Below are 72089 nucleotides of genomic sequence, written 5' to 3' on the forward strand. Positions count from 1 at the left end.
GCAAGCGGGCCAAACCAAGACGGTGCTGACAGAACTGGGCACTTGTAGAGGCAAAAAGGGTCTGTCTGGCATTCATCAGGGATCAGCTTATCCCCATAGCTATTAGTCTCTTGACATTTGTTGTCTGCCTGCGTTTTTGCCCTCTTTTCCTCACACCTGCCTTTACACTCCTTGAGTAAAACTTTCCAACTGGCTCTAAGATTTCCCAGTGCAGCTGGATGGCCTGAGGCTGCACCCTGGGAGAAAAAGATGAGCAAGGTCACTTTGTGTTTCCCCCAGGATCTCCACGTAGTTACATTTCCCCAGGGAATGGATCCATTCTCTAAGCAATGCTGCATGAAGCTACTGGAACAAAACAGCTCCCGCAGCTTTACCGACAGCTGAGAGGAACCAGCACAAACACAAGGGCTCGTGCACTTGGGCCAAATGTTTATAGAACAAATTTAGCAGTGACTCAAGTGATATAACAGGTTGTAGCATTTTATCCACATCCTTGCTGTCCCTCAGGACATCATGAACCAGTGAACGATTGATAGTGCATGAGATCAAACCTCACCAGCTCAGCAATAGCTCTTAACGCTCTGGACATTAGAACCTGCAGATGGAGATCAGCCACATGGGCCAGGCTATTAATGCTGTTGTAATGGTTTGTGGGGGCTTTAATTCCTAGTGTGGTAGATGTCAGAAACAGAGAGACACAACACTGACAAAGAGAAAACAAGAAAAGCGTTATGGATGTGAGTGCAGATATCTAAACCCCTCATTTGCAAGGCACTTTGTGGTGTATTCCCAAGGAAACAATTTGCATAGGTCAGCTTAGCCTATGAAAATGAGCTCACCCTGCACTCAGGAGAGACTTTCTATGGGGTGATTTAGAGAACATAAAATGGAGCCCATGTAAGGTCTGTTTAGAGAGCCCGAAATTTTACCTAACGCAGGACATTAAGTGCTAGCCATGGCACCTGCAGGAGTCGTGGTGTCCTGACAGTTTTAAAACTAGCAGGTAAATGCATACAAATAGGATCACACTTATAAGAAATGCCAAGAATGTACTCTGCAGCACTGCTTCATAGGAAATTGAAAAATTTGTCCCTGCCTTCATTAAGGAAAACAAGACAAATTTTCGTATTGAATAGACACAGAAAGAGGAGTTGGAAGTTAGTTAGCTGCTCACACTGTATTCTTCACTCTGGAAAAGGGGTGGCAAGTGTGGTATTGCTTCTCACCTGTCCCTGAAATGGTAAGGCATGGTAGAAATGGTTCTCACTGGGGCACTTCAGGGTTAACCCTTCTTATGGGCCACCTCATTTTCCTTATTGAGCTCCATGCTCTGTTTCAGTCCTGCCAACACCCCTGATCGGTTTATGACCTCCCTCAAATAATGTCTTGGGACTCTGGAGCTGTTAGGAGCCATTGTATAACTGTAAATGACTTAAGCTGGTCAGGAGCCTAATTGCTGCTAAATGACTCGATTGTCTCACACAGATAGCAAAGGAGATCTCTTTGCTCCCATCGCATGTGCGCAGTACAAGACTGGGGTCATGTAGCAGGTGGCTGATAAAGAAAATGCAAAGGCAGCTGGCCTGCCTGGTTGGTTGGATACCTTTTTCCAGTTTGAGAAGTTATCTGTCCTTCTTGACTGGGGTGAGAGGGAGATGTGGTTTTCCTGAACTGGTCTCAGGTAGCAAAACCTGTGCAACGAACATTTTGCTGATTAAGAGCTCTGTTTCCATTATTTTCTCTCTTAATTGGCTGAGCAGGTCGGTGCTGTCAGCTGCAGAAGCAGACAGGGCAACAGTGGGGTAGCTAGCTGTCCAGCCCCATGCCCCGGCCTGTGTATCTACTGCTTTCACTCTTGGGAAATGGGAAAAAATTGTGGGAGTGAAGCAGGGATTTAAGGTAGGGTCACAGGCTGTAAGTGGTGCTCCATGTTTGCTCATGGAGTCAAAAAGCAAGGACTTGTAGGGTGTGCATCATGCATCATGGTGTTCCCAGCAGTGCTCAGTGGGTACGACTGCCCCAAACATCCCCAAAGACTATTGATCCCTTATAAGTACTTTGCCTCACCAGCTGAAATATTCAGGATCAGCATCTGTCAAGAGGTAGGGTCAACCTGGGCCAGGCTGTGTTTGGTATATAAGATGACACAGATGCATTGCGTACATTTTCTTCCACTCAGGGGCAAACACTAGACTGAAGGGACTTTCTGAAGGGGGCAAATTCAAAGTACAGGGCAACACATGGTGAAATATTTGTTTTGAAAAGGATAAAGCCAACATTCAAAAACACATGGTTTGGTTTTATTTCTCTGTGTTGTTTTTTACCTGACATGTGAGCATTGCTACTGCAGTGAGCAATGCAATAATTGCTTAGAGCAAGAGTTAAGGTCTTTTTTTTAAAAAAAAAAAAAGTGGTGTAAAAAGATAAAACTCTTGGCTATAATAGGATAAATGAGACAATGATTAGATTAAACCATGTTACTGAAGCAGCATTGAGTCTGAGAGGTGTTTCTAGGTGCAAGAACTTCATGCGACTGCAGAGCTCAGCAATGGGAAGGCAACTGTGATGCCTTCAGTTAATGAACATGTTCCTGCTGTCATCATCCCGAGCACTGGCTTTACACTACCTGGCTAATAAGGGAGCATAAGTTTGCTTTGAGTTTTTAACATGGTTCCTTCCTTATGTGCTGCTTCCATCTGAGTTTGGCTTTGAGCATCAGTTATTTTTTTTATCCTCAGAACAAAACTCTGGGGTTTTGAAACCATTTCTGCTTGGGGAAAAGAAGCCATTAGCACAGTCTTGCGTGGGAGCCTGCATCCATGCAGGGGGGTGGCATTCTGCTCATTGTTATACTGCAAGAACTGGCAAGATAAATCATTTTAATCACAGAGCCAGCAGAGAACGTTGCTTTCTCCCCTCAGATTTCCAGATGACCCAGGTGTAAGAATGAAAGCAATAATCCCTTGAAAGGACTTGTAGCTGGTTCAGCAGCAAGATTTAAAACACCATAGGATGGAAATATATGGGAAGCATCTGTCAATGTGTTGGCATTTTAAAACAAAGAGAGGAAAAAAATAAAATAAAAAACAACCAACAAAGAAATCCCCAAGTGGACAAAATGGAGTCTGGCTGAGGAAGACCAGCCAGAAAGGACGTTGCTTTGCTTTTGCTTAGATTCCCCAAGCCATAAATTCACTTTGTTGTCCTTTTGTTCTATGTTAACTCCACAGTGCTCCCAGGAGACTCTGCCTAAAATGTCAGAGGTCTATTTACAGCAGGGAAATTGCAGGCTTGCAGGAGGCTTTGTAGAAAACCCTGAAAGCACCCCAGTGGATTTCAGGTACTTTGATTATTTTCTTTGGTGAGGCAGTTCTCTGTGGAGAACAGCTGAGCTGAAGCAGTGCTGAAGGCACAGAGGGGTGGGTGTTAGTCTGTCTCTGGGGAGCCCAGGCATGTGGGGATCATTGTCCCCCATTCTCAGGGATCTTTGCTTATGTAGTGGTGCTGGAGTGAGATCACCAGGAAGGGGATCCGGCATCCAAATAGTGTAAAACACATCCGATTTTGGGATAGCTGGTTGACTTCATTGGTGAAAAGTGAACTGCATGTTTGTAGTAAAGAGCTGGTGGGGGGAAACTCATTCCAGCCTATGAGCCCCTCTCCTGGCCTGAGGTTTGGCTCTTTAGCAAAAGGCTTCCTTGAGCATGGGGATGACCCCCCATGAAAAATGAATACAAACCTGATAATAAGAAAAAATTAATAGGTGAGATTACCACCTGTTTCTTCTTCTTGGAGTACATGCAGAGTAACTTGCAACCCTGTAACATCTGTATACCAGCTACTCATCTCTTGGGCATGGTGGTTGCTGGCATTTCTGGAGAAACTTCACTATTTCTAAGCTTATCTAGATGATTTCTTCTGAATCTTCACCCATGAGCAGGATCCAGGTGATCAACCTTGGGGCTGAGAAACAAGGTCATCTGGGGATCAGCCAACGAAAAAGACTTTTGTTTTCTGTTCAGAAATTGCTGTGGTCTGGCATTCCCAGAAGGAGTTCTTGATATTAATTTAGGCAGCAAAACTCACCATTATCAGCAGGGAAATTCTGAAACTTTTCTGATTTTTTTTTTCGAGGTTATCTCTATTGGCACATAGATCTCAAAACTGATAGTCTGTGCAGGGGAGAGATTTTATTCACTTTAGGTACAGGCAAGAGGGGAGTAAGAAAGCATGTATGTGTGACACAGGCATGTATAGGCAGTGTCCAGGGAGCTATTTGTGAGCCATCTGATGAAAAAGACAGTGCCTTTGCTCAGGTGCAGCCTGTGAGCATATGCCTCAGAGTAGCTTCCATGCTGAAGATGGCTGATATGTCACCAGGTTGTTGCTCTGCGTTGGCTGAAACTCAGCATACCCTGACTGCCACACCAGCTTAATGCGAGGTGACATTTAGCAGGTCTGGTGCTCTGTGCCCCATGCTGTGTACAAACACAGGCATGCCATTTGGATATTTCTGAGCTAGAAGAACAGGTCCTATCCCTGGGGGATGTAAGCTATTTAACACCCGTGCTCCTGCTTTTATTTTATTTTATTTTATTTTATTTTATTTTATTTTATTTTATTTTATTTTATTTTATTTTATTTTATTTTATTTTATTTTATTTTCACTGGGAGCTTGTAATGAATCTAGTGAGTTAAAATCAAACTTACAAGGGTGGCTCTTCACTACCAGCAGAAAAGAAAAAAATAATGAAGAGTTTCTTCTCTGCTGCTATAAAATACTCACCCCTAGGGAACTGTACCGACTGGAGACTGTGAGTGATTCTGGAAGCAGCAGGCAGGCAAATCACTTATTTTATTAGCTATATTTTGCAGCCCAGTATGTTTGTACAGTAGATAACATATTTTGCATAAAGTCAATGGCTGATGCTGTGCTTTTTATCATGGCCTGCTATTTTTTACAGCTGCTCTTTTAAGTGTCAGCATTGAGCATTTGTTGATGTCATCATCTGCACTTTACATTGCTCTGTGCTGCGATATAGCTGTTCCAAAGCTTTGTACTGTGACAGGGATGTCACAGTTACTGGGGAGAGATGCAACCGCACTTCAAACATTTTTCACTCTTTGCATGGCCACGTTTATGGCATTTGTAAAACTCTGTGCAATTTTATGGTGTTTGTAAAATAGCGTCATTTTATGGCAGTTGGGAAGTACTGTGCTTTCAGTGAAAAATGGACTTAGGCTGGTGTCAGTGGGAGAATTTTCCAGTGCCACAGAGGGATGAAAAACACCCAAACTTTCTGGGCATAACAGAAAAACTCTTTTGAGGATAGCAGCAATTAAAGCGTTTCCTGCCTTTGGCATGTAAGAAATTATTCTTTTTGTGGTAAAGAGTATTTGCTGCTCTGCATGACGTGTATGAGAAAAGAGTGCAGCAAGAAAACCTCTGTAGTGAAGAATTTTAATAAAGCAGAACCTCAAGAAAATTGTATGTTTGTATTCACACACACATGTAAAAGAGCAATCACATTCAAAGGCTGCTGGGTCCCTTACGCTGATAATGGTAAAATTTACCTCTGTGCAAGGAGCCAGAGAACAGGCTTTGAGGCTTGTCTCTACTTAGTATCCTCCACGTTAATTTGTCCCTATTTGCTCAATGTTAATGCTCCTGTTTGTCAGAATTAAACAGGAGTGCCATTAAATACTGCAGTCATTTTTATTCTTTGCAGCTGTGTAACCTTCAGTAACTATGGACAGCTTTTCCCCCCCTTGCCTCCCTTCTGAGGGCTTCACCCTTAGCCATAATTGGAGAAAAATCCAGAGAGGGGCCGGAGGTGAGATTTCTTGGAGCTGCTAATTAGCTGATGCCATCACATCAGAATTACAATCCAATTCCTTGGAGGACTCCAGAGACTGCTCTCCACAGCTCTGAGACACATGCTGAATTTACCCTCAGAAAACAGGGGCAGATGATTAGTGCTGACACCCTCAGTTCCCAGAATGAACAGGTTGGCAGAGGATTGGTTGGTTTAAAGGCCTTGCCTAGAATTAAAGAGATTCCTTTCAACTTTTATTTTATTTCTCCCTTTCTCCCTTTCTCTCTTTCTCTCTTTCTCTTTTTCTCCCTTTCTCTCTCTCTTTCTCTCTTCCTTTCTCCCTTCTTTCCATCCTTCCTTCCATCCTTCCTTCCTTTCTCCCCGATTCACAAACTAGTTCAACAGAATTTGAAATTTGATGAGGGAAATTTCCTCTCCAGAGCTTCTCATCTGGGTTGGAAGGGAAAACAACAGCAGCTCTGTTGACAATAAAATTCAATTACAGTTGAACTACCATTGATTTTTTTTTTTTTAATTTATTATTATTTCATTTGTGTTTATCTTTTAATTAAGCCCTTCTCATAGTATTTTTTTTTTGGTCCTCTTTCTTAACATGTGATGCAGGGGCAGGTGTTCAGTGAGTCTGAATGGAAAGGCATAGTGCTACATCTCTCTTAACTGACGTGCTAGATGATGAAAAAAGACTTCTAAGAATATAAGTATTGTTAAGATATGATATGATACACTGAGGGCAGTATCCAGTGCAAAAGCTGTGGGGTCAGAAGGGGGGCAAACATGAAAGACCATAAGCAGGACTTAGTGGTCAGGGCAGTCTGCTGAGAGACACAGGACTGGAGCTTGTCTCCCTGCTCAGCATCCTCCCCTTGGAAAACCAAGGCACAACATTTTCTTTCTAGTAAATACTTACACCAAGCAAGAGCCAGTTATTGTATAACAGAGTGATAAAACATTTCCTGGGCTAGTGCTGTGTACTGCAACAGATCCTAGAAGGGCTGAGAAGGCCCAGCTTCCCAGAAGAGGAGGATCTAATTTTCATAGCTCCTTCAGCACTATCATTCGCTGTAACATGAGTACAGATTTAACTTTATTAAAGCAGCACTGCTAAGGTAGCTCAGCTAAGCACACAGGAAATATGACATGTCACCACGCACTGTTGTTTTTGTAAGGACAGCAGCTTTAATATTGGAGAGCAATGAATTGCCTGGAATGATATTAAGTCTGGAACATTGTGCTAATGCTGGTCTGCACTTGCATGACTCCCAGTGCAACATCAACAGGCCTCTGGCTGTAGTTTTGTTCAGTGAGTAGATGTTTAAGACTTTTATTTTTATTTTTTAAAGTGCACCAATCTCTTGTTCTGCCAAACATGGGGGATGTTTTCCTGTTTTCTTGCTAATTTCAACAGGGATTGAGCCAAAGTCCCACAGTCAGACTTGCCAGCTTTCCTGGAGCCATCCCGAGCACCCAGTTACCAAAAGCTGAGCAGTGGATTTTTACAAGGTGTAGATCAGATGCAGTGTTTCCACATAGCACCCGATTTGTTTTGTGACTGGTCATGTAAAATTATTTGTTGTATAAGTAGTTTGTGGTTCTGTGAGTCAGCAGATGCTCATGACACCTGGGGACTGTTTATATATTTGGGAGTTGAAAATAGATCTGCTTTTCACAGCTTGCATCCACCTCAGACTTCCGTCATTTCTCAAAGAGTCTGGATGAAAAGTGAGTGGACTGTGAGTACCCAGGGAAGCAGGTACTTATGTAGGATGAGGGGAGACTTTGCATTTTTGTTCTGAAATGGACACAGGGAGGGAGCTGTGTCTTGAAGGCTTTGCACAGAGGAAGAAAAGGGTAGTTCTGGGCATGGAGGGTTTCTGCTGGACTGGGAGACATTACGACTAGATGATGCCAAGGATGGAGACGTCAGGTTGTTTGCATGAGCCGGATGAATGCACAGGAATAAACTGATGCACGCAACACAACCTGGAATAGCAGTGAGACTGAAGCATGTGCCAAAAGCATCATCCAGTGACGACCATCAGAAAAATCTCTGGATACTGGGCTGGGTATAGATTTGAGGTTTGATCCAGTGTATTTGTGTTCTTTTGCTCCTACTTTCTATAAAATATGCAGTTTTATCAGTGGAATTTATTCTTTGACCCGGTAAACACTAAGCTGTTTCGTTCAAGTAACGCACATGTAAATATACACCCATATTTACAAACACACATACACTCATCAGATATATATATCTATATATCATTCTGTTACTGCCTCTTAGTAACGTATGGCATAATTGGGTAATAAAATGCCTCTTACTCTAGTCAAGTTCTTTCATCAGAATCAATGAGAATTTATAGCTGTGTTCATAGCACAAAGAGTTTTTATCCTCATCACCGTTTGCTCCTCTCCAGTGATGCTCTACAGAACACCACAGGCAAAAGCTGGCTAAAGAGAAAGGTAGCTAAATAGAGCACTGAAAAGGATAGGAAACCCCAAGAGGGTGGAGTGAATACCCAGATCTGCCCTCTTTTGTGCTTACATTGTGACAGTCCTTAATTAAGTTATCACAGGATGCTTTTTTCCCCTGTGGGATCAGATTTCATTGAATGCGCAGGATAGAAGAACTCATTGAAAGACAGGCCTTAGGTAGGACTTGTTTTATTCTGTTTATTATTAATTATGAACTTTCAGGCTTTACCTCCTGCCTTCTCTGATGTTAGAAGGATTCCCAGCCCCCTGGGGTCTCTGCAGTTCTCCACCCAGGGATGTCTGAGCCCCACAGGCAAGGGAATGTAGTTGCTGTATTTCAGGAAGGAATCAAGGAACAGCCTGACAAAGGCTGGGATTACTTCTGAGCTTTGCACCCTACTGTCAGACCCTGGGGTTCCTATTTTTGCAAGCAGGCAGTGCCAAACAGTGCTCTAGCGTGACCCAGACATCCCTGGCATGCAGAGAAGGAGCCTTGCACGAGTGAAATCCACGGTTCAAGTCACCAGCAGAGCATCCCATGGGAACTTGGTGGCACAGGTAGGGCCAAACCTGTTCCTCATCCCACCTCAGATCAACTCTTGTCCCCTACTCTTTGTTGTGCAGCTACCCCATGCTGTCCCCATGAAACCACAGGCATCCTCTCTGGTTGCACCTTCCTGTCCTCCCAGTACAGTCTCCTCACACAGCCAGCATCACTCTCCTGTTTATACCATTCCCTGTCCTGTTTTTCCTCTCCACTTCCCAGTCAGCATCCAGCCACAATTCCCCACCCCTCCTTGCCAGCCCACCTCTCCTGAGGAGCTTGTTCCTAATATTAACCTAGGGAATTTTGCTCCACCACAGTGATCCTGTGATTAAAGTGGTGGGGCACTCAGAAAGCAGGGGAAACAGGCTTTTCTGGCTATCCTGAGAGTCTGGGCCACGTGTTGTGTTGTTTGCAGCAAGCCAAGGACTGAGCCTGGGGGGGGGGGGAAGTCATGCTGAGCCATCAGAATAAGCATTGCCAGGGAGCATCGACTCCCTAAGGAATGTAACTGCTATAATCTGAAGGACTCAAAATAAACCTGTTTGAACAGATACTCTTCAGATGATACTTTGGCCAGACGACAGGAGTTGGTGACAATGACAGCAAAGAGCACAATTAACAGAAAAGGCCACCTGCATGCCAGATTTCAAGCTCCTGCTTTAAGCACTGTTCTCTTTTGAAAGGCTACCAGAATTTTGTCACCACAAGCAAAACAGTGCACTTTCCCCGGCTCTTTCTCAGAAAGGACTGAATCCCTAAGATTTAAGACATTGGCCTGAGGCAGGCAGATAACATAGAAAAATGTTAACTTGAAAGTTAAAAATTTGGTAAAATTCAAAGTGTCTGAGAGCAGTGGAATTGCACTGAGTGCTGTTAAATGCCATCAATAAAAGGATCTCACAAACACCTGTGATGCAGGCTGAGATTTGAGACTCCTTGTTGGGGACCTGTTTTTCCTTACCTATAGGAGGGGTAGCCCCGGGAATCATATGGTGCACCCTGAACACTGCACATCTACATAATCCTCAAGGCAAATTGAGGAGAAAGCCTCTCCTGAGTAGTTCCCTACGCCAGCAAACCTTTCATGGCAGTAAGGAGGTGCTTTCCGTTGCCTGGTGTCCCTACAAGAGTGTGCACCTACTCCTGCCTCGAAAATCCTGGCAGCATTGTGTAGGATGGCCCTAAGGTCAGAGCAGTAAAAGGAGATTATCCAAGGGAATAAAGCAAAAGAAGCAGTAGCATTTGTTCTGTTAGTACATGTGGGAGACAAAAGAAAGGAGAGAGGGAATAGTGAGGTTTCAGAGAGTGGAAAATTAGTGACAAGCAAGGCTGAAATCACTGAGGGCCCTAAATGATTTCTTAGCTTCAGTAGACGCAAACAAAGCAAAGGTACCATTCCAGAGTCAGGAGCATGTTCCCTGCAGATAAAGAAAGAGAAGTGTTAAATTGGCTTTTCCTATTGTTGAGGAGCAGACAAAATGGCTCTGCTATTGGAAGTGTTTGAAACCATTAAAAGCTGACAAGGCCTGGGGTCTGTAAGGCTGTAAATAGAAGCATCTATATTTAATCAAAGATGATGAAGGATTCAGTGAATTTCTGCCCTGTAAACTTGACATCAGCTGTGTGACAAAGATGAGGAGTGCAATGGCAAAGAATGTGATTATTAGAGAGTTTTGAAATGCAGAAAAAGGGACAGATGCTCTGAATTCACGGCACATGTTTGCTGGCTGATACTCTTTAATTCTTTAACAGGCTGTGGATCATTTAGGTGGCCAACACATACCACTTGATATGCTGGTCCCAGAAAGGCTCACAGGCTCAGCACCAATACATGGTGTCCCATGAGGGGACACGCTCTCCCTGAAATGCTCTTGAAAACAGCTGTTTGAGTAATTACTTCTTTGCTACTTTGAGATACAGATTTTTTATTTTTTTTTTTTAGATGATAAAAATCTGTTTGGGTTTATGTTTAAAGCACTTAATCTAAAACCCCTTTGCGACTTTGACACCAGGTTTATTTTTGATCAAACAAATGAAACAACTCTGAAGTCCTTTGAGAAGCTTCCAGCTCTGAAGAGTTGGAATGAAAGGCTTTTTCTCTTCCTGCCCCTTCCATGCTGCCAGGCTTCAGGAGGCCAGGGGGTGAGTTTTTATTGCTAGTCCCTAGAAAACAACATTAGGCTGTGTGGGTATCTTTGGATAGATATTGATTGTAAATGACGGATTTTAGAAAAAAAAAAAAAAAAGAAGTAAAATGGCCAGGAAGTCAGTTAAAAAATGTCCCAGGGACAGAGCAGGTTTGCCTGAAGACACAAGCAAGGAGAATGTATAACAAGAGGTATTCTTAAAAGAGCCAAGATCTCCTGGCTGGATCAAAGCCTGCCTGAATTATTTCACTGACTGCTATATTTTGAATGAAACCCTTATTTACACCCAGTCTTCTTGGTTGATCTCCATGAGATGCACAGATGTGTGGTCATTTGGTCCCTGAGCTAAACCAATATCATTTTTTCAGATACAAAAATACACCAAACTACCTAGGGGCAAAAAGGGAACAGAATGAGAAGTGGTGCTTAGGCAAGTCTTGTAGTCTAGGCTAAGGGGGGGACAAGGGGTGAAGGGAGAAGAACACTTTGCAGTTGCTTAGCAAAGTCAGGTCAGAGCACGGAGTGAGAAAAGAATGGAGAGCTTGCTCAACAAGCATGAAGAACCAGATGTTTGGCTGCTTTAAATCACAGTTTTTTTTTTGACCCAAGGTCTAGTGCGTACCTGTTTGGAATTACAGAGTAAGCAGCGCCTTCTCTTCACGCTCTTTTTCTGACAGTGGTAATCACAGGAAAGAAAAAAAAAAAAAAGAAAAAGAAAGAAACCCTCAAAAGTAAACAACCCCCTCCAAACCCCAGCTCTCTTTTCCAGCCGCCCCCACAAAATAACAGCAGCAATGATAACTGAAAAGCTTTCTAGAACCCCTTGGGCTCTCTTACTGCGGTATTGGTAAAAGTCTGCCAATCTGAAAACTCAGCTAAAAGTAAAGAAAAATAAAATCAGCTTTTGATCAAAAGAGCAATCACTGCATGCATGCCTCCTTGCTCTGCCCACTGGTGTGAATTTCAGTCTCATATGCAGCAAGTTTTCCACATTAAATCGTCTAAATAGGAGTCAGGCAGGCTCATAATCCAATTTTTATGTGGGGTCCAGCTTTCCTCCTGCACAGCCAAGCTCTCTTCCCTACCAGCAGCACAGGGCCCCATCTTCCCATAGATGATATGTGAGCAAAACTGATCCCAACCCCGCCAACTCTCTGCATACCACATCCCCTTCTCCCTGATGCATATTCACCACCCCCTTTGGACTTTGTCCCAGTCTCCGCCCTCTAGATTGGTGCTAATTTACGTCTGTTCTCGGACCTTGGTCATCTATCTAATTGTGTTTAATCCAGTTGAGAATCTTGCCCTCAATACCTCTGGCCCTGAGGGATTTACAAGGAAAGGTTAAGGGACACAAGATAGCTAGGTGAGCTAAGCCAGGGCGACTTGAGGGCTCAGAGGTGTCTAAGGTGTGCAAACATCATCTGCAGGATCAGGATTTCCTTACGCTGAAGAGGACTAATTTTTCTGAAATTGGTGGCCTTTCTCCTCGAGAAAAGTCAGTGCGGAAATGGAAATTGGGGCCATAAGCAGAGGGGAGGAATTGTGCAGGTTATGAGGGGTTTTATGGGGAATTAAAGGATGAAACTGTCACATGGAAAATGTAAGTTGAATGTCATGGAGAGCTGTGAGACTGTGGAGGGGTATCCCTAAGTGGGCTGCACAACCTTGTCATTTGAGTCGCTTAAAATTAGGTGAGGTAAAACCCCCAAGCATCTACCACAACTAATGGCCCTTCATTTCTGTCAGGGACTAGGAGAAGACAGGGTTGCCCGTCACTCATTTCCAAGGTGTTATTAGGCTAATGAGACCTGATCCATCTGACAGCAGCAACAGCTTTCCAGGACGTCCATGGGCAGGGAGAGTTCAGCCCCATGCTGTCACCTCTCATTGCCCTTGCCTTGGAGAAGTTATCCAGATCAGCCAAGGGAATGAAATGTTATTGTGACTCTCTGCTGTGCCTTGTGGGTAGAGATTATAACCATGATTTTTTGGGGAAGTGGTCTTAAGCTGCTGAGAGTGGGACAGATTACTTCTGGCTGGGACAAGAATAGGAGTGATGCTAGCTGGTCAGAAGGACTGTTTCACTCTGAAGCAGCACAGTGAGAGCCAAGCACCTCTGATTTCTTTCCCTGATAAATCTGACTCCTTTTCCCAGCCACCAGCACTTCTTCCCCAGCATCTCCCTGTTCAAAACATGGATCAAAATGTCTGCTTTGTGAAGGGTTCCCTGAATTTCAGAGGAAAACAGCTCTGTTGGTGTTAAAAGGTTGGTGCTTATTGCTGGGGACATGTCTGTCTATTATCCTGAAGTTAGGATAAAACTATGGCTGCATTTTTATAGGCAGATGTTGCTAGCGGGTGGCCAGCTTCTTCAGACAGCTTGGCCCTCTGACAACACTTTGTCAGGCAGGTTTAAGGTAAGTGAATGCCCAGAGCAATCCTATAAGTCTGAATGATGTTGTGGAGTATAAGATGTGCCCAAGCTAGCGTTTTTGGCAAACACCAAAATATATTACAATGCCAAAAATAAATAAATAAATAAATAAATCCTGGGGACCAGGACACCAACACAGGCATGAAGCAAGCGGTCTTTTTTTTTTTTTTTTTTTACTTCTTGCTTTGAAGATAGGTCCAGGGTGCAGGGGAAGGGAAGAAGGGTAAGACATCAGTATCAGACAAGATGGGATGAAAACTGGAAGATGAGAAAGCGTAGGAGCTTAACAACATGCTACTGCCAGAAACTGTCCTACTCCATGACAATTTGTTCTGAATGTGCCTCAGAATAAAATTATGAAATCTATGAAAAACAAACTGATGATATTAAGTCTCTCTGGATTTTTGCCAACTGTATGTATACGAGTGGAGATGCCACACATTTCCTGAAACCTAGATTTGATGTTGGGTGGGAAATTCTGAAACTTCATAAATAAATAAGAAAGCCCAAGCAAAATTGTACCACATCAAAACAAAATCTCCAACTCTTGGCACTGCAAGCAAACGAAGGAATTCCAAGGCTTTGATTTTTCAAGATGAAACTGGTGTAGTTTGCTCAGTAGCTCTGCTTCTCAACTCTCTGTCCCAAAACAGAGCTTCTAGATGACCTCAGAGACATGAAGCAGAGCTTCCAAATTTTGGGCAGGCATCTTGATGTGTAGGAACCCTGGCAGTGGGGCTATCAGGTAGACAAGTGGAGTGGTCAGAAAGTAAACAACAGTCTAGGAAAGCTGCTTGGCTTCTATTACAAGACTGGTGAAATTGAAACACTCCGTATCCTAACAAAGATAAATTGACACATTATGATCATCCCCGAATCGTCCTCTATTCTACACAAATTAACCCCCAGAAGAAGCTGTTCCAGTGCAGGGGCTGTCTTACAGTCCTGGTCCGCTTGTGTGCAGAGTCACGCCCATATAGTCTTAGCTTTATATGACTACAATGCCAACATCTATATTTAAGACAACAATTGAGTAGAGACAATATGGAATAGGGAAACTGCAGTAATGCACAGTCTTCACCCAACTTAGAAGCCTAAGTGTGAGCACTTTTCCTTCTGTAAAGTAAGACCAGGGTGCTTAATTCAGGTGTATGTGGCTGCAATGCAGTCACCTAAAGTTGCATGAGGTGAACAGCACAGCTAACTCATGTACATTTAAATCAGTTAGGTGGGTAAACCCCTTTTGGTTCTGCACTGTATCTGACTTGGCTTCTTTCAGATGGTAGATGAGATGACATGGATGAAGAAGATATAAAAACCCTAGCAGGTGTAGGAAAAAGGTCTTGTGTAAGACCTGTAGGAGGTAAGACAGTGTGATTTCTGCTGAATAGTTGTGGCCTGGAGAAATGAAGCCCATGTAGGGCAGGGTTTTGCTCCTTTATTTTTTCACCCTGTAACAATCAGCTACTCACTAGTTTACGGTTCCCTCAAACAGTACGGGGATAACTGGTACAGGGACAGCTGGTACCAGCCAGACTACAAGAAAGCTATTGATTCACTGTGATCTGCTATGTAACTAACAATTAGTGGCTACGAGAAGGCTGAAGACCTGGCAGCTGCAGTCTGGCCAGAGGGATTTCTTAAATAAGCAACCTATACAGAGTCATTAACCTACCTGCACTCCCGTGTGCACAGGACAGCCTTCCCTGCAAGCCTTTGGGTCACGATTTGCTTTGAATTTGGACTTTGTCACAAATGGCCACCCTTGCAAGTGATATGTCTAGGAGGGAGACCGCATTTTAATGGCTTTGCTCAGTGTGCAATGTGTGCTTTCCCTGTCAGTGTGCAATGTGTACTCTGGCTGCAAGACAGAGGATGGTGCAGCCCTTTATGGAACGCTTTCCAATAGTGTTTCCTGTGAAAGCCAGTGGAGACCTCAGCAGAAGGAGGATTGGATCCTGAATAAGCAGAGGAAAACAGCCATATGTTGGAAGGAGATGAATATTATGTAAATAATAGGGCATACAGACATTTTGTAAGTGGGAAGGTCAACCTCATTATTGATCTACAATTAAGCCAAACCGTGGGGTCATGCCATCTTATTATATCTAGTAGATTAAACTCAGTTAGTCTGTCTCTTTTTTGTTATTGTTTCTGAAGTAGCTTTAGAGCTTTCTTAATTCGGGTCAAAAAATGAGAGGCTTCCTCATAAGCATTTTAATTAACCATCTGAAGAACTCTTTTGCCCCCGGAGACTCACAGTACCAAATCCAGAGCTTAGCACTTCTACCCCTCTCAGAGTGCCGTAAGTAAGCTCAAACTGTGTTTGCACCCCTTTATATATTCAACTCAAACACACAGCCAGCAAATCAAACCCACACCCTTCCCTCACCAAATCCTTGGAAAAAAACAGTATCTTAAAAATCTGATTTTTGACCTAAACATGTTCTTTTCCCCCCTCCCAGCATGACAACCAGCATGTCCAAGGAAAGAAACCAAAACATACAGAGGAAAACCATTTTGGATGAACCTATGCACTCATCATAGACATCTTCCCTGCTGCAAGGCATCGGTGCATTTGGGTCATCCTGTGTTATCAGGGCTGAGTAAAACCCCAGTCCTTTTTGCAGGACCACTCGGCTTGGTGCACTGTCCTCCCAGGGAGAAGCTCTTGGATGAGCAGTTTGGTTTCTACACAGCATGCTGCTCCTTAGGTCAACAGGAATCTCATTCCACGTCCACGGTGGCTCTCGCCCATGTTTAGTAGGCTGCAGCTTCTTGTGGTGGCACTCACGCAGCAAGCTGACCTCGTGCCACAGGCTATTCATCGTCCCAGCATGCTTGTTTGAGGAGAGCACCTGCCCCCTGCAAACAGTCATGGGTGATAAAGGCATGCACCCCAAGTCCCCTGCTCCTCCATATCCTCCTCTATGTGGAGCTGGCACAGATACTGCTCTGTTCCAACTTGTGGGGCAGAGGCGTGCTGTAGGTGCCATAGGGGGGGAGGACGTTGAAAAGTAAATACGGTTTTGGGAATGGCAGCATCTCCAGGTGGTGAGGGACGAAGGAGAGCATGCTGGGCAGCCAAGCAGATGTCAGTTGCCCTTGCAGTGGTGAGTAGTATCCCACAGCAGGGACAGTAGCAGCGAGCTTTCTCGGCATCAAGCTAGAAGCCTTTCAAGAACAAAAACAAAGTCTCAGGTAAATCAATACTGACTTTTACTTAGATACAATTTGCAATCAACCTTGGCTGTTTCCCTGGTGCTTAGTAATTAAGAAGAAAAGTTTAGAATAGACTCCCTAAAACCCAGTGATGTGCTGTCAGTCAGACAGCAAGGCAAAATATGCTTTGTTCTAGCTATGGAAGCACTCCTGTCAAGGAAACAGCCTGTGTGCCAGCCTAGATTAACTGCCCTGGGCTTAGCAAGGATATGGGGCAAGGGCAAAAAGCCCTGATGACTCTAAGTAGGCTGGACATTGTAAAAAGATCTTGACTGCCTAAAGAAATACATCTTTGTGGTTACAAATGTCATATTTCTTCCTGTTCAGGACGTTGCGGGTGGTTAAGATGTTTTGATACAAAACATGATTTACAAGCATATGATTTAGAAGTAAAATAGGGTAGAATCACCCTCATGGCATATATACAGGAATAATATTAGGAATAATACATATTTAGAAAAATAAATTTTATTTGACCATATTTGTTGGGATTTAACTTGATCATATCACCATTTTGTCCTTTCCAGCCCTCCCTCACTGGGATAATCCCATGTGAAGAGGTAACCTGGTGAAGGATAGCTTTCTCCCCCTCACTGGTTTTATACATGGCCTCCAATACTTACTGCGATATCTGCCTTGGGAGCAGGAATGAAATCAACTTCTGTCAAATGCTGAAGGCCACCAAAGTTGCCAAATTTTTCATGTTTCCTCCACTTGGCTCGCTGGTTCTGGAACCAGATCTAGATACAGGCAGAAATGAAAGGGCACAGAAATGAGCAGCAGATAAAGAAGGAACTGCTCACATTCAATTAATTTTCCTGCTCATTAAATGACCTCACCAAAACCAGAGGCTGAACCTAAAGGAAAACATGAGGTTTGACACAACACCTTTTGCATTTTGCATAACACATGGGATCTCTGCACAATCATAACAGCCACTTTTCTCTCACAGAATCACAGCTGTTATTGAGCATTTGGTTTTGTTTCACACAAAACTTTTTACAAAAATTATATATCACTTGATGTTGTAGCAGAGCCCTGTTTCTGTAGTAATGGACTAGGTCCATTCCCCTCTTTACGGAAAGACAGTAGGACAGTGTGCAGCAAGTCTTCCAGGGATCTCCTTGGAAAGTAAATCCTTTCATGGTCAAAGCTTCACAGCAGTCAAGAGATGTGGCGTTATGATTTCCTTAGGAGGTGCCACTTATTGCATGGCAGGACTTTGTCACCCTGCTCTCAAATGAATAGACCAGGAAAAGACTCGCATAGATGTTTGCTGGACTGCAGTAAACGTGTGTCACCCATGGAGCTATAGTAACAGGGTTCTTCTTGTATTTAGCTTGTAACATTCTGAAATTCATGTAAGGATCCTAAGCAAAAGACCCATGGGGATGCCAACTTCTGAGTCATTCAGCACTCTATGCTATCTGCCATCTCTTTTGCACTGGACAACTGACAACTAATTTTCTCAAGGGAGAGCTTCTTTCATCTTTCAGCTGGTTTGACTTGTCTGGCTTCTGGCTGAGGCATGCAAGTATTTACTGTGCAGCCACAGGACTACATCTTGTTGCATTGCTGTGAAAGTTGAATTCCCCTTCCATTGCAGACTAGCTGGCTTTGGAACTTGCTGTTTGAATGTAAACATTTCTTTCTTGGCAAGAGATTCAGATGAACACAAGGTGTTAGGGATCAAAACCATATGCTGCTCGTTGTAAATATACATGCATTTTAAATACAATAATGAACAGCTCAATTATTTCTGCATCTCTTGCCCAGCAAGTAACAGGAACGTCAGGAGACCTCTGCTATATTGCTGGTAGTTAGAAGTATCCGAGGTTACTGAAAGGACAGACCTTTTTTGCTGGGTTTGTGTGTGTTTGAGAACTGCTCAGTCTGTATGAGCTATAACATTCCCTTTCTACCAGGTAGTAGATATATAGTGAAACAAAACCATGAAATGGGTCCTCTTTATCATCGATTAAGTGATTGAAGGTAGAGGGGAGTGCCAAAGCCAAAAATTCAACCTTTTAAGTGCTTCTTCCAGAGTCTGCATGTAGGATAAAGTCTTCACTTCATAGATTTTTATTTTTTAATATAGGCATAGCTGTGTTCAGAGCCTAAACTGCCTTTTCTGCTCAGCTGGTTCTTCAGAAAACCTCCCTCCCCAGAATGATTTCTAAACGTGCACCCTGACTTCTCTTTACTTGGATTTAATCATATTCCTCCCTGCTCCATCCACCACAGATAGCAACCTACTAATATCATTTTTTTTTTTTCCTGCATGTTAGTAACCTTCAATTTTCTAGTGTTCCTGAGCTGTGGCACTGAGACAAAGAACAACATTCCCATGGGTGCTCATGAAAGTCACAATGGTGCTAAAGCCAGGGTCAACTGCTTCCTTAATCTTGCCTGAGATTTCACAAAAGACTCATTTGCCCATCACAGCAGTAGCATTAGCCAGCAGCAGAATGAGGGAGAGGGAGTGTTCTCAGCAAGTTGTATGGAGAAACAGGGGCTATAACAGCACAGAGGGAGGGTGGTGCTCCCCATGTTCTAGGAATGGCTTCTGTCTGTTGCTCTGTGATTGTCCCTGTGTTGGAGACACATGACCAATGACCTAGGGCACGCTAAAGAACAAGCCTTTTCCTTATTTACCAGTCCTTTATCTTCTCACTATTTCATAACTGTATCATTAAAGATTTTACTGATTATGCAGTTCACATTGACCTCTGTGTCAGTAAATGGTTCCTATGAGAGGCCACCTTTGATATGTCCTCATTTGCAATTGAACACCTGCTGCACATCTTGCTTCTTGTGTACTAGAACATGACATCTTGATCTGCTCTACGTTCTTAATCCAAGAAGAGTGTAAGACCAAGGCAAGGTCCTTACAGTGACACCCCATCAGTGTTATTACCTCTATCAGCCAAAAATAAAATTTATCAAAAAAAAAAAAGATGAATTTGACAACATCTTCTTTTCCATAAGCCAGTTTTGATCAGAATTAAATATATTACTGTTCCTTTAATTCTTCATGAGTAGGGACTCATATAAGCTTTATCATCATTTTGCCGAAATCAGTGTTTGGCTCACAGGTCAGTCATTATGTGGTTGTTCTCTTTACCCTTCTGAATATCAACACAACATTAGCTTTCTTCCAGATCCTTAGAACTTCCACTGTGCTACAGGACTGATTGAATATCAAAACTGATGATCCAAAGTGTGTCTCAAACAGCTTTTTAAGAACTACTAGAAGCAAGTCACTGAGATTCTGGATTTAAAAACGTCAGTCTGTAGCTGCTATTCAACATTGTCCTGATAGAAAGTGTCTCATCACCATCATGTGATACTGCCACCTTACCTGACATATTTCCAAGGACAGAGCAGAAATTATGACTGAGCATCTCTGCCATTTCTGCACTCTCCTTGACTGTCCCACTATTTCTGTAGAATAACAGATCAATAAAATTTTTCACTTTTTTTCTTCTTAATGTACTTTTATCGAGTTTCTGATGATCCTTTGTTTATCTGACCACATATTTGGCCTGTATACTTTAGCTTCGCTTATTCCTTCTTTTTATAACTTTCTGTTTCTAATGTTTACTCATGCAGCATTCTTCATTTTGTGTTGGATGTACGCATGCACACATGCAAGGAGTAATTCCATCTGTCCAATTAAATTGTCTTGTAGGAAACATAGCTTTATTTCTGAATTGGGGAACACGAGCTTTTCACACAGTTGTGAAATGTCTCACATATTTTCCCCAATAGATGCTCACTTTTTCTTTTCTTGTTGTTAAATTCTCTCTCTGAGGTTATTTGACTTATAGCTGATTTTGGTTCTATGGTTCTCTGATTTCAAAAATACCTAAGTTACTGTTAATTTTTAGTTCTGTGACCAGTTTCCCTTTGTCAGCCAACACAGAGGCAAATGCAGAACCTCTGTGTCAAGTGTAACAGTCTGGATAGGGAATTTGCCATCTGAAATTCAGACACGATGGGTTTTTTCTTCCTTGCATATCTCAGGTTGATGTTTCCCATGGTAATTCCATTTCTTTCCCTTTTTCCATTTTTTTTTTTTTTTTTCCCTACAGATTATAAATTATTTTTTAAACAGAAGATAGTCCTGTTATTTCATGCGGTTTGGTGTTCTGTCTGACTAGTAGCCCAGCTTGCACTCCATACTATTGGAAATGCAATACGGGTGCACTGATATTGCTAATGGTCACATTACAGTTATGCTGCTCCAATTCTCCCTGTCACCTAACTATGAAGCAATATCACCACAGTTAGTCAATAGTCCCAGGCATGTCATAGTCAATAAACTGATCAGTGTTGAACTTTGTTAGAGTGGGCCATGTACATGGAAGTACACTGACAACTCTGGCATTATGGCAAGTACAGGAACTGTACAAATCATCACAGCAGTGTCTGATAAACAACACCAAATTCCAATACACAGTTGTATGTGTATTTCAGTGTAGCAGTTTTCATTTGTATTGAACACATAGGGTCAATTTTGAGCTCTGTTAGTAAGGCTACATTATAGCTGGGGGAAACAGGATTAGTTTCCATGCACTGAAATTACAGCCAGGGCATTTATAGTCCGTAATACCAAATTACAGGACAGTAACAAAACATTTTCATTTGGACAGTTATTCTAACTTTTTTTGTGAACTTGTAGAAGAGAGATGTGGGTGAGAGTTTGCACTGAATTACAATGTCCTATAAAAGGTTGATAGATGATTAATAAATATTTTCATAAATGGCCATTCTGTTGCTAGAGAGTCCAACAGGTTGCTTATAACCATCTGCAACTCCTATTTGCTGTACATTTAAGATGCTTAGAGAACCTGTTAACCCTTTGATTAATCCCATTTGTTTAATCCCATTTGTTTAATCCCAGTTGGGTGACAAATACTTTTTGCACCTAGTTGTAAAAGGAGAATAATGATATTGGCCTCCTCTGTAAGGTAATGAAGAGATCACATATTTCATTAGCATTGTCATTCATGGATAAACTATTATGAACATATCCTGAATACGGAATTGGTGCAATGAGTTTAGCCTTTTGGAGGCAGAACATACCTGAACTCTGGCTTCTGGGAGGTTAATCTTTGCTGCCAGTTGATTGCGAATATGGATATCCGGGTAGTGAGTTACCTGGAAAATCTTCTCCAGTTCCTGGAGCTGTTCAGCTGTGAATGTTGTCCGGATTCTCCGTTTCCCTTTCCTCTCAACTGTGCAAACAAAGAAAGGTGCACTGAATTTCATAGCAAATGGGCACAGGACCACAAGGAAATTCAGAGATCCAGCAATTTCTGCAAATTTCTATGCAGCTGGGATGGCATCTCCAATTCCTTCTAGAGATGTACTTACAAAAGGTGTACTTACAATAGGTGACTGTCTCTTGACCCAACAGTGAATGTGGACTTTAGCATTGAAGTAGAGAGTCAACAGTGTCTATTTGCAATGCTAATTCCACTGATTCATTACATACGAGCAACTACAGAAACCTATGTATTTTAATCACAAAACATTATGTATTTTAGCCACACTAACCCTGCAATGGTTTTGTCATCAATGTCCGTTAACGTTGGATGAAACTTTGACCTTTGTTGCTCATCTGTCACATGCACACAACATCTGCTGCTCATTTATAATCCATTATTAACTATTTGTGAACAAACCCTTAATGTAAAGGCAATGAATGACTGGATACTTTGTTTGTCTTGGTGCCGTTCTCATGAGTGTAACAAATCACATTTTTCTTCAGCTTATAAATTTTCCATGCCTATCTTTTCCTGCCATACTGGTTTTTCTAAGCTTTCCCCAGGCCTCTGCGGTATAACACGTTCTGAAGAGTGGTTTGAATATCCACAGTCATCTGCAGCCATTTATTAAATAAATTGAAATTCTGTATTTTCCTTAGACTTAACATGAACTTTTCCACAGTCAGGAGTCTGTGAATCTTGTTAAGCAGTGGAGGAATAACGAGTAAAGGGCAGTAACTTTTGTCCATAGACAAACTGCGTCAGGTCTGGCTTCTTCAACTTAGAGCAAGCTCCTGTTGGTGTAAACTCAGTTCTTTAGCAGATTTGTGTTTCTTGCAAAGCTGCTTGGGTTTACTACAAAGCCTGCGGCCCTATTCATTGTTCCTTGTGCTCTCTTGCTCTGTTTGCATTAACTTGTTCATTCTTGCCTTAAAAGTTGAATTTGAGTATTTTGGATAGGTACTGACTCTATGAGATTGAGCTGAGTGATTACAGTGGCTTTTAGATCACTGTTAGCTTCAAGCTGAAAGCACTGCTGGACCTCTGAGAGTGAACCACCTTACAAATCAACAAACCCAATTTCTCCTCACCCCAGGGCAGCAGTAACTACTGTCCCATGTCAGCTTGTCACCAGACATCTCCAGCTATTTCTTGCCCAATAACATTCTTTGACAACACTGCACCTATTCCACCCTGCTGCCTCACCCAAGCCAGTTGCTCCACCCCTACATTATACCCAACCTGATCTTGAATGTTGGAGTGATTCATGGATGGAGAACAAGAGAATTAGAAGAGTCATCTTCAAAAGACGTACACAAATACAGATAAGATGAGAAGTTACAAATATAAGTGTATTTGCTTGGTCTGATTTTGATCTTACCTCTATATTTAATTCCTCTGGAATTGATTTTGATGAATTTACTCCTCCCAGATGCCAGTAAGATCAAAGAGTACCCAAAGTGGGTGAACATTGTGAAAAGAAGTAAACCACCCCAGACTAACTGATCTCCACTCTCTTTCTATACTATTCCTTTAACAGTGTTTAGAGATAGTCAGCAGCTTCACTGCCATGTAACAATTGCACTAAAAATACTACCTTATGAAGAAAAGTCACAATATTCTCCAGACTACATTGTTATGGTGTGGGGAATCTCTAAACACATTTGTGCTTAAGGACTATAAGGCCTTAAAATACACAGGACCTTTGGTGGTGTGAATTCCTGAGAGGACTCTGTGACTGTTCTACTCCTTCAACTGCTGCAGTGTGACCACACAGACTTTTCCAACAGAACCTACACTGATTTGAAAATGCCCTCCTACACTAAGGTATTTTATTCAGATAATGCACTATGTACGCCACTTGGTGTAAATTAGAATAAGGTCTGGGTTGATCTGAAATGATGCTGAAGGGTTGGTGTCTTGCAGAGTGGAGGAGAAGGGAGTGGCAGAAATAAACTGTAAGGCAACTGATCTGCAAAACATGGATTTTAGCCACATCCCAAGGCTGGAAGCCTCTCTGATGCACAAACGGAAAATCTTCCAGATGACATTGGATGAACAGCACAAAATGTTATGCCCCAAGATACATTTTTGTTTGTTTGTTTGTTTTTCTACTGAGCTTGTAAAATTACAGCCTTATAGGAGCATAAAAATCCAAATCTCTCCTGACGTATTTGGCACTGACACCATGTTGCTGAAGAAAATGAACTTTTTGAATAATTGCTTTTGGTCTTCCATGGTCTGATGACAGCTACAATGCATACCACGTAAATAGATGCATACAGTTCCTAATGGGAACAGTTACCCAGAGATGATTAGCTTAATCCCTCAAAGGGACTTTACACCTTTTCCACCTGTAGTATTAGCATAAACTATTCCTTGTTGGGGCTAAAGCAGTGAAAAAGCTAACTAAGCACCTTAACTGGTATAAATTAGGCTCTGCCCCAACCAGAAAATGACATCTTTCATTCTGTAATGGAAACTTCATTTTGACCCTGGTGACACAGAAAATAAGGAATAAAAAATTCTGTTCATTGATTTGGTAGGAAGATGTCTAGTAGACAATATATGGGAACCAGTAAGTTAATATATTCTGTTGTGAATATTTTCTCTTTTTTAAACACTTCAGCTACTTTGAAAAGGAGACCAGCCATGCAAGAGTAACTGAGAAGCGTCATTTATCATAAACACTGTCAATACTCTCATATCTCAGGAACAACCTAATAAAGCTGATGTCCAACAGAGTTAAATCCATATCATTAGACTTTTCACTGGCTTATCAAAGTACTACTCATTAGACTGCAGCCCTGGCTTCAGCCCCAAGGGAAAAATGTCATTTAAATTGAATCTTGCTGACACCACTGGGGCAAAGATTTGAAATGAGAAATATTTTTGTGCATATATACTGGAGATAGCAATGGGCACCCTCTCCTTGAAGCTCTGATTACAAAGTTACATCAACTCAAACCTTCACAAAATATGTCTATAAGAAAAGGGGCATTTATTGCTGTATGGATTAAAAAGGGAAATATGGACCATCATTACTAAGAATATGAATCCCAAGGCACTATGTCCCCTGTGGATATGATAGCGCTAACGTAGTTCAGAGTGTCTCTTGTCTGGAAGATTTTTACCTCACACCTCTCTGTGGGGGTTGGCCTCCATATCCTCCTGGGAGATATTTTAGACAGGTAAGATTGAGTACCAAGGTGATATTTTGTCAAGTACATCATGTCCTGTCATACAGTAATGAATATCTCTGCTATATTTGTATCATTACAACATATGGTATTTATATTTCTCTCACAGGGCAATTCATAGCATATCCAGACAAGTGAATTCTGCCCTGACCTTGCTCATGGTCTCAGAAATTGGAGGCGTCCTGTGATGTCCCACATATCTTACTGAACACTGAGCTGAGCTCCTGCCTCTTGACAGAGTGGGAGACCGTTCCCCAAAGCTGGAAGAAGCTGCACTCTACCCCCAACATTAACAGAGTGGAGGAAGTAATCTAATCTCAACTGTCACCACCCCCTTGTTCTTCTGGTCCCAACTGTATATAAACACCTGGGATGCTTGCAGGGTTCATATCCTGTGAGATTTTGCATATCAAGGCAGTCTATGTAACTTCTAGCAACCAGAAATCCTTCAGGAGAAAGAGAGCAGACCACACTACCTCCCAGAAGATTTCTGAAGAAGCAAAAAAAGGTTCATGTATTTTTTAACGTTTTATATTAGTGAACTGAAATATAATTTCACAACTATGCAAAGAAAGAAAATGTCTACATTTCAAAATCTAAGATGTCACATCAGATGAAAAAAAAAAGAGTATTTTTTAGTATTCCATCAGAATACAGCAAATAATGATTTGGTCCGGTATAAACCCTTCTGTCTCATGCATTGACCAGACTCTCTAGAATTAAGATGAGTGAAGTGGACTGTGATAGGAATGAAATGAATGCCAAAGGCCATCTGGGTCAGAACCCATCACAGTGGGTACCAAACAAACAGTAATCAGTATTTTTTGCCTGTAAATACAGAACATGACAACCATCATCTGTATAATATGGAATAAAACCTAAAGGCAAGACTTTTTAGTGCCCAAATCAGAGAATACTACCTGAGCTAAAAAGGAATGGTTTATATTATCAGACTATACTAGCTACAGGACTTCTCCATAGAAAGCAGATTCATACAAACTATAGACAGACATGATGATGTAAATATTTATACTTGGCTACCAGCTTAAGAATTTCTGGATGCTGGAAGGACACTTGGTGCAGAGTTTGTTGAAATAATCAGCCTACATTGACTCAAGAAATCATCTCTAACAATGTAATACTATCTCTACAGAGGTGAGGTATAGGACAAACTCAGTAGTAAAGATCATGAGTCTAGAAGGATCCAGAAAGACTACCATACAAAGAATATATGAGAATGAGAAGACAAAGTCTATGCACAGCTGCTGTAAGTGTGAGAAGAAACTTTGTGCAGATGGGACATCTTATGGCACCTGAAAGACTGACCCATTGCTTTTTTGAAATGTACAGTATTAAAAATTATGCTATAGATGGGATTGGGAATAGATCTGCCAGATCATCTGATCCACCCAAAGGTGTCCAGGACTGGACAACACAGTTTAAGAGAAAATAGGCTCATGAGTTTCTGGTGTCTCCTTTCAGCATCTTTTGTATGAAAATGACCCATATAGCTTGGTGACAGGCAAAAGAAACTTGCTGTCAGTGTGTTCTTACATCTTCCACGTTTTTCCTTCTTGAAAGGGCATGGTGAGCTGTTTTGTAGATAAGACTGTTATGTAAGGGAAGAATCTACACAGCACTCAGAAGTGCCACTTCTACTGAAACCAGATCTTTCAAAGTTGGAACTCATCAGATTAAACAAAATAAAATAACATGAGGTCAGGTACAGGGCCAGTAGAGACTGAAGGACAGGCTTTGATTTCAACTGGAAATGAAATTAAATTGCTAACAAAATCGACTCCTGTGACCTAATCAAGGCTTTTGCCAGTAGGAAATCTAGAAGAGTGCATTTTTTCTATAAGTAATCAGTCATTCTATTTTTGTTTCAAAAAAGAAAAAAAAAAAATCCAACCCACAAAACACTATGAAAAATAGAAAGAATCTGGGACTGTATGTTAACATTTTGCCTTGCAAGATGAAACTTTCTCTGACTGTAGCTTTGATACTTTCCTTTGCCTTGGGACCTTAGCTTAGAGATCCCATAGCAAACAACAGCATTCAGAATTACAGTCTAATAAAGAATGTGGGTGGAAGATATAAGACTAGAAAGTGTTGGAAGTGTAACATTGGCTTTACAAACGTGGCTGTAGAGTCTCTGGGGAAATAAGACTGTCTGAGTTTCTTGAGCTATTTTCTATGTAAAAGCTGGGGATATTCAAGTGTGCTTTTATGCTCTGTGAAAGTCATTTGCAGGTTAGCTGACTGCTGAAACCAAGCTGGAAAACGCCAGGCAGCTAGATATGTCAGCATTTGCAGATTCCTAGAGATACAGCTGTCTATACATTGCCTTATTGTTGACATTGGAAGGGCTAGATTCTTCACACTGATAAAGCAGTATAACTTCTTTAAATTCAGAAACAGGCACATTTGTCCTTTGCAGATCTGGCTTTGTTACTAGGTCAGACCTAGAGCAAGTTGAAACATTTGAACTTTGTTGAAATACTGATTATTCTTAAAGGTGTGCAGTTAAGGGATGAGAACAATGAGTACAAATTACAGCAAATAAAATTCTGATTAGATAATAGGAAAAAAATATTTTCACCATGAAGGTAGTTTGATACTGGAACACAGTCCTGGAGAGATTGAGAAGTCTCCAGCCTTGGAGATATTCAGAACTTGACAGGACAAAGCCTATGCAACCTGATCTAAGGTGATCCTGTTTAGAGTTGGGGTTGGACAAGCTGGTCTCTAGAGGTTCCACCCAATATACTGTATTATGTGATCTCTGATCTCCAAATATCAAATATCCATGTGGACCAAAGTGTAGCAATGCTGCCGCCCCCTCTCCCCCTTTAAAAAAAGGAGGCAATTTAAAGCTTTAATACTACTCATAGCTTACCGAGTCTGATCTCTTGTTTATACCATGTTAGCTAAGCTTATTTTCACCACCTACCATAACAGAGCTGCAAGATATTAAAGGTACAAGCAAATCAATACTGAAGACTAGTACTTGTACCTGAGTTTGCTGAGTAAAAGCTGTGTATCTGCAGCAACACTACGCTTTGGCAAATTCATTCTGGGCTGTAGCAGGCAAATAGCCTACACCTCGGGCTGCTGTGCCTCAGCTGCCCTGTGTGTCTGAACCAGCTAAATATATGCTACTTTGTGAAGATCTCTGCAACGCTGCAATTGAACCTCTGATTTGCACTTGGTCCTGTCTTAGCAGGCCAAGACAATATTAAGCCTACTCAGTCTCACTACAAGGGGCATATACTGGAGGGATAAGGAACTAAAACCCCAAGAGAAGGGCTGGAAGTCAGTGCTGACACATCTCTGCTTTGAAGTACATAATCTAGATAGGTAAAACTTGTGGGATCAGTTTATCTTTCTGCAATCCTCTTTGTCATTTCTGGACAGACACCCTCTCACAGTATCTGATGGCCAGATCCAAAGATTTTTTACTTGTTTGACAAGAAGAGAGAAAGCACTTACATAAGCAAGCAGTGGCTTTAGCTTCATATGCTCAAAAATATATTTTTTTCTGTGTAACAAAGATGACTGTGCCATTTGTTTCTCAGAGAGAAACTCAGGAGCCTTGACAATGATCCTCATTATATCTGGCTGGGTTGTGTTTTTTTCCTTTTAGCCTTTTTAAAGAAGTAACTCTCTCCTTTTTGATTCAACCAATTATAGATATTTGAGTCTCCCAGCTGGTTTCTTCCAGTGACTTTTCTGAGCATTGTTCTTCTCTGGTGACATTCTGCTTATGATGGTCAAGCCCATAGCAAAAAACAATTGCAACTCTATAAAAGAGCTATTACAGCATGCTGATGGCATCAGGACAAAATGTGCTTGTCTGTGTACAGAGATGTGCCTGTGGCAGTCCCTCTCCTAGTTAAAGAGGTGGCTCATGGCTTTTAAAAGAGCTTGTGCTGCATTATTTACGTGGGAGTATGGCAGCATGGCTAATCTTTATTAAAATATTTTTTTTTCAGCCACTTTCAAGAGGGTCTGGCATAGCCAGTGAGACTGATCTGAATTGTACATGTACAATGTGTTCTGCATAGGGCCTCCTGCTAGTGAAATGTAGCATTTAGCATCCAGCTGCTGGCCACTGAGGCATAGCAGAAGTCAAGGTAGAGCAGCAGGACTCAAACTGTTAAAGGCTCAACTTCTCCTCAGTCCGCAACTCTTTGATGAAGAGCTGTGTTCACCCTGGCGCAGAGTACAGTGCCTAATCACCTGATAGCAAGGCTGAAACGCAGAGAGGTGCAGACTTAGGCAGTGTGGGTTAGAATGCTAAAAATGCTAGGCCAGAAACCTGTTTAAGCAAGCTGTACAGTGGTGGCTGTGGGAATTTCTTGTTTTTCAGAGGAGCTGGTAGGGAGCAGATGGCACACGTGAAACAGTTCACACGGGCAGTTTGTTAGAGGATGGTGCTCACCATCAGCCTGAGTCCCCAGTGAATATAACCCTTCTCAATCACCAGCAAAGAGGCGATGGTGTTTACAAATGATGCTGCCCTGTTGTGCATAAGTCTGGCACAGACAGTGGTCTGTGAAAACTCTGGAGGGAGCACACAGACCATGGTTTGAGGGACCCCAACTGACAGGGGTGTGTGGTATTTTCCACCACCTGGTATCAGTTCTGTTCCCAGGCTAAACGACCTCCATGTTCACGAACTCCTTCAGGTCAAAGTGAATTTGGGATAGGTATATATGTGCGTTTCCCCACTCACCTACATCTCAGCTTTAAAACATACTTTCTGAGATTGCTCTGCCATTGCCAAAATTCACATTAAAGATGCTCACAATCAGTGAACAATGAGAAAGCAGTGACCTGACTAATCCAATAATGGTTGTCACTGTGAAATACAGGTTCCCCATTGCTCTCCCCACACTCTCTGGTCAATCACCTTTGTCAGAAAGCTGAGCTTATTACAGGTTGCACAGACAGCCTTTTTTTTTTTTTTTTTTTCCATTTCCCTGCTTTATTCCAGCTCTTTGTGATTACTTGTACCTACAAACCTCTAGACATGAATCAGGCATGCTTGTTTACATCCCAGCCTCAGAGTCTGCTCTCCCTCCGATAAAATATAATTCCATCATTATTTTAGTACATAATCTCTGATGTTTCTAATTTCAGCATAAAGCATTTATTAATACAGTAAGTAAAAGTCTTGCCATCAATTTTAATGAACAGTAATTAAAAGCACTGAATCCTGGAGATGTAATGAAAAGTTCTCAGACAATTCCAGAGAAGTCAATAAGTACTTGTAAGACCTTTGAAGTAAACTTATCAAGATGTGCCATCAACTTTACAAGTGGTCTCATTACATAGATTTGACTAGCAGGAACAAATTAACCTCTGGCTCCTGTGTAATATACCCTTTGGGTCTAAAATTCCTTGGAAGGAATGAGCTGTTGGAGAAAAGCATTGCATGCTAACACTTGCTTTAACCAAACAAACAAACAACCAAACCAAACCAAACCAAACCAAAACCAAAACAAATAAACAAAAAAGCACAAATAGAATTTATGATAGTCCTCAACTGCCAACCTTTTCTTGCTTCAGCGCTTACTTGTATCAGTCAGACAACTGTGTGAACGTAGTCTGAAGGCAAGAGTAAAAAATTCAGGGTTAATGCCTTTCATTTAATATCCAGGGTGTGATTAAAAACAGTCAGTCTTAAAAGAGGGAGAAAAACAAAGAACTAGCCTTCAACAATGCTTCAGGTAAACCCACCAAATCAAGGTCAATGGTTCGCTGCATTTCTCAGTGTGTATAGGAATACTGTACTTCAGAGACACAGGACTGCAGGGACTATTCACACTAACAAACAGAAGACTGGTAAGACAGCCGATGGCAGCAGAATTTTGTATATAGGCATTTATTCCCTCCCCCCCCCATTTTTCCTTTTCATTTAGAATTGCTTCCTTTTGTTGTTCAGGACAATGGGATGCTTTTGCCCTTTTTCTCAGTCCCATTGGTGTATTCTGGGCAGCCGATATTTATCTGGAATTGTGATTATACAGTGCTTCATTGTCTCTTGGGTGCTTTATAAATGCATTAAATAAGCATATTGGGGAAAAGACTGTTCTGCAAGTGATAAACCATGCCATTTCACAGGGGTACATGGATTTGACCATATCATCCGCAAATGAACAGAACAAATGAATTTATGGCTTCAGAGAAAACATAATCACTAAGCTAAAGATGCCTGCAACTGGCATCAATGCAGAAGAGACATGACTTATACTGGAAGTTCTCCAGGACTGGGCTCATCTCCATATTTTCCATTGTCTTTATGATAATTGACAACAGAATTTGTCAATATGCTTTGGGATCAAAGATATTATCATAATAATAAAACTATAAGAGTGGTAAAAAGACCCCAGTCAGCAACGAGCAGAGGATTTCTGCTATAGAAATATGTGAGTGACGTTGACTCACTATGGCACACTCCTCTACAGTGAATAATGAAGATATGAGCTGCAGGAAATAGCATTGTGCAGTTGTTCCCAGGCCCTGAAAGCCCCAGTTCCCAGTGAGATTAGGAGCAAGCCCCTTTTGTGGAAGCCTGATCTACCTTGTACTTGAATTATTGCCCAGAGAAGAAGTCCCAGAAGACTGGGCATCTGACAGTATATTAAGCTGATGATGTTATCTGGTTTCACCAATGTACTGACTGCTCCCTGGCTGGACCAATGAAATAATTGCATTGCTGGGCACACTCATCCAATGCCTTTGGAAGTAAAAGGTTAGGGCAGACACAGACAGAGATATGTATACAGTCAGACCCAGCACATGTAAAATAATTGCCCATGACTATATGAACTAGGATCCTGGACTTGGCAGTCTCCAGCAGGAGCTGCAACAGGTCTGGCCAGCATGGGACATGTCCTTCTCTCAGGCTTTGGTGATCGGCCATGGTGAACTGGTTAAGCCTCAAGGGTTTCACACAGAGCAGAGAGAAGGAACTAAAAGGAAAGTGGGGGCTCAGTATTTAACTCAGGCATTTGCTGAGATGCTGACTGATGGCCACAGTTTGCCCTGTTTGTGCTTGAGTTTTGAAGACAGTGGCAGTGGTGGTGGTTACACATAGCAAAATGGCACTGATCAGTCATTTCATAGAGAGCTGCCCGAAGCAGAATCAGTAACCACAGCTTCAAAGCAAGGCTTCTCTCAGTCTGATCTCCTTCTGAATTGGGTTTACCAGTGCTGCTTCTGAGAGCAAGGCTTTCCAGAAAAGTTCTGCTGAGCTTCTCACACGGCAAGTCATGGGTGAAAACATTCACATGCAGAGTGAAGGCTTCCAAATTCAAATGGGAGTTTAGCACCACAAGCATATCTCTAGCATATGAGGGTTTTTCTCTTTTTTATTTTTGCTTACAATGCAGCCTCTAAGTTCAAAGTGCAAGAGGCATTGCTTCCTGTAAGTAGGTTGTGATAAGGGCATAAATCTATTTAGTTTAAATGACCCTGTGTTTCTAAACCACTTAGTTGCAGAAGCCATCTTGTGGGAAAAACAAGTTTTTAGGAACACTGCAATGTTTCCATTGCAGGCTTGCCTGGAAGTATGCACCAAATCCACGCTCACGGTTCACAGTTGGGGTTCTCTTGCTATCTTGAACCTCTTGCCCATGAAGGGCATATTGTCATGACCTCCTCCTCATGTTTCACCTCCTATCCAAAAAGCACCAAACACCAGCTTTCCTCCTTCCAAAGTGATATTATTTCTTCTTGTTTTCTTCACTTGATTTCTTTTGCTCCCTGATAACTGTACACGTGTATGCTTACCCAGAGCCTAGTGCCCTCTGTCACAAATTGTGTACATGCTTTATCTAGATAGAAGGGTGAGGGACTGATGTCTTCCATGTCAGAATTTTCTCTCACTGCTGAGGCTGGTGCTGTTCCCCTGGGCACTTGTAGGCATACTCAGTGTGAGCACAAGGGAGACCTTGAGGACACCTTTGTGGTATATGCTGTGGGTGTTTGGCACCACCAAGATACTTTCTTAGAGGACAAGTAACTATCCCATAGCTACTGTGCCAAAAGTATGCCTGAGGCACAGAGTTGCTAGGCATGGTAAGAGAAGTTCATTTGCTATTAGCTCAAGCTGTAAAGATTATAGACTGCTGCAGGGGATGGTGTCATCCCGCCTCTCCTGGAGGCACTGCTGCTGACCATATCTGCAAAAGGTGACTCCAGCCTCAGCCAGAGGCAGGAGAAAAGGAGCCACCTGCTCTTCTCCTCTAACACGAAGTGGAGGACCGCGGCTGGAGCTTATGATGCTGCAAAGTATTTTAAACCCAGGGCTTCAGCTCTCTGCTAAGAATGACACAGTGTGTGCACAGAATTTGAAACATCATTGTTTGTGCACTGTGGGGAAAATGCCAATCCAGTGTTTTCAGATCCTCCCTCTCCTTCAGCCAGTTTCTATCAAAGGCTCAGCAACTGTGGGAACCAGGAGCCTAGAAAACGGCAGATCATTAAACCTCTGCTTGGTTTCAAAACCCCACTGCCTCCAGAGAACAGAGGGATTTTGTTTAAAATGCCTTTAAAATACAAGTTGTCATTGAAAGGGCCTGTTCAGCTCAGCTCAGTTTTATGCAGGTAATTACGTGCTTTCCCCCTGTTTTGCTGATGAGGCTGGTACCAACCACTGCGCCGGTCATTGAAGCTAAGTGCTGAGTCAGGACACCTGCCTTCCCCCTCTGTCACCCTGGGAAAGTGGCCTCCCCACGTCTGGGAACTCCCTACCTCATGAAATGCACTTCTTGTTAACACTGTCAGGCAGTTCTGTGTGGCAGAGACATGCTGCCCTGGCTCTACCTTGAGGATGCAACACATGATTTTGCCCTGCTGCCATCAGCTTCCTGCAGCTTACAGGCCAGAAGTAGGCTAAAATATCTGGTTGTCTTACGATGCTTCTCTCTGCATCAAGACAGGCTTTGTCTTGTGGAGGAGGAGGTGACAGCAGCTTGTCACAAGACTCATGTATACCAAAGCAGCAGCTGCAGGAGCAAGGCTTTTCTTTCAGATGTATTTCACAAAGAGACGTGTTTCCTCTGCCAACTTGCAGAGTATGGGCTGAGGAAGATGTGTGGATGTCAGTGAAGTCACATGTATTTGCAGTCACACAGACCCACAAGGAGCCTTCCGCGGTCTTCAATGAAATTGCACTGTGCTATTTTTTCCTTTTTTTTTTTTTTTTTTTCTTCTTTTCCCTTTTCATAAAGGAGTGAATCATAACAAACCATGCAGCAAAGATCTTACTACTGCTACCAAGCACCTGCTTTCTGAAGTGTAGTATTGCTGTCCATATTAACCTCTCCAGAAACTCAAAGAACTTAAAGCGGCACTTGTCACATCCTACATGCCAGAGCTATTGCATATCAACAGTTTGCCTGTGTGCATGGTGATGACCTCTTCACCACCCGTGCCGTGGGTCCAAGGTGTATACAGCATGTTAAGCTGATGTGGCATGTTCAGCAGCCTTGCTCCTCACGTTGTGCAATGCCCATTTCCTGCTAGCTCCGTAGATTGCCACCCAAAGAAGGACGGCAATAAACACCCAAATTAGTCCCTGTCATTAAAACTGGTAGGATTTACAAGCCTGAGCTTAGCTCAGAGGGTGGGTCTCCATGGTTTCAATGACGAGACTGAAGAATCATCCCCCTGACTCAAGCAAGAGCTTAACAAGAAATACTTGTGATGTCTGCTGTTACGTATTGCCACGTAGTGCCATGTAAGATACCAGCTGTAGTTTGGGGCATTCTGGGAGAAAGTCTGAATCTAGAGGTGCTCACCATGAAGCGGATGGTCCACTGGGAAATCACATAGCTGATCTTCCTCTTCATCGTGTTTTCTTTTGCCTTCCAGGTGTTCACGGCCTGTTTCCTCACCCAAGAGGGAAGCTGGGCTGTCAGTAAGTCTCCTGCAGTGGGCTCCCTGCATTTTCTTTGCTCTGGTCATGGGTGTAGTACACATGGCAGGGAGAAGCATTTTATCTGAAGGTAAGTCATTCTCCAATTGACCCCTGCTGACGGAATCTGTGAAGGACACAGCACAAGAAAGCTGTGGTAAAGCTACTGTTATTAGGTGCACTTTCCAGTATGTGTGAAAAGAACAGAAACATGAGTGTGGTCTAGATAGTTTACCATTCTAACCTGATCATAGTTAAAATGGCCTTTATCTTTCTGTGTTGTGCATCATTGCCAGGATGACCCCTATGTTGCAGGGGCATGATCCTAGTAAGCTTGCCCCCCAAAATCTAAACTTCTCTCTGCTTCGTTCCACCTTATAACTTTGGATGATACTTGTGGGAAATTTTCAGAATGGGAGTGTAGAAGTAAGCAGATATAACCAAGAAACAAGAGAATTGGGTCTGTGCTGCTTTAATGAGCAAACCTAGAATTTGCTCTAGTTTTTCTCCTTGGATTTCTTTGCTTGGAAAGGTAGAGTAAGAGGCAACACATAAGCAAAATAGACTTTCACCATAGATAGCACTAGAGTGAAGCTAATGTTACAGCACGGATTTGTCTGTTATTTACACCAAAGAACATTAAACTATTAATGGACTTCGCTCCTGAGCAGTCACCCACATCTAGGCTCTGGGGTTTGCAGCACCTAGGGCTATTCCCCTCTCCTCTCTCTCCTCTCATATCCAGATAACAGCTGTGACACTCAACAGATTGTACTGGTATAAACTCCATTTTTAATACCTATTTTACTTCTGGTGCAGGATATAGCATTGGCAAAGTGTCTAACTTTTTAGAGAAATTTTATTTTCTGAACAAATAATAAGTTCTATTTCTAGCCAGCCTTGGAGCAGTGATAATTATAACATCTGGAGAAAAAGTGCCCAATTCTGCCCTCAGTAAAAGCCCACACAATAGGATTTGTACAGAGGGATTACACTGACATGAAGAAAATACAGTTACAAGAGCTCTGGAAATCAGCCAAAAGTTCATGTCAATGAGGAATGATTATTTAAATGTTATCTTTTCAATTTATCACAAATCTTTTGGGAAACTTCTAAATACAACTGCCTGCATCCAGCCGTGCTAACTTTAAGAACATGGTATGATTTCCACCTCTGTGTTTGAAGCATATTGTGCAAAATAGAACTCATTTAATTTGATTAGGATCAATTCATTTTGAGTTTTCTGGTAAGAAAACATGTAGGGTTTCAAACAACATTCATGGGATAAAGAAGAGGGCAGACCTGGAACCGGCCCCTAACTTGGACATGGAGTTAAATGATTTGCTCAAGAACTTGAAGGATGTCAATGTTAGTGTGGGTTCTTAGCCCGGGATTTCTATCTCAATCTCCCATCCTTAAATTAAGGACTAGCTGTACTCCCTTTCTAGATGGGATGCTGTGAAGATGAATATGGACAGAAATAACAGCGATTATATCCTGCAGTAATGAAGACAAGGGTACCTGAGCAAGGTGTTTTTAGGGGCAATCACTAAACCTTCTTCAGAATGACATTGGCATTTTCTAAGTTATAGATTTTTTTTTCATGTCTTCATCCTTCATATACAACTTTTTTTATACAAGTGCTTCCCCGAGATACTTGCATACCCCAGTGATGAGCACAATTTACTTATGGACATGGATAACATTATTACAGGCTGAAGAAAAGAAAACAAGGAGGGAATCCACTGTCCCATGGGAATCCAATGGAAATTTGTCATAGATGGATGGGAGAATACCAATGTCTGCATGAACTGGTAGAAAAGAGTGGGAGAGTGTGTTGTTTGAGATCAAGGAAGCAAATTATAGTGATATAAACCTTATGGAGAAGCTGAAGTGGCAGCTATCTAGGCTAGCTAGCATTTTTCATTGCACATTCATATGGCTCCAGCAGAGACCTCTGAAAAATATTTATTAATTGGCATGGGGTAAGATTGCCCCCAGGGAATGCGGTTTTCTTCATTCCTGTTTGTTGTGGGGATGGTGATGACATTTCAGCCTGGCTCAACATGAGATATTTGTTACCGTGCATACTGTTACTATGCACAGAAATTACTTTGACTTGTGGCCCAAAATGGTCTTTTTATTTTGACTTTCAGCTGTATAGGAAAGGATGGAAAATGTCAGGGAAGATTGCAAGATTTCTTTTTGGAAACAGGAAGTTATTTCAGATGCTCTAAGCTCCATTTAAGCCTCTTTGTGTAGTCACTGGAGAGAGACAGACCTGTTGCAGACCTCAAGCATATGATTTTAGGGCCTTACTAAGGCTCTGAGCAAGGAAGAGTCTGTCACTGAGACGTGCAAGCAGCTTTTTATTGCACTGTTTTTCTCTTGCTCGTACACTTCTATTTATTTATTTATTTATTTATCTATTTATTTAATTTTTTTTTCTTCGGTGGTCTGTTTTTCCTTGTTATGTGGGGTGAATTGTTGATATTAGCCAGGTGGTACCTATTCAGTTATATTCCTTCATTTGTTTTCTCTTTTGCAACAAATGGGGGTGGAGTGTTGCTACCAGTGAAGTAAACAATTACCATATTGACACTTGTGTGTGAAGCCACAGTTAAATTCAGACTAATTTGCATATCCTTAACACAACAGGGCATAATGCAGACGTAATAACATAATTACTGTATCTGTTACTGCTTTTACTATTAATTTCCCAGGTGTAACATCCTCATCCCAAGCTCTCTTTGCCTTGACAAAGGGCTTCCTGTTGGTGGAACCTCACTAACAGAAACTGGGGGAGTAATGAACAATTATTTCAGCTGTATTTTCAAGCACATTGAAATCAGGTTCCAAGGGATTTTAGAGAAAGGACCAATTCACTTAACAGATGAGTGACTCGTTTAATGTACTGGCCCTTTTTCTAAAATAGGCTGCAAGTCTTCTCTGTTTAAAGTGAAGGTGTTGGCACCAAGAAGGAGACCAGCACTTGTTGGGCATGCTTATTTGTGTTCCTTTCAAAGGCCACAGTTATTCTTTCTAGGCATTGTGACAAAAATAAGAGGGGAGAAACATAGGCTGAATACTAAAATGTCTTTTTCCATGTTCTTTTTTTAACTTGGTAGGAGTGTCACAAAAATTCAAAACTTTCAGTAGACTTCAGATCAACAGCTGCTGTTCCAGGTCATTTTGTAAGTTGTTTTTGTATAGTAAACTTACAAATGCCTAATATTACAACTGGGTTTGTAGGAAGACTACAATCTTTATTCCAAACCCCTTTGGAGACACCCTTACAAAAACCTTAGGAATCAGGTACAGAGACCTTATATGTGATTGACTCCTATTCCATCTTTCTATGAGTGGCTAACACTTGTACATCACATTCTTTTTTGTCAAAGAATTGCATAATAATTTAGGTTGGAAGCAATTTATGAAGGTTATCTGACCTAGTGCCCTTGGGTTGCCTTGGAAAAAGACTCCAGGGTAAGCTCTATGTCCTCGTTTCTGACATTCTGAATCTCCTGGTTCCACCCATCTTAACACTTAGTGGCTACATTTAGACTTAAGGACAAGTGTGATCTTGGTCCCTAGGCTGCCTAGATCAGCAGACCATCTGGATAATCGTTTCTGGTCTAGGTATCTACTTCATGGAGCCACTGATATGTGTATGGCTCAGTTCTTGCTTTTGTGGATCATAGCATGGCTCAGATACATAACATATAGGAGGTGGAAAATGTTCTTAAAATCTGTAGTAAGATATGACTTGGCCCTGACCCTCAGTACTTCCTTCTTTGCTGCTGCTGAGCTGTTCTGGGAAAGCAGCTGGATTTGTATCCCATCCTGGAATTTCCAAAAAGTTCCCTTGCTCATTTCTGTGCCCTGACCTTGGCCAGAACTGAGTCAAATTAGATATAGCTCACTATTTACACAATTTGTTTAATGTCAGTGTTATATGGCATAAAGTTGAATGACTTTGATGAAATACAGCAATTATCCCAAGATGTACTGCATAGGGTATTGCAGTTTTGAAATAAACCTTATCTGCAAAAACTGGCAATTCTGATGGGAAAGTAAAGAGTAATTAGCTTGGGTAAATCTATGGAGCTAGTCAGAAACCAACAGTAAAAAAGCTTCATTTTCTTTCTTTCTTTTTTTTTTTAAAAAAAAAAAATATTTATTTTAAATTATTGATCAATTTCAAAAGCAATATGAAACAACATTTTGAAATATCTCTACAGCTTTCCTATGTCTTCTCAGTTCTACTGACAAGTGAATCTCCATGCGTATATGCTATTTTCATTAGTTAACATTTCACATTGCCTTAAGTAAATTACTCCAGACTTGCTTCCTAGCAGGGGAGAGAAGGGTCACTATTCTCTTGTTACAGCTACTATATCTCTCTGGCTGGATGATGAAGTGAAGTTAAAGAGAAAGCCTAGTTGTTCTGCTTGCATTGCTTTCAAGGTGGAAAACTGACTGCATTCTCAGGTGGAGCAGTTTGTGGTGAGACTGCCTTGGCAGTACAGCAATGCAGTCCCAGGAACTCACCATGTCCTGCATATGGTTTTGTCAGACCTTGTGTTTCGAGTGGCATGTTTAGCTGACATGCACATTGAAACAGAGCTGGCTATCTTCAACATACTGATCATGAAACAGAATTATAATAAAAAAAACCCTGTCTCTACTGTGATTTTCCATTCCCAGAGAAGAGTCTCATGTTGTTAATATACATTTCTGTGGTCCATGCTATGAAGAACACTGACTCTGTTTTCCATGGTGTTACATGTCTCACTTTGGATCCAGTGGCACGAAGTGATGGCCATGGGCCCTGTGGAAAGGACTTTCAGTTCACTAAATCTCACTCGCACAGAGCACATGCCACCATTTCCCCCCACTAGGCAACCTGGCACCTGGGCTCCATCAGCATGAGATCCATTATGCTCGCACCAGCATCAGCTATATCCCTGTCCACTCCTACAAATTACTATGTTCTATGTTTCAGGAATGTATTTAAAACATAGCCTGGATCTGATGCTGTTAAGGTCTGATCTGCACTGGCAGATTTAGCAGACATTTAGGGGCTGCACCCCTCCAGCAGTACTAGTCATGAAACAGCTAAACAACAACACTAACTGTGGTTTTCAGCAAACTTGTCTGTCTTTGAACTCATCCCTTCTTTGAGCTGATGACCTTGAGAGGTCCCATTCAACCTGAACTATTCTGTGGTTCTGAGAAAATACAGTAGAACTCTATCCCTTTCCCTCATGTGCAGGTTTCTGTGGAAAGCTGCAGGTACTATTTCAAAGTTAGCTATTATATTCAGCCCCAGTGGCTGGGGCTCCCAGGCTGTGAGATGTGTTGTGGGTTTGCTCTGCCCCATGGTCAGGAAACAACTGCTGTACAGAGTGAGGTCACCCTGTGTTCTGGGGGAACAAGAAAGTGCAAATCCTGTGCAAAGGATGATTGAAGAAGCAGTAGTGGGACTGACCTCTAGACCAACTACTGTAACCAACCAAGAGTTCATTTTTTTTGTAGTTTCCTTTCTTATTTAGGTCTTCTTTGCTTTCCAGTCTAGATCAGGATCCTGTTTGGAGCTGAAACAATGCAAATAAGCAGTGGCTACTTGAAACATCAGGTCTTTAGAAAAATACTCCGTCCCTTACTACTGGTTCATCCAGTTTTTGGGGGAATGGAGTGATGACCCATGAGGGATCTCTATGTATTGCAAAGTATAGCAATAAGCTTTGTCTAGTGAGTGAAAGTCTTCTGTCAAAGCTCCTGGTCATTTTTCAGTAATTGAATGTATCTGGTTATATAAAACATCTCTGTTTCATGGAAGATGTAAATTAAAAAAGAAAAATAAATACTAAATCCAGAATATGTTTGTTGTTGATCTTTGTTAAGGAAAAAAAATAGTTTCAGAAGGGGTAAAAGTTCAATTACGGCTGAAGTAACTAAACTGAGGAAGCTGAAGTCAAAAAGGTTAATGCACTGGTTGGTTTGCTATAGTCAAAATTATGTTAGCTCTCTACAAGTTGGCTTTATTTAGTACATGAAAGAACCTAGCTTCCCTGATGATAAGCAGAAATGATTAAACACAGATGCTTTCTCATGTCTTGTTCCAGTGATTGAGTTCTAAAACTTCGCAGCTACAGACTCTTACAGACCATTTCTCTTGCTTGAGGATGAGTGGTCAGATTTATCAGAAAATGATACTTATTTGGCTGTAATTCCAGAACACAAGGCAGTTTCACCTGGTATAAACGAAACTCCAACAACTTCATTAAGCTGCAGCAGTTTTAGGTCAGCTTCCTGTGTTTGAATGCCCATCTTTCCTTGTGACAGGTGATTCTTTTTTTTTTTTTTTTTTTTTTTTTTTTTTCCGCCTATTTTTTTTTCTCTTTTAATAACAGAACCGTTACTTTTTAATGGGAAATATAAAGGATATTGTATTTGTTTACAATAAGAACTCACTGTTACTGAAGAGAGCTACCTGCAATGACTACTGAGGTTGCATACGCATCTCTCCAATAACACCAGGACTTCATATTGTACAAAATCCTACCAAAGGCTGGCAGCAGAACACAATCTACCATGAGGCTAAAAGGAAATTAATTTTAAAAGATTATTTCTGAGTATATAATGAATAATTTGTGCTTGACTACAGAAATCCAAAATTCCTGAAAAATTTAAGAATAAAAATTCTACCTTATCAAAATTTAGCTGTAGAGTTTTAAAAAGAGAGAAAAAAAAAAAAAAGAAGAAAAAAAGAAAAAATGAAAAGAAAATAAAAGAATGTTTTTCATTATGTGATGTACTTACCAAAGGCAAGTGGTGATCCTGCTTTTAGGGCTAAAGAAGTCTCAGCATAGTTAATTCTGTTCCTGATTTCACTGCTTGGGGTGGTGCTGGCAGAAGGTTTCTTTAAGATCTCCTCAATGGAAAATGACAGGCTGGGCTTCCCCTGGCTGATGCATTCACGGGGGTCCATTATCTTCCTGGCAAAGCAGTCACAGGGCAGAAAGTCCTCTCCTGCTCTCGGTGCACCCCAGGAAACATGCAGCTGGGAAGGTGCGCTCCCCTCCCCACTAGCGCCCAGCTGACCTGCAGGAGTGTTGGGAGGAGAAACAGAGGCAACCCAAAAGTGAGCACACTTGCCTGCTCCTCTCTTCTGGCCAGCTTGAGACCAAAAACTGTGCTGCTGTATCTGGGGAAGGCAGCATCAGGAGGGGGGGTGAAAAGTCTTACCAACCCCACCCACTCCTGAACAACCCCTGGTCGGCGCAAATGTACAGAGCTCTGAGCAATCACATTGTCATCCCAGGAGGAGGTATGTTCCTCACAGACACAGGTTAAAAATGCCTTGGGAAGAGTTGCTTCATGTTAGTAGATCCTGCTCAAGTGACAGTTATCCTTCTTTACTGGTTTCAGGCTGAAATCTTTGACAGACCGTTTGATTGTGTACAATTATGGAGTTAAAAAAACAGTTGGCAGGACAAATACTTCTCCCTCGTGCCATTTGCTAGCAAGGGAGACACCTAGTAAACTTGTCTTACATACGTGGAGTTGACACAGATGGAAACCTCCCTCACCGGCAGTTTCCAGGTTATCCTACAGCCACCCCCACAGTCATCAGACTTAGTTTAAATTCTCTCTTTTCCCACTCTGGAAACCCTTTGAACTTTCCAGACAGATGCTTTTCAACATCATCCCATCTTATCAGTCACAAGAGAAAAAGAGAGGCCCCTTGCAACACACGTAGGAACAGGAATTAGCAATGCACTCCTAGAGATAAAACATTATTTTCTTTATCTCCTGAGCAAGCTAGCTGGAAAATCATCCCACCAGCAGTCAGGTATCCAAGACAGGGAAGAAGATTTCCCAGAGAATGCTGATGAATGCCAGTAATTGATCTCATCTTCTCATTATGTTTTATTTTGGGAAGAATGTGTTTTTAGATACTCCTATTCCTTCCCTCTCCCTGCCCCCACTGGTATTTTTTGCATTCTTCTGGGATTGCCCCTCACCTTTTAAATTGCTATGGTTGTGTCTCCATCTCCTGCTGCCTCTCCTCTGTGCCTTCGTTATCAGGCTCTTATTATTGTATTGGCAGGCCCTGCCTTATTTGTCCAATGAACTGACAATTCTTGAGCTGATATCCCATCATATGACCTCTTCATGGAGTGGAGACCAAAATTACTGTGTAACCAGGGGCAATAAACCACACCTGATAAGATGAAAGGCTTTCGGCTTTTTCCAGATTCCAAGTACTGGGAAAGGGTTGGGGGTGGGTAGGTAGGTGGAAAAAGAACAATGAAAGAGGTAAAAAAAAAAATAAAAAATGAAAGACAAATGGTGCAGCCAGTCATGATGAAGAATATTTAATTATCTGATTTTATTAATCAAGCTTCTCCTCAGGTGACAGATTGGACAGGTGAGTGTCCTTTACTCTGATGAAATGTAAGGGGTAGAGAGTGGGAAGTGCTTCTCTTTGTTCCCTTTTCATCCCTCTGCCTGGTGGCTTGCTGGGGCTGTTTGTGCAAAGGAAAACCTCACGCCCTCCTTGTTACCTGATGAGGTGGCAGCTGCTGCATGGGCACAAGAGGCCTTGTGGCCTTGTGGAGAGGACACCTTGCCTATTCAGTCAATATGCACAGATGGGTGCTGCTCTGGCCAAGGGCAGCATTGACATCCTCTCTCGCTTTTGGGTGCTGTCAGTGGCTGTAATTCTGGCTGGACACACACACACAAAAAGGATTTCTTCCAATTTTTTGCTTAGTCTGAATGAGAGAGTGGGTAGTTTATGGGCTGGGAGAAGGTGAACATGATATCTGTATGGAGAGGGAAGGGAAAAAAAGATGTGAATGTACACCTTGGATGGAAACTGCCTATTTAATAAAAGGGCTTCCTCTTTTATTCATGATTCCTGATTCAAAAACCAGTTTGAGTTTCATGGAATACTATGAAAAAACACAAGGAGAAACTTGGTACTTACTTTTACAAACACTTTATTTTCCCTACTAAGCTTGCCTTAGACACTAAAAAAGGGCCACTCTTCTTGCTTTTACCAGCTCCCCATAGAGTAACGGCTTAAAATCTTACTCAGTTCCCAGATGTCATGAGTCAAACATCCTTGACCCGGCCTCCAGTGTGTTAGTTAAGCATATACGACAGTGTCTGGACTCTCTGCCTGTTACTGTGCTACCTTTTATCGGGAAGATTTCAGGCCATGGCAACCGGCTTCAGGGACTGGGATCCTCTGTTTTTTTAAGCCACTTCTTCTGTCCATTTTTTCCAAAAGCTGTATGTAGATACAGCCTTGGAGTTGTCTGCTTCATTTGCCAAGTGAAGCCCAAGAAAGACACACTTTCCTTTGCCATTAAAAGTTTTGTCTTTGGTTTGTTATTAAAGCCTCTTTGCATTCAGGAGTCTCATTTCTTGCTGCAGGAGGAGGAAGTGTAGTATTTTGGGGAAAGTCTGATAATTCCAAACACTCCTTCTGAAAGGACTCATATATTTGGAGGTTCCTGGCTGGGTAAATCAGCCTAGAGACTCTCTGTGCAAAAAAATACACCTCTTATCCCTCCTCAGTTCTATAGCTCCACTTTTGCCCAGTTAAAAACACACCATTTTGAAAAGATGGGACGTAGCCTTCTGGCAGTGATGTATCTCTGAATGCTCATACCAGCTTCCAAAGAAATACAAGTGTCTCTCCATTAAAAAATACTCTAAAGAAAAGAGAGTGGAGACAGGCACACTCCAAATTTTCATCTCAGTGAAATATCTTTATTCAACGATCAGACTGACAACACATAACAAGTGAAACCAGAGTATCTCCATAGTCACAGAATATATGCTGCCTGTCTCCACTGCTGACTTTCTCTGGGTAGGCACCTGCTGAGACAACACTGTAGTCCCATGTCACAAAATCATACATTGCATGTTTGTAAAACTATTCTGTCTTACTTTGTGACTTTAAACCTCTTCACTGCTCACAGGGGCAAGTTGCTTGTCTGTGTGCATTTGAGTTTAAATGAGATGCACACACACAAATTTATAACTTGAAAGCCTCCTTCTGAAGGTTTTATTTTTACTCTGCCTTATTGTATTGTTCTTTTTATTAAAACTGAAGGCAACGCCATCTGAGAAATATATTTTTATTCTTCTATATAGAAAAACATAACAAGCTCTGTGGTAGGAAATACAATGAATAACTGACAACTCTTGAAAGGGGATTAGAAAGCATCAGTGTAATGATGCATAAATCCCATGTTTTGCATACAAAGGTTTCTTCAGAAAAAAATGCAGATTTGATATCAAAATGTTTAAGTAATACTGAAAGACTTTAACATTTTAATATTTTTTTAATACTGAATTGGAAAAAAGTGATATATACTATTTCATTAACTAAAAAACTAAATACTTTCTTTCTTTGGAATGACTGCTGTTTTGGATTTTCTTTTCTTTGTGTGATAGTAAAATAAAGATGAGTGGCAAAAAATAGAAGCTTGAAATGCAAATGAACATTTTGCAAATTAAAATAGTTCAGCTGACCCCTTTTTCAAATGATTGAGTTGCTGAAATGTAACAAATTATTTATGTTCAAAACAAGAAATGATTTATTTTTAAATTACCAAAGAATGAAGAAGTTATTTTTCTGCCAAGTTCTAATATAATAGCTTTTGTAGCATAGTTTGGGGATATTTTTGCATTTATGCTTGACCTGGAAATGCAGATGATTCTCGTTTGTTATAATTATTGTGCTACCTGTCTAATTTAGTCTATATAATCCTGAATGCAGGAAACACATCTTCCCCTGGGGCTGCTGAGCTCTGAAGGCAACTCCTCACACCAGAAGGCAGCTGTCTAGAAGAAAATCATGCCGCATTGATTTTCTCAGCTCCTCCTGCCCATGACAAGCACATCTAGAGGTCTACAAAGCCTATGAGGTTTTTAAGATATGGTGTGCTTTCAGAAAGTGAAGAGTCCTGTATATGCTTACTCAAAATCAACTATCAATGTTTGGGAGCTTTTGGTCCAATATTGCCTGCCTTGAAGAGGAAAACAAAGTGTATTTATGCTGCTGGATAGGAATAGTGCCTGTTCCTGCCCCACTGATCTCTTTTCTGCACAAAGACAGTAACGGGGCGATGTTCCACCTGGAACTCCAAAGCCTCTCCTTTAGCTCCCACTTCTGTATGTGACACAGAGCTGGAGCTGTCTGGTGTTTATGCATTGCACAGAGGCCACAGCTCACAACACTTCATCTCTCAGGGCTTGTGTTCAGCCAGCTATACAGAGCAAGTCTAGGAGCTCAGGCAGTCAGAGGTCCAGGTGAATAGGTGCACCAGCAGTTGCTGGCTACAGTGCATCTGCAAATTGCCCATGTCACCTCTGAAGCCTTGTGTCCTTGTAGGTTGTCTTCTATCCTTTATGCCTTACTGGACTCTGACAGACTCCCCTGTGACAGCTACTGCGATCTTCTCAAAGCTCAACAGCTGGTAATGATCTAGCAGAAAGCCCAAACAGCCTGCCTTCTGCAGTCCTTTTAACCTCAGATTTATTAGCCCTGTTGTCTCCAGAGATTTCTCAACAAGCACATAAATTAGAAATATTAATAAAAGGGACACTGTAGGTTTAAACTGATAGCATTTATTAGTGTTTTTTTTGTTTGTTTGTTTGTTGTTGTTGTTGTTGTTTTTTTTTAATGGCACAATTATTATCAATTGACATTTAAAAAGGCATCATAATCCATCAAGGTGAAATGGACTCAGAAAGCTATTTCTCTCAGGCCAAAAATAATAACAACAGAAGCAGAAGGACTGCAAGAGAGAACACACAAACAGTTTGAGTCCAGATCACTGATTACATATTTTGGAGGTGTTTTTTAGTAACTTCATCCTCTGTTTAACCCATTCTCACATTTCATAATTCTGCTTATCCCCTGCCAGGCCCTTCAACTCCTTTATAGAGATTTTTCTCCAAAAATCTTTAGTTAATCCAGGACTGGGAGCCTGGTTCTTTGCTTCAAACAGAGCAGAAGCTGTTATATGTGGGAAGGGCTGAAGAGATCAAAGGTTGTCCTTTTCATAGCAATTCAGGCCTCTGAGCAGCAATTGCCATGGAGAACTGTCCAGCACGGCCATAAACTGTCTTTGATCTGTCTGCTGTTTTGCAGATGGAAAGTTAAAAATAAAGAGAGAATTTGCTTAATTTAGCCCATCCTTGCAAACATGGGAAGAACAGCCATTTTCTCCCTACCTGCTTATGAAGGCTACAGAGGCTATTTGTACAGAAATAAAAGCAGCTTTCCAGGAAGGAAGGAAAGAAAGAAGGAAGGGAGGAAGGGAGGAAGGGAGGAAGGAAGGAAGGAATAACAGTAAAACAGAAAGTCCATGACCTCTAACTCATTATTTCAAATTGGTCGTAGTTTGCTAGTGAATGAATGCCCTTAGTGATGCATGAAAATGAACTTTTTTGTGTCCCTGAAAAGTTCATCATCCAGATGTGCAGAAGGCACTGAGTCCTCCCATGAATCACTAGCACTATGCTGGATTGCTGTTGTTTTGTAGCTGTATCTGCAATTAAAAAAAGTAGGCCTTGATGCATTTTCTACTATGTAGATGCCCAGCAGAGGAGAATATTCTAAACAGTGCCATGGTGAAGTGTCTCATTTTCCAACAGGGAGGAGACTGGCACTTCCAAATGGGCTATTCTCAGAAAAATGCCTGAAAGAAGTGCTCCTAACTTCCATCTGGAGTCACTTGTCTCTCTCCATTGCCAAGAGAGAAAGCCTCAACATGTAGTTTAGATTAATTATCTAAACTACATGTTAGATGTTAGGTGCCTAGAATACAGTACAGTCCTCCCCCCAACCTTCAAATTTACTGTACAATTTTCTGATTGCATCTCTTTCAAAGAATGAGACTTTTTTTTTTTTTTTTTTTTTTTTTTTGTCCTGTATGCTTAGCTACATGTGCACTGGATTGTTTTGTTTTGGTAGACAGATTTTTTTCTTTTTTTTTTTTTTTTTTTTCAGTGTGCTTGTATGAAAAACTGCACACACACAAAGTGAACCTAGTAGTAGGCAGATGTCAATGAGGTTAAGCTGCCTACCAGTGTCTTGGCTGAATGGGAATTATTTATACTATACTCTTGGGGTGGAGCTGCCAACTATAGTCATCATTCCTCAGGAGACTGGTCCAGAGTCTTTCACATTCTGGCTACAGGCATATGGAAAGTAGATTTCTTGTCCTAGGAGTATTTTGAGATTTCAAGAGATGCTACTACACCAAACTGATGTGAAAAGTCAAACAGTCAAGGGCTCTCCTCCACTCCCCCACCCCCAAACAACTGGCAAGCAATCAAAAAAACAACCCCCAAAACTACTTTTATTTTATTTTCAGTTCTTTAGTCTCAGCTCAATAAAATCCCTTCGTTATGATCATTATTAAATATTCTGTCTTGCTATTGATCTTTCAATTATATATTCACTTAATTTTTAAATAAAGATGTAATCTCAAACAAGGTAAATTAACCTTTTCTAAAACTACTGGAGCAATGTGTTTCAACAATCTGAAGGGTCTTCAAAATCTTTTTGAAAAATGAAAACTCGTTTGAAAAATGAATAGTGAATAAAAACAACAGCAGCCTGCTAATGTACTGTAGTGCTCTGTGTGTGCATAGTAAATGCATGTGTTTGCTGCTGACTGAGTATCCTGGTCACTTCAGTGCAACTGGAAAATCAACTGTTTGCCAAAAAACTAATTATGTATGATTTTCCTAAAACATATTTATATTTTGTTATATTATGTATGATTTTCCTAAAGCAGCTGTCTGTCCTGATTAACAAGAGGCACAGTTAGCCACCTAGTCATGTTACACAGTTAAATCCATTCTGTTTTTCAAAGTCTTTTCCTCTATTTCTGTACCTATTTTCACAATCCAGCAGTCCAGTCTGTGAGGCATCCTGGAAAGCAGTTACAGCATGTATACAGATAATTTATGTGGGAATAAATACATTCTGTATTGCATGCATAATAGGGCTTTTATCTGTCTGGGATGGTCACGGACTGCAGTGTGTGCAAGCTTGACAATCTTACCTTTCTCAACAATTGATTTGATTTCTACAAGGGAAAAGAAAAAAAGAAAAAAAAAAAAAAAGTTATATAAAGTTTCCAGACAGCTCTGGTACCCTGTAAGTATTTTAACTAGTCTACACCTTTCATATGATAGTCTTTGCAAATGATTTTGTGAAACAGTGTTTTAGTTAATAGTAATTAATTCAAATGTTAAGACAGACAGATCCAATATTATATGATCACTGCTTGAACCATTTCTTCTCTCAAAGTCAAGCAGGAGAGGGCAGCGTGTCCTGCAGAACAGCACATCTGGGCTGGTACAGACCAGGTGGGGACAGGAAAATTGTCTTACATCCTTGTCCACCATTTTAAGTTGAGTCATCCCCACAGTGAACAGATGTCACTGGGTGAGAAGTGATACTTTTATGCATCTGATTTCTATGCAAAGATTCTCCCGCAGTTACCTGACACAGTAAATCCCATGATTTACAAGCCAAGAACAACCTTGAATTTTTGTATATATGGGCTTCTGCAGCTTTGCAGGATGGAAAAGAAATACAGAAATATCTACAGAAAAAACATCCAGTAAATTAAAATCAGTTAAAGGTGGGCCACTAAAGCCTTTTTTTCAGGTGATTCATTCTAGAAACCACAGGAGAAGCTGAGAGTTGTCCTAGCTGCTATAACCTTCACACTTCCCAGGGCTAGACATGCAGTTTTAAAGAAATGAATAATGGCTTACAATCATTCATGGTTATTCTTGTAGGATATCCCAAGCCCTACTTATTCGAACAAGGTGTAGTGAGTAAAGTGATTGTGATCCATGCTCTGCCGAGCCAAACAGCCTCTTGCCTGATGAGACCTTAAGTGTAGTTTCAGGACAAGCTAGGAGCCGGAATGGTTTGTAGTGTCAAATTTCTCTGTAGGTCCTGAACAGAAATGGCAGGAGGGCATGAAGATGTTTCCTCAGAACTATACAAAGGGAGTCCCAAGAGAATCCCCTGTGTTGACAGTGAAGTGAGAGCAGTAGACAAAAAAGACTTGGAGAAGATATTGGGCAAGAGCATTGGCAGAGCAGACTGGGAGATATTATCCTTGCAGCCTGTCTTGTCAACACATCATCCTTGTCAGTTCTAAAATTCAGGTCAAACTCCATGAAGAGATAGCAAAAGAAATTGCACTGTAGTGATTCATTAGTTCTGCTTACAAAACTTGGAGAAAATGTGACTTCTAAATTCAGACAATACATCAAAATTTCAGCCTCTGCCAGGGACAGTTGTGTCAGGCTGGCCAGATGGCAGGATGGCAAAGCAAGCAAACCATCCACTGAGGTCCTGCAGCAACTTGGGGAAGCACAAGATACCTGTGTACAGACTAGAGAAGGAAAAACAGCATCTGCAGGTGCACCAGGTACACCAAAGGAGATGGTCATCCACTTGCTGAGGAGATATGACTCCTTCTTGCCTGGAAGTGCTTGCCACTCCTGAGCCAGCCCTCTCCCAGGCTCCTTCCCTCCACTTTGGTAGCATTGCAACTTTACCCAGCCTCTCCCTGGGGATTCTAAGAAAATGATGAAGTGCACAATATTCCTAAGCTTTCAGCATTTTGTTTTATTTAATGGGCTCCAGTGGGAGCTCCTATTAATCCACTCTGGAGAGAAGAGCTTTTGTTGTTGTTACTGTTGTTGTTTCTGTTGTTTGCCCCCTTCTGCCTGAGGCAGGTCAAGAATTATGTGTCTGACGTTTTTCCTCAGCCCCTGGACTTCCCTCTAATGTCCCACAGGGGCCCATTAAGAGCTTCCTTGCCATATCCCTCCAGAGAAAGGCCAAGTGCTGAAGTGGCAGAGGCAGCAGAAGAGGGAGGCTCTTGTGGCTCAGAGAATAACAGGATCTTTGGAGTTGTGCAGCAAGCCACCATTAGGATTTGGATAAAGGCAGGACATCTCTGTAGCTACAAGAGCCTGTGTGGATCTGCAGGGGGACTGAGATGCATAACTGTATGTCTGATTACAGGGCAGAAGTGTGTTTTGGGTGTCTTTCTTTCTCAAATTGCCCTCTGTATCATGGTATTTCTACTCATTTAGTTGCACAAGAACTTAAACTTCAAGGAAATGGGTGCTTTTGACCTGGAGCTGACAGCAGGTCCTTTTGTGGATATAGCCCACAAACTGCACACACCAAAGTTTTACTACACATCCAAAGTTTAGGCCCCAGCTGCTAAAGCTGCCTAAACCTTTGGGGAAGAAAAGCCCTAGTTTTGTTCCCCTAGGGACACCTGACATAGCTGCATGTGTGTATTTTGAGTGAAATTATACAAGAAACCATCCCATCTGTTTCATAACCATAGAATTTTTAAATGTACTTCTGTATTATCTAATGTGACAGTGACATAGACTATGAAAACTGGGTTACGCAGGTCCTTCCCTTCCCTTCCTTCCCTTCCCTTCCTTCCCTTCCCTTCCCTTCCCTTCCCTTCCCTTCCCTTCCCTTCCCTTCCCTTCCCTTCCCTTCCCTTATCCCTTCCCTTTCCCTTCCCTTCCCTTCCTCCCTTCCCTTCCCTTCCCTTCCCTTCCCTTCCCTTCCCCTTCCCTTCCTTCCCTCCCTGTCCCTTCCTTCCCTTCCCTTCCCTTCCCTTCCCTTCCCTTCCCTTCCCTTCCCTTCCCTTCCCTTCCCCTCCCTTCCCTCTTGTACTAAGAAAGAAAACTTTCTGTAGTAGTGTGCCAACCTGGCTTCTCTTCAAGTGCTCTCTTTGCTTTTTATCCATAAAATTACATACTGGAAAGTCCCTCTAAAGAACATAATCAGCTGAGGCTGCAGAGTCAAGTACTGGAAAGCTAAAGCAATGCCAGACTTAAGATGCTTTGCTCTACATTAAGCAAAAAATGCATTGAGGAGTACTAAAGACTTTTGGAGAAGTCTGGACTCTTGCAGTAGGTGGAAGGATCTGTTTCACAAGCAGGACTGATAAATTAACTGAGAAGTGATTTATTTGCATGAACTGTCCCTCACCCGTGATACCAAAATCCCCTTCCTTCTGTTGATTTTGTCCATTTCTGTGTCCTCTACAACTTCCAGGAGGCAGTAAAACCACAGTGTCTGTGGCACACGACACAGCACTCTGCAGCAGACAAGGGAATAGAAGGAGAAGGAAGCAGATAGGGATTTAGTTCCCTGGTTCAGACAACCTCTGAGAGGGATGAAAGAGCATTTTTCAGCCCAGAAGGCAACAGAGGAGTTTTGAGCCTGACACTTGTGTTCAGGAGCTTCTAGATGGATCACAGCTCTCTGTGGTTTGTTCATGGATTATTCAGTCTCCTTTGGTGATGAGCTGTCAGTCACTGCCAGCAAGGCACTGAAAAAGGGCTATAAACGTAGTGCTATTTTCTGACCCAGTAAAGGTTTACATGGACAACCCTAAGGAGAAAAGGAAAATTTACCCACCCCAGGTCAACAGAGGGCAGAGCAGCTGAACAATGCATGGCCAAACTAAGGCAATGAGAAGCCCTCTTGTCTACCTAAAGTGAAATCTGGCTGTGGACAGGTGAGGGCTGTCAAGGGCAGCTAGTACAGATGCTGTCCCTCTCCCCTCACACCTGTCCTAGACTACTGGCAGTGTACAAAGCGGTGAGTTTCCTCACTGGCTAAATACTTAAGCTTATTCACACCTTATGTTGTCAAAAATAAAACTATTTGCTGAAATGTTCCGTTTAGTTCTATTATTATGGGAGTAAGCTTGTGAAAATGAAAATGTTTTCAGATTGTTGGTGTTCTTTTATGAACTTTATGAAAACATCATAAAAAACAAACAAACAAACAAAAACTCTACCACCTTCTGTATTTATTTATGAAAAAAGTCCCTTTAATTCCCTTTAGCTTTAGGTACAGACCTTCCTCTGCTGGACACTGACAGCAGACTCAAGCAGATGTTGCTCTATCCTTGACATGCACGCTGAAATTCCATCTTTCCCTCATAGCCAGGAGGTATAAAAGCATTTTTGTCAATAATGAAAAGAGAGATGTGTTGTCACCAAAGCAGAGCTGGAGCCCCAGACACATGCCTATGCATTACTCTATCATGGGCATCATGTATATTGTTTCCTCCTGGCTCTTGCAAAAGCAGGTAGAGACTTGGATGTGCTTAGCCACAGGAACTTCCCTGCAGACATCAGATACTAATTGCAATACCCATGGCTGTTGACATGACTGGGTAATATACAATACAATCATTGTCAGCTTTGTTTTTGTTTGTGCGTTTGTTTACAAATAATTTTCTAAATTTGGTTTACATTGACTAATACACCAGTGGTAGAGACAAGATGAGGTTGAGAATCGGTTCATAATTACCTATCACTTCTATTTTGGTTAACAAGTTTCCTTTACTCACTCGAGGAACCATGACGAACATGGAGTGCAAACTCATATTACTTCACATCTCCAAATCTGTCACCTTTAAATCAGTGCTTGTTAATAATACAGGTAAGCTCTCACTTAACTAACGATATTGATACAGGAAGTCCATCTAGCTCCCATTTCATATCCTGACATGGTGTGTTAGGAGTGTTGCTAAATACACAAAACTCTACTGCCAAGGACATTAAAAGGAATTTGAATGCTGGATTCAAGCAGCCTCCCGCTGATAGCTGGAAGATCTATAATTTCACTTAATCATTTAACTAAAGTTGAAACATTAGAAAGTTTTCTTTGATTGATATGGCAGTTGGAACAAGTTTGGCAAGCATATCAGTGCTTCTTCATTAATACCAAGTGTTAGAACTACCAAAATGCATCTGAAATATTCATTTTCTGCAACTGTATTTGAATTCAAGCATTCTGAAGATGCACAGTTTGGACTTGGGGTTTAAAGCTTTAATAGAGATATCACATTTCAATAAAAAATACCACCTCAGGCACAACAAGCTAATGGCTATATTCAGTTAGCTCCACCTTAATTTATCAGGCTAATGCAGCACTAAAAAAGATTGCATGCACACACATAAACATAGTCATACGTAGCCAAGAACTGTTTTCCTCTTGGTAATGCAAAGTAATAGAGATACAGATGGCATAATACAATTCACAAAAAAAAATGTAAGACAGCTGGCACTGATGTGTTTGAAATATGGTAGTGAGCATACTGGGAGGATGTAAGAGAGTAGAGGATGCAGCAAGAGACCATGTCAGTGCAGACATGCCCAAAGCCAATGTCCAGCAGAGCCAATGTGCCCCATGTGACTGTGCGCATCACGCAGATGACCTGTCTGGATGTACAAATAGTATATCTGTTTATGTGGAGCATCCACAGGTGACCTCTGCACAGTTAAGATCCAGCTTGGGTAATGGGCATACAGAGAATCAATGAGAGCTGCAGCATAATCTCTTTATTTCCTGATTCACCATCAGAAAAGATGCTCTCAAACTTCCACAAAAACCCTTCCACAAAAATCCTTCAATTAAGACATTTTCACCACGTGTCACTGAGTTAATCACATCCAGAACACTTCAGAAATGCAAGAGTCCTCTGTGGACATGCAAGACTTTTTTTTTTTTTTTTTTTTTTTTTTTTTTTTTGTAACAAAAAAGACAGGCAAACAATGTCTTAAACGTCATGTCCAAGCTGGTTGTTTAACCTGACTTGTGTCTGCCGGCTGGCAGTTGCTTTTTAGTGCTAATGGCCAGCTTGTCCTCCCACTTCTGTCTCCACAGTGATTGTTGACAATCTTTCCAGCAACCTTTTAAAAGACCAAATGCATACAAAGTGTTTTAGAGTGAGAAAGAGAGAGACGGTGAGAGAATCTACACAGGCTTGTGGCTGTGATAAGTGCAGTTTGAGAGTATTTTCATTTTCTTCCAGAGAGAAAGAAGGGGGGGTGGGGGAGGAATGAATACAAGCATGTGTTTAGCTACCTTCTGCATGACAAAACACGGCCAACAAATTATCTGCCTACTTTTTTATGTTCGTGCAACCAAGATTCTTGCCTAGGGTGCTGGCTTAGTATCTCTGGACCACAGCTCAAGTGCTGGACTTCAAGTGAACTGAAGACCTTTACATGTGGAGGAAGTCACGCTAATGCACCTTCTGCATTGCTCATGTAGGCTTAGTTCATGGCTGACAAAATCAGTAGAGTTTGACTCAAATTAATAGAGTACAGTGGGAACATTTGAGGGTACACAATCAAAAGGAGCGGATCCATTTGTAATTTGTGCAGTGTACCTGAATCTCATGGTGACTGGCCTGAAATGCTAATCAGGTCAGGTTTTGCTTTTTTGGCTTATAACTGCAAGTTTTACAAGGCTTTCTGATTGAGGATGATTTAATGCCTCATTTGGCACCTGAAGTTTCACCCACACCAAACAGTGTTTGTACTACATCAGAGGAAAGGGGAATGGCTCAGTGTCTTCACAGCCCTTCCTCCACATTATGGCTGCACTCAACCTTGCAATAGGTCTTCTCTATGCACAGCTGAAACATGTAGCCTTCAGACCAATAGTCTGCAGTCACAAATACAGATTGGAAGCTGTGGATTAGGAAATATGCTCCAAATGCATGTGATGAAATTTTATACTAATGTGTGGGACTGCAGATGTATTATTCACTGGATTTGTAGTCTGCATTTGCCTTAATTCTCCTAAATGTAGCTTCCACCTGGACTCCTCAAGGCACTAGGCTGAGATTACAGAGCACTTTAGCACTTAAGAACACCCTTGTACTAGGTGTTGTACAAGTACAGAACAAGGAAACACTTTTGAATTATGAGAGGTGCCCAATGAATGTAGTGATGTTATGAAAATAAAAATGTTACAGAACTCTTGTTATGTCTTCGTGCTGTCCCTGGTGGAATGGGCTGCACTGAAATGAGCTAAGCCATAGCTGTAGTTTGACCATTTATATCTGAACTTCCTTCTAGGTGCATCATGTCAGCACCATGTAGTGCACAGATGTATAGGCTAGCTTCAAACACATAGGTTTGTGCAGGTAGTATTGTTCTGAACTTTGCTTTGCTGAGATGCCGTTTCTAAGACCCCTGGAAACACCTGGGTTAGCACAGTATTCCAACAGGCTACTTAGTTTTACCTCCAAGGAGTGTGCCTAGTGAATGAGTTATCTCTTACAGCATTGGCTCTTGTACGAACAACACACAATGCTGCCCAGAAAGAGGGAGGTGAACCCTCAGTTCTCCATGCCCTCTCAGAGCAAGTGAAGAAAAAACTAGAAAGCTACTCCTTTTTTTTTGGCATTTCTCAGTCTGCAGTGTACACCACAGATAGCTAGTCTGCCAGCAGCTAACAGCATGCTAACAAAAGCCCTAAGCTCTGCGTTATGGTAGAGAAGTTCCCAGACAAAAAGAACTACCATGTTAGGGTCCTGGGCTCCTTGTTCGTTAGCTATTCCTCTTCAAGAGCTCCCAGTTCCATTTTCTCCACCCACCTCCCTTTGGGAAGAGCAAACAGGATTTATTTTTTTTCCTGTAAAAGTATTCATCTCCTGCTGCTGCTGGACTCCACATAAGTTCCACAGCATTATGATGGTGCCACGGCATGGGAAGGGATTACAGCAGTGAGTGCAGCAGGGAGTCACTGGCATTACTAGCAGGAGTTGGAATCGGGAACTGTACCACTGCCGCACCCCTCTCCAAAAGCTTCAAACTTTAAGCTCCGGAGCGCATCCTGCACTGGCCCGTGCAATCTGGGAGCTTTATCTCGCAGCCATCTGGCCCCCTTAGCCAGGCAGCTTCCCTCCCTCTCTCCGAGCGGTCTGTTTCCTGCTCCCTCCCTCATTAACACCGAGGCGTGGTAGTTACCGTGACCGCGCCGAGCCGGCCACAGGGCGGCCATGTCCACCGGCGACCGCCAGAGGGCGCCGTGCGCCCGGCCGGGCCCCGGAACGGCCGATGGGGTGGTCCGAGCGCTGCCGCGCCCAGGCGGGGGACGGGGGAGCCGGGGCGCCCGCGGGACTCCGCCCGCCGCAGGGGCGCGAGAAGCTTGTCCGGGAGACCTAGGCGAGAAGCGGAAAATTTCCATCTCGTCCCCCGCTGGGGTCAGGAGGCACGGCTCCTGGAATGGACAAAGTAGACAGGGAGAAGGTGTGGATGAGCACTATCTAGCAACTTCTAGATGTCTCTAGAAGCAGCAGGGGGGCAGCCATATGGCTTGGGTACCCCAGAGCTGTAAGGGTGGTATGGGGACTGTCAGGGTGCCCTGGTGCTTTAACAAGTTAGGAGGTAGGGGAAGTTTCATGGCAGCTGCAGGTGGCTGGTGTAGTTCCACAGCACTACTCAGCATACCACTAAACCCTCTCTTTCAAAAGTAGTTGAATAGTGGAATTGGCATAGCCGGCTGCTGACATAACATTATTTACAGCAGTCAAAACTAAAACTGTTTGTGAAAGCTTTGCAGAAGGAGCCTGAAATACTGAGTGATTGGGTAATAAAATGGCAGATGAAATTCATTGTCAATAAATGCAGACTAATGCATATTGGAGGAGAACAACCTTAACTGTATGTGCACAGTGATGGACTCTAAATGAGCTATTACCCACTCAGAAGACAGATTTTAGAATCATTACATATAATTCTTCCTAAACATCAGCTCAAAGCTAGCAGTGGTCAAAAAGACAAATGGAATATTAGAAATTATTAGGAAAGAAATGGAGAACATAGTAAAAAACATTCTTTTTGTTACCATGCAGGACCTGTGCTGTGTTCTCTTCTTGAATGCTATATGCAGTTCTGCTCTCCTGTTAGGAAAAAAAAAAAAAAAAAAAAAAAAAAAGGGCAAAAAAAATCTTGAGGTAGGTGCGGAAAGTACAGAATTAGAAACTTATAAAGAGGGTGACAAGGTTGACAGGAGGGAGGGAACAATTTATTAGACAGCAGGTTTAGTAGAAGTGCCATAGGTATTCAGGAGACAATGAAAGTGTGGAGCTCGTTGCCATGGGAAATTTTGAAAGCCCCAACTGTAATGAAATTAAAACAACAACAACAAATAAAACTGAGGGCATTAGGCCAACCAAAGGCTAAATTTTTGGAGTGATGCAGTTACAACTACAAGCTCAGGAAGTAGTGTAGTTTCTAGCTCCTGGAAATGTATATTGGGATTGGGGTAATCACTCTATCCCAGCACTACTTCTAAAGTTCTTTCCGGTTTTTTTTCCATTTATTTATTTATTTAAAAATTTTATCTGTTGGGCTGCATAGACCTTTGCATGGAACCAGCATGGGCATACTTATATTATTATGCTACAGATACAGAAATATTTTGGTCCTAAGGAAAACCTATGGCAGAATTCATTGATTTAAAGAATAGGGAAATCAGTTCTGCCACTAGCTGGGTCATGTCTCACTGTGCGAGGTGTTGCATTGATTGAAGCAAGACTGCTGGCACAGCATGAGCAGCTTATAAGAGGTAGCTTTGAGCTACACAGAAAGTATCAGTGACTAAGAGTGGGATTCATTTCAGCTAACTTTAGCTGGTGTTAAGAGCTAGGTGCTTATTCTTTAGGCAGCTGAGGTACTTCTTCCTGTCGCAGTATTTCCACAGTACCAGATTTGCCAAAGGAAACAAGGAAAAACACATATCATGTTCCCAGAAAGAAAAGGGTATGGACATCTTGGGGTAAAGACATGAAGTAAGAACTTGATTTCCCCAACAAAAATAAATGAGACACTTTGCTATCGGGATGTAACAGAGTACAGATGTAACAGATGTCTCAGAGACAGGACAAGTGAATAAAAAAACAGAAATAGTATTTGCATTAGAAACATAAATATTTTAGTTTGGTACAGGACTACAGAATAAGTATCCCCCTTTAGGATATTAGTGAAATGCTGGAGAGTTACAACTGCTTTTCCTAGCCAGGGTTGCATCCCCAGAAAGAGCTACTAGTGAGGAACAGGAAGTAGTACTCCTCAGAACTGGGTCCTAACTACTAGAACAAGCATTATTTAGATCAATAGTAGACCAAAGCAAAGCAGAATGTTGCAGAAGACGGTACAAAAGAAAATATACTTGGCAGGAAGAAGGGGAGTAGGTCTGGGGGTTGGTAATCAGGATCTGTTCCAAGGATATTGAATCTCTCTCTCTCTCTCTCTTTTTTTTTTTTTTTTTTGTAATTGCTTATGTAGTGGCTGGTCTCCAGTTCTTCCCCTTGCAGTGAGACTTTTTTGTTTGCAAGAGAAAAGCATAATGGATCAGGCATTTGAGTAAGTAATGAAAACCTAGCATATTTGTTCCAGAAACAATTAAGAAAAACGGCAGACAGCATTTTAAAATCCTGAAAAACTTAACAGCTTAGGCATGTGAAATGCCCCATTCTCCATTCTCTCCAAATCTCAAGCCTTATTTACTTTGTTTTAAATGGCCATTCAGTAAAATTTTGTTGTTGTTTGTTTGTTTTGGGGAATAAATATATATATATACTTATTTATATATTTATAAGCAGAAAGGAAAATAAAGGAATAATCTTTTCAGAGGTGAGTACATAGGGCCTGCCAGTCAGCTGGTTTCTTTGGTATACTCAGTTAGTTCATATTAATTATCATGTATTGCAGTGGTGCTTAGCAGCTGCCACTGAAATTGAAGTTCCCTTGTGCTGGATCTGTAAAAACATGAAGGGAAGAGTCCTAGCTTTGAAGCCATCAGAGCTTAACTAGATAAGAGAAGCCATGACAGTAAAGAGGAGACATGCCTCCACAGTTTAATTTCTTTGACTAGCCTTTTAATTTGTAAAGGAACATCCACCCAAAACAGTGCTTGATTAGAAATCTCTGGCCAAGCTAGTGCCTTGAAACAGTCCAGGGCAGTACTTACCACACAGTGACTCTAGAACAAGCTGCAGATCCAGAAAATCCTTACAAATGGGGTGCTGTACCTGTACCAAGTCCCTCCTGTGACCCAGGCCAGTATGGGAGAGCTGACATGCTGGTGTGGTTTTCTACCTCTACAGCAAATCTGTGGAGAATTGGCAGAAGCACCATCAGCCATCTTGCCTGGAGTGATAAACATGCACCTGAACCAGCCTACATGTCCCAAATGAAGAAGTCCCCTGTACACCTTAACCACAAATGTGGGCACATCTAATTGCTTGCCATTTACAGTGGAACACAAGCTCTAGGAAGAAATCATATATATTTTTTTTTCAGTGTATGTTGGTTTTAGCTACACTTACTGTTTCTATGTGGTTTTCTGGGTATCATGTTCTTTTTGTTAAAAAAAGAAAAAAAAAAGTTGCCATTAGTGCTCAATGTTATTGCAATATGATTGTAATGCATGCATTAACAATGCATAGGTAGATTAGATATTTAACATTCAGTTGTAGTTCTGGCACAGTTTGAGGGCATGAACTGTAGCCAAGAATATATGGATTCTTAAAACTGTTTCCTGTGCTAAATCTCAGCATCAGCCTGTCCATAAGTAATGAGGAGAAGGACGATGTAAAATAATGGCATTGTTCAAATTGTGTCACCTCTCCCTTCCCCACATTTTTTAAAGAAATGTATTGCAAACATTCATAATGAACCTGGCTATCTTTCTCATGTCTTTCTTTCTTCCTCATCCTGATGGAATCAGTGCTCTATATTACTCTTCAGATTCAAGAGATTATAGCAATCTTCTCTGTTTTTTCATTAGTTGAGCTGATTCTGTGCAAAAGCTGTTTAAGATTCATGAATGATTTTGCCTCTGCAAAGAATAGGAATGCAGCTGAGGGGGGAAAAAAAAAGAGAGATGTCCAATATTCCATTTTTGACCATGGGATAGGATACTGATGAGAAACATGCACACAATTAACTTACAGTGAAATATAAAAATTTATTCCTTCAAGACTGTTCCCACAAATTGTGGTGTGCCCAGGTCACTGCATCCAAGCCACTTGCATGAGCAGAGTGTTGATGCACAGGCATACTCATGCTTTACTGGGTCTCTGTGGAGACAAGCTCCCAGTTTATGTCATATATTTTCCCCAAGCTGGGACTGTTTAGGTCTGTGGTTTCTGCTGCTAGGCAACATTGTTCCAGGCCAAAGTTTCTTATTTTCTCATTGCAGAAACCTTGAAGACAGTACAAATCTCTGTTCTGTTGGTTGTTCATCCTGAAAGTGGGAGGGAGATGGATCTCCTGTCTTCCCACAGGTCATCTAATAGGGATCCTGCCTGGGGCATGCTGTATGGGTGCCTGGCCAACTCTCCATACTTCAGCAAAGGGCGGACTGGCCTTGGTAATTCATAGGCCTCATGTCTGCCTACAGTTCACACCTCTGAGTGGATGCAGAGGTCATTTTAACTAAGTAATAGTAAGCCTATTGTCATAGACATCTCATAGCAACAAGAACAGGATAAGTAAAAAGCTTCCTACTCTAGTGGGCTTATCATGCTTAATGGTTCCAGTTACAACAGTCCAATGTGGTGCAGTACAAAGCCTTTGTGCCTCCTGACCCTCCAGGCAATAGGAGAGACTGTTGTGAATGATTCACACATTCTAGATCTGTTTAAGAGACCACCGCTCCCAGTACTGTGTAACGTCTGCTTCTCCACCGAGGCCTGCTTGTCAAAAGTGTTTGCAAATAACATAGGTCTGTCCTCCCTCCAAGCTTTCTCATCCTATTTCTGTAAGGCGCTTGGAGCAGGAGTGTAGCTCTGAACAGATAGTCTGAAGTATTACCTTCAGGCTTATGTTTAGGCACTTTCATTACTTTCATTACTTCATTACTTTCTTGGATCAGGGCCTTAGCACCCTGCAGTCACCAAGTGAACAGCCCTAATGTGAAGCCAGTGCCAGCTCTGAGTGGCTAAGCAACAGAACTGGCACATTATATTGATGCTATCTTCTTCATTAAGAAAGATGATTCGAATATCATTATTTCTTGAAAAGCATCCAGCCTGTGAAAAGATTCAGACACTGTTGATCAAGTTACCATGGATTTCTTTTGAGACATTCAAGCTATTAAGAACAAGAATGTTTTGTCTGAAATGCTATACAGAAACCCACTGATAGAAATAATCACTTGCTAGCTGTTACCTTTCATCTTTTGTACACGAGTAGAAGTTTACCATGTTTCTAATTAAAGTGAATTAGATGAATTTGTCCTAGCAAATCAGGGCATTCAGAGCATAAATGTTTTCTAGAAAGGGAAGAGTGAAAGGGTCTTCAAACAGTGAGTCCAGAAGAAAAGATTGTGAAGATGGACAGACATGAGTCGTAAAGAAGGGGTACTGTAGGTGTCCTTCATACCTCTGTTTAATGTTTTATCTTCTTGCACAAAGGAAATTAGTAACATTGTACCACCGGCAGTAGCACATCTTCATTTGAGAACATAACTTATTGGAGCTTTTTAAAGAACCACTCACAAGTGCATATAATGGGGATTGAAGCCTTTGAGGCACTCCTGGAACATGTAGGGTCTATCAGCCACAAAAAGGTCATTTCTTCAAAGCTTCCCAGATAACCTCTTGAACACAACTGTAACTGTAGAAGTAATTATTTTTTCTATGTGTTGCCAATAAACAAAAGAGGGACTAATCTCAAAAATGTATATGTGCTTTGGTTCTTATTTACAAAAAAAAAAAAAAAAAAAAAAAAGCTTTTTGCAAACTGTAGTGGTGTAAAAAAAAGCTTTTTACAAACTGTAGTGGTGTAAAATTGACTGAGGATGTGAACAAAATTTAAGGAAGTGGGTCAAGGGAAGCAGTGGCTCTCCAAGCTGTGACTAAGAATTACGTGGGATTGGTAAATGCTATAAGCAGACCTGCAGACCCATCAACCATCCTCCCTCTAAATCTATCCCTGATGTAACATCAAGGAAAAATGTAAAAGAAAATAATATTTACTTTCACCTTAAGGTCCTACTTCATTGTAGGGATAATGGAAATAAGAATCAACGTCTTCACACATGAAAGTGATACTTGTTACTGTAAGCCTTTGCCCTGTCTTCCTCAGGGTTATGAGGAGTAACTGTGCCTGGTAGCACAATTGCAGAATCTCTCTCTGAAGCTGTTTGAGGTTTCAAAATTGTTTCAATCCTTCCCCAGGTTTTGAGAAAGGTTAACACAAATATCTCCTCTTTAATTTTTAATCTAGAGGACACTTAAATGCTGAAACCGAGAAAAGCCCAGATTTCACTCACCTCTCTGAATGCAGCTTGCTCTGGGGCAGAATACAGTCACTTTTTAACAGGCTGTAACACAACTGCTTAATTGGCTGGGGCAGGACAGGAGGTGACTGAAAATGTGAGAATGACTCCTTGGTGAATGTTCCCTCCCCCTCTTTGTGCTGGGGAAGAATCAGTAAGTCTATTGCAATTCCTTGGGAATCAAACAACTGCAGAGGACAAGCTGAGGCAGAGAAAGAGGAGTCACGTTTCTGCACGTTACAAAGGAGACTTAGAGATTCATTATTTAAGCTTGTATCTTCCCACTGGGACTTGGGGAGAATTATGACCTGCCCTCACTGAGAGCAAGGTGACTTAGCTAATTTCTTCTGTTTCTTGTGGACTGCACTTCCTCCCACACTCCAGTTCTCCAGCTTCGTCTGCTGATTTTAGTGGGAGTTCCCAAGCTCTCTGCAGCAGGGCTTCACTTGATGAGGAAGTTGCTGGTATGCTTCATGCATCACTAGGCCTAGCTCTGAAAGGACAAGGATGTGGAGATTGGGTTGTCTCTCACATGGGTCCTACTACTTTGACTTGTCACCCTTTTGACACATTGCTAATAGCAAACACTTCATGGCAGCATCTTCAAACAACTCATGTTAGGGAAAGGGGAGAGAGGAGAGAGTCAACCTGGATCATCTCCTAAATGAGAAGGGCTACAGGATTTGCTGTTCAGTCACGCACTGAAAGAGAACGTGTGGCAGGGGTGCAAATCCCAAATGACTTTTGCTGCACAAAAATAGTGTATCTGGTGTTTTTGACAGCTGTTGAGCTTTCTGGATTATGTGTACCATCTAGGTAATGCTGCCACACTTCTGAATGGGATTTCCTGGATGGAAACATGCCACATGTGAGGAGCTAGGCAATCCCTTGTATTATCACGTCTGTTATACCTCAGGTCCTGGTAGAAGCAGGAAAATCATGAGATCAGCATGCCAGGCTTATGGCGATGGCCAGTGCAGTGTCCTGCTGTTTGTTTGTTTGTTTTCTTCAGCACCACAAAATAATTAATTAGATGCGAACTGGCTTTTGCCTTTGTTCTGCACCTGAACATTTTAATTCTCCTCCTCCTCAGCCTCCAAGCTGCTGCCTGTTGGCTGTCATCCTTGCCTTTCTGCCCAAATAAGGTGGCTACAATCACTGCTGCCACCTCCTATTTAAACTGACTAAACTAACCCGGATGGTTTTACTTGCACAAACAAAGAAATGCTGACACTAACCTCTGTGTTGTCTGGTTCAAAAGGGTGCTTAACTGTAGGGGAGGGAAAGGGTGGGAAGAGGAGGATGGGGGCAAACCCAGATGAGCAGTTGAAGTAGTAACATGTAGCAGCACAGCTGGATCTGAAGGAGGATGTTTGTCCTCAGCCTCTGAAAGTGATTAGACTGAAGCTGTGAGTGGGCACACCTTGTCTGGCACATCTGAGAATGAGCACTACTTATTTATTTATTTTGTAATTAAATTGGGATTTGGATATTTATCCTTATTCCAGATTGTGACATTCATGGGCTTGTGTGTGCTGTGTTAGGGTTGAAGATCAGTTTGGTTTAATTACTGGTGGCAACCCCTCCATTAGATGCTGTGTATCACATGAGAAGACAGTGATGATGATTTCTAAGGTGAGGTGGTACTTCTGCTTTTCCAACAGTCTGCAATGTTCCAAACCAAATCATCTACATGAAATTTCTGAAGAGTTAATCTTTGGAACCTGATTTTATTTTTTTTTTCCCCTGCTTTCTGCATAATCCTTGCTTTCCTAAGTTGCCTTATAAGCGTTGTGCTGTATTCAAAAATACTCAGCCAGGGCATCCTGAGACTGTGTGAAGTAAAGCAGCCTTAAGCAATGGTTCTTCAACACTTCTATACATGTTAAATTGTGCATATATGTGGTGAATTGTTTCTTCACTATTTATGATACCCATGTGCATAATCTTCTGCCCAGCTTTATGAATTTTTTACTTTCTTTTTATATTTTGTAGATCTTGTTTATATTGTATATTGTTTTATATTGTTAATTTTTATATTATTTGTTTTTATATTGCTTAGGACTGGAGAATATGATTGCAGTTTTCTATTAGATAAGAACAATTTACCAAAATCTAAACATTTTTAAGGATATATTAATTTAATCTACATCATCTTGTGTGAAATTGCCTTGGTGAGTATGATGGAAATGTTTTGGTTAAGCTTTATCAAACCAATTTTTAGCTCTAATCTAATAGCTAAACTGCACAATTTTGATTTTTAATATTGAAAGTTTATCTCAGCCTGCCATACAAAATTGAAATGGCAATCTTTATATATATCTGATACTTGTCCAGTTTACCTGCAGCATTAGTCAGACTGTTCAAGGTGGAGCAGACTGTCCCAGAAGGGATCACACAAAATAACTACACTGGCTGTTCATTCTGCCACTGTTTTGGACTCTGATGCAAATGGGGCACATCTAAACTGTACAAACCAAGACAGGCAAAAACAATTACTTGCAGGTTCCTTAACACCACGGAAAAAAGGGATATCAATTTCCTGCTGATCAATGCAGATATATCTGCTGTCTCTTCAAGATGCCATACCTGATTTTTTTAGTGTGGTGTCTGGTTCTGCCAAGATGTACTCCTTCCACAGCTTCAGGCATGGTGAAGTGGGCAGCTTTTACCCAGCCCTGCAGGCACTGATGGGAAGCTTTGTTGAAAAGCAGTTAAGCCGTCTCTTGCAGAGCACATAGCAAGACTTGCTGGAGGCATTTGGAGAGCTTGGGCATGCACAGAAATCTGTCCCACCACCACCTCCAATCCCTGCCATCATTTCTGCCTTCCCCCAAGCACAAGGCTGAAGGGTCAGGGCTATATATCGTTTGTAAAATTAAAAAATGGGCAATGTTATCTATAATTATAACACTCTAAGCCATTCTTATCATTTACAATACAGCTATAGTAAATGATTTAATTGTGTGGAACCTCTTTGCCCCTCACAGCAAGTGCATAACACTTATTAGTTTCAATAGGAGTTATGTGCACATAACTATGCAAGAAATGAATATACCCCTTTGATTACAATAAGGTTATAAGCAGCGGGAGTCCATTATGATTAGCAGTAAAATGAAGAATTTTTCATAAATCATAAATGTTTCTTTATAATTTCCATTTCTCCTTATCCTTTTTCTCTGTGTGCTTCTACAAATTTTTATTTTTCTCCTAATTCAAGCACTTTGCAATTGTCGCAAAAGCTGTTATTCATTATAAGCCAAAATGAACTTGCTTTTTTTTTTTTTTTAATTTCCAAAGGATCAATTATACCTAAAAGAAAGGGGGAAAAAAAGCTAAGAACAAGTATATTAAAATCACTCTATAATATTAGCCTGATTTCTGCTTCTCTTCCCTAGAGCTAGATCTGACTTGAATGTCACTTTGAATCCTTACAAAGTCTACCATGCGCTAAAGTTCCCATATTCCTAAATGGCAATGGAAGCACTGTTAGTGTCACCTTAGCTTCTCCAAAGCAGTATAAGGACTAGAGGAAAGAAAATGCTACTGGTAGCTGTACTTTTACAGCTGCTATGACAATATCTGCCAAAGGTAGTACTTGGTAACATTTTTTTAAATTTTGGTTGTGAACCTCTGTTCTGGAAAGGTGTTTTCTGAGATGAAGACGGTATGGGGAGGCTGTGTCTTTTAGTATCCGTGCCTTCTGGAGGTAGGACACTGGGCTAGGCGGACTGCAGCTCTACTATGTCAGGTCCTGTATTTCAGACATATCTGCATAAAATTGCAATTCAGGCCAGTGCATATGCTGTGCAAACGGCCAAGAATTACATCCTTCTTTGACATTACAGAAGACATTTGTGCTTGGAGAACAGGGAATTAAAGATCAACAGTGAAAATATTTGACGCTTCAGGCGGAGTTACATATCTCAACAAAAGATGTAACATTTCTCTGCTGACATGCAAAGCAAAAGAAGGTATATTTTTTTTCCTAGAATATATTTGGAATTATATCCTCTGGTACTATCTACTGACCAGTTGTTAGAAAGGATTGTTAAGTCTGTTACCATGTTTGCTGTTTTTCCATAGCTGATTTGGTGCTGGCTGAGATGGTGCATCAGACATGTTGGAATTGTATGTGGTTCTGGAATGTGGTTATCCCATGTTTTCAAAGGACCAAGATACCCTATGGAGTAACTCTGCTGCCACAAGGAATCTCACTATATCTACCATTAAAAAAATATAAACTAGTTCCTACCAGATACTACATGGGTTTGTAGCAGGTAGCAAGAGAAACATCAACTTGGAATAGGTGAATTATCATGACCAGAGGGTTAAAATGCATGTTCAGCTACATGCATGCAGACATACAGACATAACCTCAGGAAAACAAAGTGAAATCCTGCTGTCATTAACTGTAGCTGTTACAAGTGTATCCAAGATACCTATCCACATATTGCTGCAATTTTATGCTATTTATCTTGTTACTCCAAGTGTTCTTCATAAGGTTGACCACTTCCCATTCAAACGATAGTTTTTCCATTGACTTCAGCAGGTGTTAATTAAATCTCGTGAGTAAATGAAACAATTTAGCTGGAACACTGCAGGATGAAAATATGATTTCAGTCAGTCTGAACACTAGAAAGATGAAGCTTGGTGTGAGGATGAATATTTGCTTCCTGGATTCCTTCAGAAAGGTGGAATGTTAGCTTTCCTTTTGGAGGTGAAGGTATGTTTTTTTTTTTTTGCTTTGCTGTAGAGTTGCTCTTATAAAGAAGCTTTTGCAACACAGCAGAGACCTTTGCCCAAGCTGAAGAATATGGTTAGTGATGATGAAGTCTCCTGTTTAGTGTAGAAAGAAGCATTAAAAGCTCTTTTACGTTTATCATTGCTTAAAATTCTTCTGGGATTATAGCAGAATGATCCCATAGTACAATCAAGTAAGCCAGTGCCTTATCGGTTCTTCTAACACCTGCAAACACTAATACCTTTATGCTTCCTGCACTTTGGTTTTCAGAAGTGAACAGAAAAAAAAAGCCTTGAATTTTTATCATTTTGCTTCCTGCTTCGTTACTTTTTTCTTCCTAGAAGACTTAAAAGCCTGGAATCAAAGCACTAGATGCAAAATGATATGTTATTTGTATATTTATAAAACCATATTATCAGGTATTAAAGCAAGTGACAACTAGCACTATATTTAAGATGGCAAAACATTTTTTATTATAAAGTTGTTTTTTCTTATAGTTCTAGCTTGTGAAACATCCACCTTCTAGGCTAAAATTTCAAATGCTTGGTGAACAGTTTTGAAAAGTTTGCTTGTAAACTATTCAGAGCATTTCCAACTGAGAATGAGAAGCAGAATACATTTCTCCCATTTTCTCTTGTGACCCTTTTTATCGACTGTTATTGGCAAAATGGCTGATATTTGAAAACTGTGATTTTCCATGGAAATAGCTGCCTAAGTCAAAATGCCCAATTTCATTGTGAAAGAAATTGATTTTTATTTAACTGTTATGAATGTTTGAAAATCTCATACCAACCATGCATTGTAAAGGCTTAGTCTTTTTTACTTATTTTTATTTTGCCTTACTACCCTGATCTTAGAAAGACTTACACAAATGCTTAACTTTACATGCTCTGAGCAGTTCCACTTCTTTCAACAGGATGACCACAACACATAAAGCCTCTGTGAGGAATGGGCCTTTATAAAATAGTGTTACATGCTTATTTTCTAATCACTGTCATACCCTGCTTATGCATCTCAATGCATAATGGCCTGGCTACAGTTCAAATGCTTTCATAGAGTCATGGAATCATAGAATGGGTTAGATTGGTTAACAATTTAAAACAAGTCTGAAGCATCCAGACTCCCAGCAAAAGAAGCACACTTCTTAGGGTGTATGCATTTCTCTCCTACTGTTATGATCTAAGGGAAACATGCCCAGTGCAATGAAGGAGAGTACTCCCAAATTTCATTCTGATCTTTTTCATGATTGGTCTTTATAGCCTTCTGCCATTTATGGCCTCTTTTTTGCTGCACTCTGAACAAGTGTGGGATCTAAAAGGTGAGAGCTGGAAAGCTGCAGTTTAGGATGCAGTCTGGCTTTACTAAGTAGCCATCCCTCTCCTTGTTCCTGAGGAAGCATTTGGCAGTTGATTGAAAGATGAACATTTCCAAATCCTACTCTGAAGCTGGAACACTAAGGTTTTGGCAAGCTTGGCTGAAACACTAACAAAGGTGTCCAATGCCACAGCTATTAAAGGTGGTAAGGAGGCCACCTACTGCAGGAAAAAGGCTGGAGATGCCTTTTTATGGGGCATTGCCTTCTAGTCTCTGAACAACTCTTGCAGGTATCTGCAAAAGGAGGTGGAGACAAGAAACATTGAAAGGTAATTAGTTAGCAAGGATTTGCTTAACAGCAAAACCGAAGAGCTTATGAGTGACATTAGTACATATTTCTTACAAAGAGATCTAGAAGCACCTACCAAAGGGGCTGTTGGAATGCTGTCACTCACTTGGGTAACCTGAGCAAAGAAGAGACAGGTATGGGTTCCATACGTGCTATGTCCTCTGCTGTTGTACGATACTTCCTGCAGCAGCTGTTGACTTGCCTAAGTGGGACAGAGGTGCCCAAGCCAGCCGTTCGCCATCTGGGTATCTCCATAATGCAGTAGTGCATTGAGATGCAAGCTCCAGTCTGAAGGCATTCGAGTCATATTAATGTGACCAAGCTATTAAGCTCTGCCTCAGGGAACCATTACCTAATGTTTCAACAACTGTTTAGGGTAAAATGCCAAACCCAGATATTGTCCCTACCCAGGCAAATGCTGTAATCACTGGAGTAGAGAGCAATAGTCCATTGTGCTGTTTGACCTGATGATTAACCATTCCTGTCTGCCTTGTGGCCCATTTTGCATATGGGCTGGGAAAGCTTTAATTATGAGCAAGTTGTTCAACTTAAATGAGTGCTGGGAAAAGTAGGTATGAATCTGTCTTTACTGGGCAGGGAAGCAAACTCAGATTTTCCACCAGGAAGAGAATGCTCCAAATATGGCTCAGTGCCATATTCAGGCTGCTCTGCATATTGCCTCCCTCTCCCGAGAACCATATAGTGTTCAAGGGCCCTTAGCACATGTTCAGGATGCCAGTCTAAGGACATCAGCCCGAATGTTTGGTACTGCTGCTATGTCTTCTCCCGGTTCTTGCCTTTAGGGACACCAGAGGCACATGGCTGTATTGGGTTTATGTGGAAATGATTTGGTAGCTGGGAGCTGCAGGGGTGGCCTCTGTGAGCAGAGCCCTGCAGCTGCCCCATGTCAGATCAGAGCCAGCTCCAGCCAGCTCCAAAAGGCCAAAGCTAGCTCCCCTGCTGCTGGCCAGACCCAAGCTAGGGAGTGACGCTGGGCGGGCTTCTGGGAGAGAAGATTTAAGGAAGGGGAAAAAATCTGCTGTGCAACAGCAGCTGGGAGAGTGGAGTGAGAAGCAGCCCTGCAGGCACCAAGGTCAGTGCAGCAGGAGGGCAGGAGGTGCTCCAGACACGCAGCAGCAGTTCCCCTGCAGCCTGTGGAGAGGCCCCTGGTGGAGCAGGCTGTCCCCCTGCAGCCCATGGGTCCCACATGGAGCAGATCTCCACTCTGCAGCCTGTAGAGAGGAGCCCACACAGGAGCAGGGGGTCTGGGGGGAGCTGCCGCCCACCTGTGAGGGACCCATGCTGGAGCAGTTTGCTCCTGGGGGATGGATGGACCCCGTGGTACGGAGCCATGTGGGAGCAGTGCTTGGAGAGCTGCTGCCTGTGGGCAGCCCCTGCAGGCTCAGTTCAGGAAGGACCGCATCCCGTGGGAGGGACCCCATGGGGAGCAGGGGCAGAGAGGGACCATGAGGGAGCGGTGGAGACAAAGCGTCAGGGACTGACCACAGCCCCTATTCCCCATTTGTCTGCACCACTCAGGGGGAAGATGCAGAAGAGGGTGGACTGGGGGGAAGGTGTTTTTAGTTGCCTTTAGTTCTCACTGCTCTAGCTTGCTAGTAATAGGCAATAAATTATATTAATTTCCTTATGCTGATTCTGTGTTGCCTGTGACAGTGATTGGTGAGTGATTTCCCTGTCCTTATCTCAACCCTTGAGCCCTTTTCCATCATATTTTCTCCCCCTCTTCCTTTGAGGAGGGGAGATTGAAAGCAAGGTTGTGGTGGAGTTCAGCTGCCCAGGGTGAAACCACAATGATAGAGCTGAGAATCAAGAGCCCTGTGCATACTGTGCCATCCCTGACTCACGTAACAGCTCCTAGGAAGCGATGGAGGGGATAGAGAGGGGTCTGTGCAGGTGAACTAGGTAGGTACATGATGGGATTGTGCTGAGCACAAACACAGTTCATTTTTCATGATTTGCAAATGGCTGTTTGTGATCCATCTTGCAGTGCCTAAGTGGAAGCAAAAGGGTATGTGCATCACAGTATGTATTCTCTCAGCGTGCACTGGGGGAAAGTATCAAACCAATTCCTCCCTGTTAGAGGCAGTCAGAGAGAGGCAGTCAGAGAGCTCATGGACAACAAAGCCAGCTCATCTAAACAAAAATGCGATTGTGTATTGCACACATATCATTTTATCCAGGAGCTATTATGACTCAAGCTTTTTTTTTTTTTTTTTTTTTTTTTTTTTTTTTTCAGCTGATGGCATCATTAGAAGGTTTCTGCTCTGAATTAGAACAGGAACCCTTGAAGGAATAATAGCCTCATGATTCATAGCCTCCTGTTATTTATTTGATCTATAAATTACTTAATCCCATTGTAGAGAGCTCAGGGTGAGGCTGGGGGCTGGGTGTAGTGCA

General features: G+C 41.7%; 1 protein-coding gene across 1 annotated transcript; it reads right to left on the bottom strand.

Annotated features, from left to right (window-relative positions):
* Nucleotides 1-16365: 16365 nt before the first annotated feature.
* ISX (intestine specific homeobox) lies at nt 16366-42054 on the bottom strand. Its single transcript, XM_032208228.1, has 5 exons — nt 41886-42054; nt 34945-35187; nt 21748-21899; nt 17283-17399; nt 16366-16611 (listed from the first exon to the last, which is right to left on the bottom strand). Exons 1-5 carry the CDS (start codon nt 42052-42054, stop codon nt 16366-16368), a joined length of 927 nt encoding a protein of 308 aa, XP_032064119.1.
* Nucleotides 42055-72089: the final 30035 nt, after the last annotated feature.

Source organism: Aythya fuligula, chromosome 1 (assembly GCF_009819795.1).
Source record: "Aythya fuligula isolate bAytFul2 chromosome 1, bAytFul2.pri, whole genome shotgun sequence".
NCBI classification, from domain to species: Eukaryota; Metazoa; Chordata; class Aves; order Anseriformes; family Anatidae; genus Aythya; species Aythya fuligula.

Coding starts and splice junctions, on each gene's coding strand:
- ISX (XM_032208228.1), bottom strand. CDS start 42,054: ATGGACCCCCGTGAATGCATCAGCCAGGGGAAGCCCAGCCTGTCATTT. Junction 35,188..41,885: donor AGGATCACCACTTGCCTTTG/GTAAGTACATCA, acceptor TGTCCTTCACAG/ATTCCGTCAGCAGGGGTCAA. Junction 17,400..21,747: donor TCCCAGAAGCCAGAGTTCAG/GTATGTTCTGCC, acceptor GCCTGTATCTAG/ATCTGGTTCCAGAACCAGCG.